Here is a 63,005-nt window from a genome sequence, read left to right as displayed (position 1 = left end):
TAGCCATTAACATTATTTCAAAAATAGAGGGAAATGGTCTAACCTTAATCAGAAATAAAACCGCCAATACTTTATTATAAATTAGTACTTTATTATAGATGTGCTTTGCTTGCTTGCTCAGTCGTTCAGTTGTGTCCAAATCTTTGCAACCTCGTGGGCCATAGAACACCACGCTCCTCTGTCTATGGAATTTTACAGGCAAGAATGCTGGAGTGGGTTGCCATTTCCTTTTTTAAGGGATCTTCCTGACCCAGGGATCAAGCCCGTTGTCTCATGTCTCCTGAGTTGCCCACCGAATTCTTTACCACTGAGCCACCTAGAAAGCCCTTATGATAGATCAGCATTACTTAAAAAAAATTATACATGATAAGACAGAAATATTTACTTTCACTAAACACTACTCAAACATACACAGTTATAGTATAAGATTTTGATAGGTGAGCAAGGATCCATCAAAATTACCCCCAAAATTATCATTTTCTGGTCATCTTAAGCTCGTGAATAACATGCCCAGACACTGCTTCAGGTAGTCAGCCCAAGATAGCCAAATTGCATTATTGCTATATCATGTTTGAGCTACAATTACTGGGAATAAGAAGTACGTTATAAAATTGTATTTCCTAAATGATATGTTTATTTGATAATTCACAAACCACATAGAAAAAAAAATCACGCAGGACAAAGCTAGCTGAAACTAATTTGCCTTAATGTATTCTAGAAACTCATCAGTGTTTGGATGTTCCAGGCACACAGATCATACATTATATTGGTGTAACACAACTTGGAAGGTTCAATACTACAGAGAATAGAGTCTGAACTTAGATAGAACTGGAAAGTAATGTCTATAAATATAAAGGACTAAATTCTCATTTCTCTAAACAGCTACGAAACTCTTTCATGTTCCAAATCCCTTTGGAAGCACATGAATGTAAGAAGGAAATAAGTACCCAATCTCAATAATTAAAAATACCACGACAACCTTTATCTTTAAAGAAGGCTTTGCATGCTGGGAAGAAAAAGATTTCAACCTGCTTCTAAGTATAATAATCTTTAATTGAACAAAGTGCTCACAAAATTATTTTATTAGAAAACCAAAGCATGCATTTTCCCTTTTTGGTTAAATCCATTCTCCTGCAGAATGTCCTGGGGTTTTTGATTCTTTCACTCCTGTTCATGTGTTTGTTTCTTAATGGTTTTTCTCTTCTCCTAGAACCTACAGGCAAGCGCTTTGCCATAGGTGTTTTTATCCTTCCAGAGTGACTAACATAGCATTGTATACACAGTAAAAATCTTGTGTCACTGATTGTCACTGGATTAGGGAAACTTGGTAGGATTTTACTAAAGATAACAAGGACAATTTTTAAATGATAGAATTTAAAAGGAGTAAATATAAAAGTCATATACTTTACATCGTTGTTCTATAATGATGGCTAAAAAGAACACCTCAATGTTATTCAAGTTAAGTTAACTTACAGCAACAGCAAGCCTTACATTCACTCTGGGCTACTTTTCTCTTCAGCAGTTCTTGGAATCAAAGTAGATAAACCAAAGCTTCTACAATTCTGGATAATATCAAAGCCCAGCTAAGTAGCATTAACCGTTGACATTTATTTGCCCTGGTGTTTGGGTCTAATCCAAAATATCTACAAGCATGTGGCAATTTACTCCAAGAACTGTACAAATTTAGAACTAAAATAGTCCTCAAAATTTATCTTACCCATACTCTTCAACATCACTGAGACCATCAAGAATACTGCCATTTGCCTAAGAGCACTCAGCTCAATATACATGGTGGACATAAGCAATCTTGTCTCCTTAACACTAAATTCAGATCTTGTAATTCTACAGGTCACCTTTACCCAACTTACAGGGGATTCCTATGACCTAGAGATAATCAGGAGAAATGTTTAGTTATTAGAGCCTTCAAAAGTGAGTCACAGAAAGAACAATGCCCTAATCCAGAAATTCAAGAAAAATTGGGACTTTCAGATGCTTTCCAGATTTCTTAGAAACTATGTGAAATTTCAACTCACCTATATAAACCTTTACTCCCTACATTTTTGAGGGAGACAAGAATATTGCCTGCAGGCCAGTCCAAACTTCTCATGTAATGAGTACATAGCTCTTGTTCAGAACAGCTTATCATGGTTTCAGAGACTTCTTTTGGACGAAATTCCCTGCCTCTCAGGCTCACTGCAATCCTCTTGGATTAGAAGCTGGAGGGCTGGATGGATGCTGAGTTTGCTAAGGTGAATGGTGTCAGGGTAAATTATTGCCGTATATTTTTTTCTCTTTTCCTCGCTGACTTCCTCTGTTATAACAGTAAGATCATGCATGCAAAGTTGCTTCAGTCCTGTCTGAATCATTGCGACCCCATGGACCATAGCCCTCCAGGGTCCTCTGTCCACGGGATTCTCCAGGCAAGAATATTGGAATGGATTGCCATTCCATTCTCCAGGGAATCTTTCCAACCCTGGGATCAAACCTTACATCTCTCGTAGGTCTCTGGCATTGGAAGGAGGGTTCTTTACTACTAGTGCCACCTGGGAAGCCAAGATATACAGTACAAATATGTAAATACATACAGAAAAGAGAGATATTTTACAAGGAAATGACTTCCAACTTATTTCTGTAGCACTGGCGGAGAATCTATCAGCCCTCGAGATGGAAGGAGTATCATCTCTTAAATTATGAGATCAAAAATAACCAGAAGAGGAGACAAATTTAGGACTTAGCCTCTCTTATGCATGTAATTATGTTACTGCAGAAAACTTGCAGACACAGAAAAGATGACTTCAAAAATATATGGAGACAGCATGGAAACCCAAGTGTTTAAATGTAGCATTGGAGTGAAACTGCAGTCATGCAAAATTGGCCTTTAGAATCTTAATCCATTAAAACCAAAAGGAATCTTTGAGGATATGTCAAACAGATGAGAGAATAAGAAATCAATGCTCATGACAGTTAAGAGACCTTCCAAAGGTTATAAAGAGACCTTCCAAAGATTATACGATTGTCAGACAAACTAGAGTCAGACCTCTGTAGGTATATCATACTTGTAATCGCCTGCTTAATACTGTTGTGAAGGAGAAGTTCAACCCCTAAATTTGAGAATCAAAATAGACACTGCTTGAATCTATGGACTGGAGAGTTTTGAGACAAGTCAAGGGCACAAGAGGCTACGGGAAAGGGGATTACATATTTTCCTTTTGTCATTATTCAATGAGCTCTCCATTCCTCCATGGCCATGGCTTTTGGCTAGGTATGAGCTGTGGAAACATTTTTCCTGGATTCATCTATTCCCTGGAAAGGAAACTCAATCTGGCTTAAGAGAAAAAGTTCCTCTCCAAGTAATGATAAATTGTCTAAATTGAAAGCTCACACCATAAACAAATTTGAACAGTACAGACATCTTACAAAATTAAATTTCCATCTAGTGCACTTGAATGATGTTTTGAGAAAAAGAGAGGATAATATTTTAAGCCCTGCTCATGTGAATGCCTTACATAGTACTGTTTTCAAGGTCCACTCCCAGGTAACTAAAAACACAATCATAACTTTTTTAAACTTCTCTAGGCTCTGTTTTTAGTGAAATATTTAATGTGCTTTGAATGCAACCACCAATAGTATTGTTTTTACAAGGAAATAAAAAGGTCCACAAATTTTGATATCCTTGCAGTTTTACTGAAACTAAATACAAACTGAACACATCTTTAATGTGTTAAGAAATTTAACCACATGAAATGTTCTGTGTATATTTTTATTTTTCTTTTGCACTTCATGGTAATTAAATTTCATATTTTCATACAACCCATACAATCAGATTCTCTATTTCAAATTCACTAGAATATCCTCTCTCTAACAGTTTTGTAGTATAGTTTAAACTAAGAGGTACTTGATTTAAACTACTACCAAAAAAAAAAAAAAAAAACAAGAAATGCAAATCAAAACCACAATGAGGTACCATTACACACCAGTCAGGATGGCTACTGCCCAAAAGTCTACAAGCAATAAATGCTGGAGAGGGTGTGCAGAAAAGGGAACCCTCTTACACTGTTGGTGGGAATGCAAACTAGTACAGCCGCTATGGAGAACAGTGTGGAGATTTCTTAAAAAACTGGAAATGGAACTGCCATATGACCCAGTAATCCCACTTCTGGGCATATACATCGAGGAAACCAGATCTGAAAGAGACACGTGCACCCCAATGTTCATCGCAGCTCTGTTTATAATAGCCAGGACATGGAAGCAACCTAGATGCCCATCAGCAGACGAATGGATAAGGAAGCTGTGGTGCATATACACAATGGAATATTACTCAGCCATTAGAAAGAATTCATTTGAATCAGGTCTAATGAGATGGATGAAACTGGAGCCCATTATACAGAGTGAAGTAAGCCAGAAAGATAAAGACCATTACAGCATACTAACACATATATATGGAATTTAGAAAGATGGTAATGATAACCCTATATGCAAAACAGAAAAAGAGACACAGATGTACAGAACAGACTTTTGGACTCTGTGGGAGAAGGCGAGGGTGGGATGTTTTGAGAGAACAGCATCGAAACATGTATACTATCTAGGGTGAAACAGATCACCAGCCCAGGCTGGATGCATGAGACAAGTGCTCGGGCCTGGTGCACTGGGAAGACCCAGAGGAATCGGGTGGAGAGGGAGGTGGGAGGGGGGATCAGGATGGGGAATACATGTAAATCCACGGCTGATTCAAGTCAATGTATGACAAAAACCACTACAATATTGTAAAGTAATTAGCCTCCAACTAATAAAAATAAATGGAAAAAAAAAAATTGCCATCCACCACCTCCATTCAGACTTTAGCTGTATCTTCCTACATATACATCAAAAATTTTATAATGGTATGTAAGTAGTTTTTTATAACTTAGATCAGGAGGTGGGAAACTATGCCACATAGCCCAAATTCAACAAGTGCCTGTGTTTATAAATAAAGTTTTATTGGAATTCATTCATTAAAAAAAAAAAAACTCAAGAGCTAGTTGTTGTTTTTTTTTTTCTAATTAAAAATATTCAAAATCTTTCACAGAACAATAACCAAGTTCCAAACTACATAAGTTTATCTCCCACTAGCTGAGCTCCAGACACACTGTGAGTGGTGTTTTCTTGTCTGTGTCTCATGCTTTTCCAACTTTTTGCTCAGCTGATAGACTCCTTCCTCTAAGAGCCACGCACCTAAATTCCACCCAGCATTTGAGAATCAGATCAGATGCCTCCCTGGCACCCCAGCATTTCCTAGATCAGGATTAAGCTCATTTCCCTGTGAACTCTTGGAGTGCTGCCCTTTCTTCCTGCCACACCCATCACCTTTGCCTTAGAGCATGGATGTCTAGGGAACAATTTATTATAGTGGTTCAGAGGGAAAACTCTAGTCACACAGCCTGGGTTCAAATCTTGCCAATATGTTGTTACTCAACTGAGGACCCTGGGCATGTCCTTTATTTAACCTCTCTTTCCTTTAATTCCATCACTTATAAAATGGAGATAATTATAATTAATACCTATCTTATTGGGTTTCCCTGGTGACTCAGAAGTAAGGAATCCACCTACAGTGCAGGAGACACAAGAGGAACCTCAGGTGGGTCAGGAAGATCCCCTGGTTAAGTAAATGGCAACTCACTCTAGTATTCATCCCTGGGAAATCCCATGAACAGAGGAACCCGGCAGGCTACAGTCCATGAGGTCACAAGAGTCAGAGACAACTTAGCAATTAAACAACAACAAACAACAATCTTACAGAGTTGTTGCATTAAAAAAAAACTCAGCAGTGGCCACAGGACTGGAAAAGGTCAGTTTTCATTTCAATCCCAAAGAAAGACAATGCCAAAGAATGCTCAAAGTACCACACAATTGCACTCATCTCACACGCTAGTTAAGTAATGCTCAAAATTGTCCAAGCCAGCCTTCAACAGTACATGAACTCTGAACCTCAAGATGTTCAAGCTGGATTTAGAAAAGACAGAGGAACCAGAAATCAAATTGCCAATATCAGTTGAATCATCAAGAAAGCAAGAGTGTTCCAGAAAAACATCTATTTCTGTTTTATTGACTATGCAAAAGCCTTTGACTGTGTGGATCACAATAAACTGTGGAACATTCTTCAAGAGATGGGAATACCAGACCACCTGACCTGCCTCTTGAGAAATCTGTATGCAGGTCAGGAAACAACAGCTAGAATGGGACATGGAACAACAGACTGGTTCCAAATCGGGAAAGGAATAAGTCAAGGCTGTATGTTGTCACCCTGCTTATTTAACTTGTATGCAGAGTACATCATGAGAAATGCTGGGCTGGATGAAGCACAAGCTGGAATCAAGATTGCTGGGAGAAATATCAATAACCTCAGATATGCAGATGACACCATCCGTATGGCAGAAAGTGAAGAACTAAAGAGCCTCTTCATGAAAGTGAAAGAGGAGAGTGAAAAAGTTGGCTTAAAACTCAACATTCAGAAAATTAAGATCATGGCATCTGGTCCCATCACTTCATGGCAAATAAATGGGGAAACAGCATTTCAGTGACAGACTTTATTTTGGGGGGCTCAAAAATCACTACAGATGGTGACTGCAGCCATGAAATTAAAAGATGCTTGCTCCTTGGAAGAAAAGTTATGACCAACCTAAACAGCATATAAAAAGCAGAGACATTACTTTGCCAACAAAAGTCTGTCTGGTCAAAGCTATGGTCTTTCCAGTAGTCATGTATGGATGTGAGAGTTGGACTATAAAGAAAGCTGAGCGCAGAAGAATTGATGCTTTTGAACTGTGGTGTTGGAGAAGACCCTTAAGAGTCCCTTGGACAGCAAGGAGATCCAACCAGTCAATTCTAAAGGAAATTAGCCCTGAATATTCATTGGAAGGACTGATGTTGAAGCCGAAACTCCAATACTTTGGCCACCTGATGTGAAGACCTGACTCATTGGAAAAGACCCTGATATTGGGAAAGATTGAAGGCAGGAGGAGAAGGGGATAACAGAGGATGAGAGAAAGGATGGCATCACTGACTCAATGGACATGAGTTTGAGTAAACTCCGGGAGTTGGTGATGGACAGGGAGGCCTGGCAGGCTGCAATCCATGGGGTCACAAAGAGTCTGACATGACTGAGCTACCGAACTGAACTGATATATATATATAATTTGGAAAGGTGGCTTATATCCTAGTAGGCATTCAAAAAATGTAAATTACTACCAATATTCTAATTTTATTATTATTATCATCAATGTTTTCAGTAGAAAGAGCTTTGATTAATAACTGGGAAACCTACAAAGTTGCCTTTTCATTCTAAGTGTTTTTTGTTACACATCTATACTGAAACAGCATTAATATATTAGTCCCTGGTAGCTCAGACAGTAAAGAATCTGCCTGCAATGCAGGAGACCCCGGTTTGATCCCTGGGTCAGGAAGATCGCCTGGAGAAGGAAATGGCAACCCAATCCAGTATTCTTGCCTGGAGAATCCCATGGACAGAGGAGCCTGGTAGGCTACAGTCCATGGGGTCACAAAGATTCAGATGCGACTGAGTATGCACACAGACACACGTTAGCTATCTACTGTTGTGTAACAATTTCCCCCAAATGTAATGGCTTTAAAAATTACTCATTATCTAATAATTCTATGGATCAGGAATCTGGGTGAGGTTTAGCAGTGTCCTTTGGCTCAAGATCTCTCACAAGGCTGCAATCAAGGTGTTCACTGGGGCTGCAGGTGTCTCAAAGCTCAACCAGAGAAAGGTCAGCTTCTAAGTTCATGATCTGGTCCTTGGCAGGACTCAGTTCCTAGCAAGCTACTGGACTCAGGACCTTGGTTCCTTTCTGGCTTTTGGCCAGGTGCTGCCCTTAGTTCCTTGGCCTCTTTACAGGGCAGCATACAACATCACAACTTTAGTCATCAAAATATATTTTATATATTTTTAAGATATCAAAAATCATTGAAAGTTTAGAAATCTCTAGTTAAATATCACAATTACAAAACACTGGGGTATTTTTTATCACTGTATTATAAGGACATTAGCTATCATCAGGGCTTCCCTTGTAGCTCAGTTGGTAAAGAATTTACCTGCAATGCAGGAAACCAAGGTTCGATTCCTGGGTTGGGAAGATTCCCTGGAGAAGGAAATGGCAACCTACTCAAGTAGTCTAGCTTGGAGAATCCCATGGACAGAGGAGCCTGGTGGGCTACAAGTGTAATAAGAGCATAAACTGTCATATTTTTACTTAACCAACACTTACAAAATATTTACTATGTGGTAAATGCTATTGTAAACATTTCATAAACAAGAACTCATTTGGCTCTATTAACCCAAAGAGATAGGTATACTATTATCATCCCTGTTTTACAAAGAATAGACTCAAGGTTCATAGTGAACAGGTAGTAAGTGGCAGAGTCAGAATTCAAAGCCAAATACTCTGACTCGAGAGTCCATGCTCTTAACCACCAGTTATGTGGCTTCTAAAATCAGGACCTTATATAGTCTCAATAAACAGATTTGGGGATTTAAGCAGCATTTTTTCAATTATATGTATGTGGGGTTATTTTTCTTTATTAATTCATTCAACAATGACTAAGCACCTTCTACTTCTTGGGCACAGAGATAAACAGAAAATACCACAAGCCTCCCCTCAAAGAGTTCACAGTTCAGAAACAACAGACAGACATGTACATAGGCAGTAGTAAAATTATGTAATAACTTCAGGCAAGCAAAAGCATCTCTTAATCCCTATCAATGTGTTCATGATTTAGAAGGCAAGAAAGTTCTTAAATAAGCATACCTTGGAGGCAACAGCTGAAGCACTTAATCGGTGTTAAAAGACATAAGGAAAGGAATAATTGCAGGAATGGGGTCTGGAAAAGACAATGAAGGGTTTGAAGGAGGACAGTAATGTGGAGTTTTGTATTTTAGAAAGACTATTCTGGTGAACTGGGAGGAGAGTAAGAGTTTGAGGGGTGGTAAGACTGGAGGCCATGGATTTGTTGGGGATGACTTAAAGTGCAGAGAGCAGGACGGTTGGAACTGAAGCAACGGCAGCAAAGATTATTGGAAAAGGGGGTAGGTTTGTAGTGGTATATTAACACTATGTCTCCTTCAGGAACAAAAATTGCAAAAGAAAATCGAAGTTAGAAATGGGGGCTGTGTAAATACCGGGCAGCACAGGGTACTTGGAGTTTGAGTCCTGGTGCCTTTCTAAGGAATTTGGACGTTAACCTGGGGCAACTAGAGCCTGGACAAAGTGTCTAAAGTGTTCAACAGCGTAACACCTGATTGGAGAAAGTAACGTTGCCAGAAAGATGGCAGCTGGTTTGGAATGGAGAGTAATTAGAGACTGGGAAAGGAGAAAACGGTGTGGTCTTTGAAAAGGAAAAAGATTAACTTTCAGTTTTGTTTTTTTTTTTTTTGTAACTTTCAGTTTTTATTTCATAAAGCGACTGAATTTTCATAAAGGAAACATTACTTTTTACAATAAACTGCTGTTTTTAGAAGTTGAATTGTCATCAATAATAATAGCTAGCAATAGCTCATGCAGAGGCACTGTTATAAGTACGTACTTTATATATAGTGTCTCATTTAGTCCTCAAGTGTTACTATGAATTTAGTTTATTGTTAATTGAGACCCAGGGAGGTTAGGTAACTTGTCTAGGTCATCAAGTAACTGGTAAAGATAGAATATAAATCCACACATTGTTATACTAGTGCCTGAACTCATAGTCACTATATCACTAAAGCATGTTTAATAAATCCAAACGTTCAAAATTATTTCTTCTATGTTGTGGGTCAGAGCCTGCAAAGGCCCTGGAATCAGACAGACCATGTACATTCAAATCCTCATTCTACCACTTAACAGCTGTGACAAGTAGGCAAGTCACTTTCCTACTATGAACCTGTTTGCTTATCTATAAGTGGGGACCACAGTGCTTGTCTCCTGGGGCATTTCTACATTTCTGAGTAAATGCAGAAAAAGGGTTTAGAATAGTGCCTGGAATATATCAAACATCCAATAAAGTTAGTTGTTGTTTAGTTACTGTCATGTCCAACTTTTTGCGACTCCGTAAGTGCAGCACTCCAGGCTTTCCTGTCCTTCACTATCTCCTGGAGTTTGCTCAAACTCATGTCCACTGAGTTGGTGATGCCATCCAACCATCTTATCCTTTATTGCTCCCTTCTCCTCCTGCCCTCAATCTTTCCTAGCATTAGGGTCTTTTCCAGTGAGTCAGCTCTTCACATCAGGTGGCCAAAGTATTACAGCTTCAGCTTCAGCATCATTCTACCTGTTATTATAAACATTGCTATTCTATCCTAAAGTACTGAGAGTACTCCTAAGAAATTATGGCTATACTGCATGGACCCAATTAAGATCTGTGGTATGCAGAATGACAAGAATAACAGTTTTCCCTGCTGCTTTTACCCTCACGGATACTCTGTATTTGTATATGTACCTTAATAAATTTTCAAAATATTTCCCAAAAAAAAAAAGAAATTATGGCTATACTGCATGGACCCAATTAAGATCTGTGGTAGGCAGAATAATGACCCCTAAAAATGTCCATGCCTTAATCCCTGGAACCCATGAATACGTCACTTCACTACAGCAAACAGGACTTGAAGGATGTAGTTAAGGTTACAGACCTTGACGTGGAGAGAGTATCCTGGATTTTCTAGGTAGGCTCAACCTAACAGGAGATTTAAAAGACTGAAATTAAAGAAAAGGTAAGAGAAATCAGAAGGATGAGAGGATCTCAACCTACCATGGGTGGCTCTGAAGATAGAGCAGGAGGGCCACAACCCAAGCAATGTGAATGGCTTCTAGAAGCTGGGAACATCTCTCAGCTAATAGCTGGCCAGGAACCAGGGACCTCAATACTATATAGAAAGCAACTGGATCTGGTCAACTATCTGAATAAACAACAACAACAACAACAAAAAAAAAAAAAAAAAAAAACCCAATTCTTCCCCAGATGCTCTAGAAAGGAACACAGACCCTCAGACACTTTGATTTTAGCCCAGGGAGACCCCAGTTGGACTTGGGACCACAGAACTGTAAGATAATACACTGGTGTTGTTTTGAGCCACTAACTTTGCAATAATTTGTTACAGCAGCAGTAGTAAACTAACATAAGATTTATGTTTACCTTTTTCCTAAAAGACTCAAATATATTGATTTAAGAACTTTGTAATATGCTAAAATAAATTTAGCTTTTTTAAGTCAGCAATTTTAAACTATGTTAGGGGCATAAATCAATGTCTCTTTTACATTTCTATTATTAAATTCACTAGAATCTAAAAGTTGCTGAAAGGCTAAAAGAAGGTATCACAAATAAGATGCTATTGTAATTTTTTCATCTTTTCTATTTAAAGGTGAATACTCAAATTTTTTTCTGAAGTTCTGACAATTAACAGATGAATTAAGTATACTTTGATTTTTTACCAACATATTTTAAGCCCCTATCTAGTCCTTGTAAGGCTCTTCATTAATACATGAGCAGTAATATATAAATACTGGGTTGAAGACAATTAATGTACTGAATTTACCGAGGTAAAGCACTCACTCAAAGACAAAAGACACTATGCCTTGGTTATTATGTGCTTTTTAACTGTTTCTGAATTGATACTGGTTAGTTATGAGAGAGTAAGGGCCATGTCTGAGTGTTCACCTTTATAACACTCCCTTGCAATACCCAGAGCCCTCAGCAGGCTTTTGTTAAATAAATGAATGAAAAATAAATGTATTGGAAAAGTTTACCTGAAACCTCACTAGAAAACTGAAAAAAGTTCACCATATCTAGAGGTTGAATGATAAAACCCAGAAGCTATCTGAAATATTTTCAATAGAAATCTTAAATTTTCTATGTTTTGCCCTCATAATCAGACTCCTTAAAACATAATTCAAATTTCTTGATAGCTTGGTATCTTTTTATTATCAACTGATATCACAATATTCTCATGTGACATACATAAGGCTCCATGAATTAGAACTTGCATTCTGAAAATGTTCCCTATGTTAGTCTTTTTTTGGGGGGGGGGAGGGGAGGGTCCTATTTTCTCCTTTTCATAAAAATTAAATGAAGCACAGATGTAGGCTCAACATGGTTACCTTCCTTTACAATTGCTACATGAAAAGACTTGGTCTTCTTCAAAGAGCTTTTCTTACCCTCTAGAACAGCCCTACCCAACATAAATGTAACAGGAGCCATATATGTAATTTTACATTTTCTGAAACATTCTCATGTTGACATGTAGCCAATGCAACAAATGAGGTCGTTTTCATTCTTTTCTTTTCATACCTTTTATCTTAGAAATAGTGTGCATTTTACACTTAGACCAGACATCAATCCAGCCTACCCACGCTTCAGGTGGCTAGAGGCTACTAGTTGGCCAACTGGAGCTCTGGAGACACCTTCCCTCCTGTACCTAAGTGAACTACATATCCTTTCAACTTGGAGCTCCTTTGCTGTTAGTAGCTACCAGGTGTCCGACTTTTTGGCGACCTCATGGAGCGTCCATCAGGCTCCTTCTGTCCATGGGATTTCTCAGGCAAGAATACTAGAGTGGGTTGCCATGCCCTCCTCCAGAGGATCTTTCCCACCTAGGAATGGAAATAGCATCTCCTGCACTGGCAGGCGCATTCTGAGCCATCAGGGAAGCCAATCTCATTTATAATGTTGGTTCCTGTAGTGGGAATTTCATTAATTCGAGAAACCATCACCATCTTCTTTTAGGCCTGATCTTTCTGAGTTCTCCTTAATATATGAAAGAGGACAAAACTCCAGGTATAATTGATACCAATTGTGTACCTTCAATGTAAAAACAAACTTGAACAATGTAAGACTTCATTGGTAAATGTTCTTTTATCTTGTCCATAATGTTTCAAATTCTTCCTAACAACTGTTCCTCGGGATAATTAACCAAACACTGCATCTACTGCATGAGTTCTACAATGTCTGTCAACACATTTATTGCAGGTCTGCGTGCTCCTGGGTTCTGAGAAGGCGCAGCGGGGGAGACATGCGCTCAAACATTTTTAGGACCTACTGAGTGCAGAGAGCTTGTACTCACAAGACTTCCTTCAAACCTTTGAGCAAACACGCCAGACAGATAGGGCCATCCCTTTATTATAGGCAGAGGCGGTTCTCAACGACTGCTACACATAATTGCCTGATCAATGCTCAAAAAATACCTTCCCTCGGGCCCTTAGTACTAGAAATCCTGCCTCAGCTGCCCAGGGCTGGGGGACCCTACTGTCCGCGTTTCTAAGGGTCTGGGATGATTCACACCGACCCCGCGGCAGGGAGCTCACGGCCCCGATTTGTGAGAGCGAGAGAGGGTCCGATTCGTACGGCAAGGCCTCCCGGGCCGCGGCTTTGAAGGCCACCTGCCTCTCTGAGCCTGCAGAGGCCAACCAGCCATCCGCCCCTCCCGCCACGGCAAGCCACGAGCCGCAAAAACTACCCCAGCCCGGATGCTGCAGCTCCAGCCGGAGGCTCCCATCCCCACCCGGCCATCTCGCAGTGGGCCCTCCAACCTGGCGAGCGAAGAGCCCCCAAGACGCGGAGGCGCCCCGCCGCCACTCGGCGGCACTCGTTCAGAGGCCTGCTGCCGTTGTCCGAAGGCAGGGAAAGCCCGGCCCTCCAGAGTCCTGGCTTCCCCGCGGCCCCTTGACCCGGTAGCCTCTCCACGCGCGGCCCCGGGACCCGGGCTGCCGGGTTCGCGACTTTCCTGCCAATCAGATGCGGATTTCCCCCACCGCCAGCAGACCAATCAGCGCGCAGGTGTCCTCTTCGGCCCTTCGGCTCGTCGGCTCTTCGGCCCTTCGGCTCGTCGGCTCTTCGGCCCTTCGGGCTCGTCGGAGTTCGGTGTTTCGCGGAGCGTTAAAGCGTGGTTCTCGTTGGTTTAGGTTCACGGTGGTTTGGTTTCTTTTTTTTTTTCAGGCACTTCCGGGTGCTGCGTCACTCCGCAACCCCACGAGTTCCGGAAGGTTGTGGAGCGCAGGTTCGGCTTGGAAAAGCCAAGCTTCCCAGAGATGTTTCAGAAAGAGTTACTTGGAGCGGGGCGTTTCGCAGACTCTTAAGGTCAGTGTCGCCCGAGAGAGTCGGAGTGTGGACCTGCGGTCTTGCTAACAACTGGGAGGGCGTGGAGTTTCACGACCTTGTAATTGTCGCCCTTTGCTTGTTTCCCTGTTTAATTGGCTTCCTGTCTTCCTGGAAGAGGCAAAGTCTGATTTTGGGAAAGGAAGTGGAGCAAACCTAAATGCCTAAAAGTAGTCTTAGGATGGCACTATTAAAAAAAGAATAAAAAAAAGAACAGCTAGATTTGAGCTTCCTTTGCGTTCTGGGAAGTGATTTTCCAGAACACACTTGGAAATCGTTTCCTGTCACTTGGCGGTGGTGAGATTTAACCCTTTCGAACGGCTTAAGAATTACTGAGGATCCAGACTTTTAATATCTGATGGTTCGTGTATAGCGCTGTTTGGTACCAAAAAGTTGAGTAGGCTTAAGTTTCCAGTATTTTTAAAAGCCTATAAACTCAAAAGCAGTTTTAATTTTCTTGGGGAGAAAAAACTACTGAGAATTTTCTTAGAAAATTGCTTAGGATGAGTCAGTTACATTTAACATTGATACCTGATAAATAGAATATAAAAGTCATTTTTCTTGTGAGGCCTTAAAAGTCACTGTTTACTTATTATCTTTAGGTCCCATTTTCCGAAAATACTACATTTAGTGAAAGGGCTGTTGACAGAATGAGACTAAGTTGTACACGGCTCACATCTAACGGTATTGGGATTCTGTCATGTCCCTGGAACACTTTATATCTGAACAGCAGAAATTACAGGTAGGCTGAGGTTCCATCTACACCAGTTTACAGTCTGACCGCCTTCCCCTAATGAGTTACCTTTCGTTAAGCCTTGGCAGAATAATCTCAGGGTGACCGACTCTTTCTTTTTCACTGTATCTTCTCCCTCGTCTTGCCCATATTATCCATTTCTTGCATCCAGAAACAAAGTTGAATAGTCTTGAGCCAGAATGAGATTTGGAAGACAAGAAAGAGTGGAGTTAGAAATTCTTTATTGACAATACAAGTGAAAAAGAACCTCTTATTTTATTTTCCTTAGAAATGGGGGAAAAAATAGAAGTAAGAGGGACATAGCAAAGAACATGCTAGACTGAGTCCAGAGAGTTGAGTTTCTACTCCTGACCAGCTCTACCTCTTGGCCTTATTCTCATTTTTAGAAATTAGGAGGAGCACTCAATCTGTGGTTTTAAAACTGTTCTGTAGAAGAACTCCTGTAGAAATGTCCTGGAGTCATGCGGAAGAGAAACAAAGCAAGCTGGCCCTCAGCAGTATTTTACAAGAACAACTATTATTTTTTGTTCTGCTTGAAAAACAGTAGTCTGTTAAGAAAATTAAATTTGTATCTGAGACTAGATGATATATTTCCTAGTAGCCTTAAAATTTTGTTTCGTAGATTAATTATTCATTTGTATTCAACTTGCATTCATTTGTTACAGGTTTTTAAACAATAAAATGCATATGTGCACAGTTAATTCATTACCAAGAGCCACAAACCTGTCCATATTCAACCTTATTTAATAGATACAAATTTTAATACTTTGTGTTTGATCACAGTTATTCTTTTTCTCTTTTCCCCCTACTTTTTAATTTTAGCCATAGAATTTTTGCTTATTTTTGAAGCTCATAGCAGTCTTTGCAATAGGGAGGGCAGATATTTTCCATTTTTGGCAGCTGAACCTTAAGGATTGTTAGCAGTTTTACCTAACATCATTTTACTAGTAAAGTTCCAAGTCCAAGCCTCACGTTTTCCTTAAAGCATAAAGGACATTTTTAGTTTCTTTGCCTTTTGCACTCCACCATGCTCTGGTTCGTGTAGCACAAGACAAAGCAGACTTTGTTCACGGGCAGAAGTTCTCCCCTGAGTCACTGGCCTCTTTCTTTCTTCACTTTATTATCTGAGTTGGACAACCTAGAAGCAAATTGGACGTTCTCTTTTCTCTCTGCTGTGAAATGACAGCATTTTCACACATTCCCTGTTCCTCTTCAGTTCCTTTGGAATGTGGAAGAAACCTCAGGAGAAAAGCCCTGACTGTCCCACTTGCCCCACATCTGTAATCCCGGCACTAATTTCTGCATGTGGGAGCAGGGAGGAGGGTGTCCGGCACCGTCTGTCCTTGTGTGTGTGTGTGTGTGTGTTCAGTTGCTAAGTTGTGTTTGACTCCCTGCAACCCCACGGGGTGTGGCCCTTCAGGCTCCTCTGTGGGATTCTCCAGGCAAGAATACTGGGATGGGTTGTTATTTCCTCCTCCAGGGGATCTTCCCAACCCAGGGATCGAACCCTTGTCTCCTGCATTGGTAGGTGGATTCTTTACCACTGGAGCCACCCTAGAGGCCTTCCCACTGTGTACTCTAAATTTCTCACACCTTTTCTCATCTCTGGAATCAAAATGCCCTTTCCTAGATTGCTTTTTATCTATTTCCTTTTTTTTTTTTTTTTTGCAGAGCTCTTCCTTTTTACCTGTTTGTCAATAACGTGAGATAAAATTTCATCCCAGTTATCTTTTCTTTCTTTTTAACTATTAAAACCTAAAAAAAAGGAGCTCTAGAGTAATTCCATTTTGATTATGCGCACTTGTTCCTTTCTAGGGTCATGTGACCCACCATTGCCTTTACTTCCCATATTATGTGTGTGCATCATATTTGTTTGCACCTCCTTTTCTCATCCCCATATTCCTTTGGTTCATTTTTGACAAACAGTTTCTTCGAATGGTTCTCTGACCACATGGAAAGGCAGGGAAAGTAGATAAGGTGAATTCCAAGCAACGTGGGCAACTTTACCAGCTTCCTTGAATTTCTTCCTCCCATCTACAGTCCTGGGAGCTTGACTGGCAGTCTGGTCTTCAGAATTACCTTGAGAGAAAAAATTTTGTTTTGAGCTCTGTGATGTTGAGTTTGATCCACGCTTAGCAAATATCCATACTGACTTCCTTTTGTGTGTTCCACCATTTTTCTAGCATTTACTAATCGCCAGCTTGACCTTAAGCACGTTATCAGACCCCTCTTAATTTTTGACTTCTTAACATTGATTGTGTCATGAAACTGTAAAGAAAACGTCCAGTGCCTTCTTCATAGTATGTATCCCGTGGTAATTCCTCCTCTTCCATTGCTGATACCTCTGTTCCCTTGTGGCTGTTTTCATATTCTCTCGTGTTCCATAAAATGTGCAATTAAACCTGTGTTCCAATAATCTTGAAGTCATTTAGAATTCTCTTCTTAGGCAGTTAGATCCTAAAATCTTTTTCCAAATTTATAGAGTACTTGAAGATCTAGTTGCTCTCCTAAGTTTCACATGTCTTTTGTTTGTTCATCCTTGGATTGCAGTTTTTGCTGAAGTTCATACGGTACTCTTCATCACTTCGTATTCAGCCTCTTAAACCGCCCCATCTGCAAGTCCTGCAGTGCCATCCTAAGGTGTTTCTGTTCATCTGTTAGGTCTGCCACTAGCTTGTCCATATTGGAGGCTGGTACAGAGCATGGTCCCACCACTCCTTGTGTTATTTCACACAGGTCATCTCCCTGTGCTTCAGTTTCCTTGCTTTAAAACAAAATACCAAAAAAAAAAAAAAAAAAACCTCTTTCATAATGTTGTAAGGATTAAATAATATTTGATTTTTTTTGCAAAGGGCACTTAGCTATATAGTGGTCACTTACAGCACTCTGTATCCAGGAAGTAAATAGTATAGGTTTACTGCAGTTGTAAACTCCCAAATCGTTTGGGAATTGGGTTTGTCTTCCATCAGGCTTCTCTGTTTTTTTCTGTTGAGGATTGAGTCTGTCTCATGGGTGCTATTGTTCTGATTTCTCTACTTTCTCTAGCCTTTTCCTTACTCATGTTTGACATTAACCCTTACTACAGTTGGAAATGACTGTACTTTTATTTTTTCTCTTCCAGGGTTTTCTAAAATAATTCCCATGATGAGTCTAGAGAGGTAGGCTTTTTATAGGACTTTTTTTTTAACTGCTGAAGAGTCTAGTGTGGTAAAATGACTTGTCCAGAGTCACACAGGCTACTAGTGAACCTGGGCCAGAATACAGAACTCATCAGAACCAGTTTAAGTCTCCTTCAGACATTTGCTCTTTATTTCCACAGTGTGCTTTCTCCCTCAGAGACTCAGAAGTATCAGTTTTCTGAGAGAAAAGATGAGTGCCATGCTTAAAATGTATTTGTGAAGCAAGGCCAAGGTAATGGGAAATTCTGTCCCCAGGTTAAAAAAAAAAAGTTTGTGTTACTTTTAGATACTTGAGTAAATACATCGTAAGTGAAATAGGTAAGGTGCTCAATTGTGTAAGACCGATTATAGTGGTGAAGATTTTAGTCTTTGAGTTGAATTCCCAATTCTCTCCAGATAAAAAGAATAACTTATCGTTGTTCATGTGTTTGAAAAATGTGTGCTATTTGGAAGTTTATCCTTCAGCTATATTGTGGAGACATTCTGTTACGTACCCACTACCACACCCCAAAAGAAAAATTCCGTTTGCATTTGATGAGGATTGCATTTAAGTTACGAGTAATTTAGTGTTCATAAGGGAATTTTTAAATTCTGCATGTCTTGTCTGTATCCAAATGAGCACTGCTGCTGCTGCTAAGTCGCTTCAGTCGTATCCGACTCTGTGTAACCCCATAGGCAGCAGTCCACCAGGCTCCCCCGTCCCTGGGATTCTCCAGGCAAGAATACTGAAGTGGGTTGCCATTTCCTTCTCCAATGCATGAAAGGGAAAAGTGAAAGTGAAGTCGCTCAGTCATGTCCGACTCCTAGCGACCCCATGGACTGCAGCCTACCAGGCTCCTCCGTCCATGGGATTTTTCAGGCAAGAGTCCCAGAGTGGGGTGCCATTGCCTTCTCTGCCAAATGAGCACAGTTGGGGTTTATATCATCAGATACCTATAAGCTATTGTGACTTCATTTATATTTGATGAAAGAGATGAACGAAACAGCACTGACATGTCACTTAGCAAGGCTGTGGCAGAAGTGGGATTTGAACTTACAGTCGTTGATTTCTAGGCCTGTTCACAGTGCCAGAGGTCACAAGGGTCTAATGGGTCCCAGCCATTGCTTTTTTCCTCTTTTGCTTATGTTTGCAGTGTGTTCTGGGAATCAGCGTCCTGTTAAAATCTCTCTTTTATTAGTATTGATTTCAATACAATGGACAGTAAATCTATCTGACTACACAATGGAAATAAAATAGTAGGGTAGAGGTTCAAAGCTTAAGATCTCAGGTTGTAGAACTTTATTCATATAACCTCCTAATGTGAAGTGCCAGTTAAGATTAAAAAAAAAAAACTAAAAGGCAGAAATGGTCTCATCCATTTATATCACCAGAACCCTTAAGACAGTGTGGCAGCAGCATTGTCGTATTGGAAATCAGTCGATGATTGTGGGTCTGGAAAAGAATAGCCTGGCAGAGAGTGTGTGGATGGATTTGAAACCTTAGCAATTGCTTGGGAATCACATGTTTCTGCTGACAAAGTTTGCAAAGACTGTAAATTTAAATGTAGAATTTTTGTCGGCAGTATGCATTGACAAACATGCCTAATGGTAATACATCTAGTACTGAGCATCTTGAAACAGGTCAATAATAATGTGTTTATTGATAGCAGTAATGCAGGAGATGTTACTTGGTATTATAGCTAAAAATCCATGTTATGCCCTTAATCATAATTACATTAATATTGACAGGCCCTTGACAATACCCACATTATTATTGATAGATTTCTGTCAATAACATGTTTTTAAATAAAATATATTCATTCATAATTTGTACAATACTCAATAAAAGCGCTGGAAGACGTCCTGAGAAATTCTTCCCACTGTAGTGAGATAAAAAGTCCTTCATTTTGGTTTTGGAATGCAGTATAGATGACAAAGTTTTATTTGGGGAATGAAAAGCTTAAAAGGAAAGCATGAGTTATTTAAGGGATAAGGTTATATATCGCCGCTCTCAGTAAACGAATTTTCAGTTGTTTTTTCCCTGTGAAAGAAAAGCAGTGTGACATGTCTAGTGATAAAATGTCAGCAGGAGACCTTTTTAATAGTTTTTTAGTGCTCGATCATTTTGTCTTAAACATATTTATGTGACAAGTTAATCACACTAACCCTTGTAGATGCTATACTTTTTATCTGGTCTTGATTTTGCCTTAAGCATCTTCTTCGCATGTCCTTAACATAGTATCCTTCACTGAACGTGAATTTACTTAGTGCCAATTATACTTTTAATTGTTTTTATAAGTCTCTTTGCATGGCCATAAATGTTTTCCCTGGGTTAACTTTTCAGAATCTTAGTATAGTTTGGGAAATGGGGGGTGGAGAGGGAGAGGTTGATAGGATTGTGCTTTAAAAGAAGCAGACCTCATTGCAGAGCAGGAAGAAGCATCACCAGATTTTGTCTTTCTGGAAAAATCAATTTGAATTAAATCTGATGGTATTTGTTTCAATTCAAAACAATCCCAACTTAAAAAAAAAATTAGTTTGTATTTAACCATTTAAGTTTGAGCTACTTTTGTGAAACTAGAACCAATTATAATAGAATTTTTAATATTTAAATTTTTGGAAGTAGAAGTAGGCCGACCAGTAGTAGGCCTTGGATAGCAAGAAGTGTAGCAGAGTCAGGAAAGCACTGGTTTCCAGAAGAGTTGGGGATTTTTGATTGAAAAACGTGAGGATGCTGTAATCTTTCTAATTTTCATAGTTGTCAGTGAAGCAGGTCAGCTTACCAGACTTGTTCAGAAAGTTATTAATCAACACCTCAGTTAAGGTCCTGGAAAGGTCACAGGAGTCGTATGACTCAGGAGTCCCCAGCTCCCAGGCCACCTACTGGTACCAGTCTGTGCCTGTTAGGAACCCAGCCGCGCGGCAGGAGATGAGCGGCGGGGTGAACAGTGAGGCTTCATCTGCCGCTGCGCCTCATCCTTCCCCATCACTTGCATTACCACCTGAACCATCCCCACTCCCATCCGTGGAAAAACTCTCTTCTATATAACTGGTCCTTTGTGCCAAAAAGGTTGGGGGCCAGCTGCTGGAGCTGGTCCTGCAGAATTGCAGTTTTCCTTTGCTTAAATTCTGCAATCAGGTTAATCTTCTAAAATTTATATCCGGTTCAGTCCCTTCTCTTCAGTCATTACTCATGGCTACAAAATCAATGCGATTTCCTTAAAACAGAGTCTTTTTTGCAGGGGTTTAACTCTTCAGCCAGTCTCTCCTGCCAAGCCATTCTGCTCTGGTCACAGCAGACAACTTCTTTCTTTACTTCCAAACAAGTGCAACCACGTTAGTGGGGTTTCATAAGGACACAGCTCCCGTTGAAACCCATCTCCCCCTGTTTCCCAGGTGGACCATGGCTGGGGTCAGTGCTTGCATATTTCTGCAGTTTGCACAGTATTAAATCTAAGTTTTCTCTTTTCTGCCCCAGGGAGTTTTGTGATCCTTCCTAGTGTTTTCGTATCTTGAGATCCATTCTTTTCTTCAGAGATAAGTGGCTAGTCTTGATTATTGTAATGTCCTATTTCTTTAGAAATGCCTTACTAAAAGGAAGTTAACTAAGAGTTAACTATTTGGATCGACCCCTGAAATGTAGGAGAATGCCTGGCATTTTGTGGGCACTCAATAAATATTAAATTGAGTAGCGATTTGTCAGAGATTTAGATTCACCGAAACACAAACTTTTTCCATTAGATTGAGAATAACTTTATGTGATCTAAAAACACTTATGGCATTTTTTCTGTGTCCTACACCTACTTCAGCCAAATATTATTGTCCAGCAGTGGAGGGAAAAAGTTCCATAATCAGATGAATTAAACTTGTAGTTACTTCGATCTCATCAGTTTCTTCTACTCTTGAGCAGTGCCCTTCTTTAAAGCCAATATCTTAGAAAAACTGTACCTGCCAGAAAGAGGGGGGAGGAGGAGGAACTGAACGGAGCATGTTGATGGTAAACCAAGGTTGGATGCTTCTCTCGGACTGCCGGTACCAGGCCCTGTTCGGTGAAGCACCCCCGAGTTAGACGCTATCAGTGTGCATCCGGAGAGGTTTCTTTGCTTCCGGATAAACAGGCACAGCCATGTGGATGGAGGTGAGACAACCGAGAGAGCAGGTCATGCTGGGATGCCCCCCATCCTCTCAGGATTCCCACCCCAGCATCTCCTCTGATAGGATGCATGAGTTCCACTAGACCATGTTTCTGCCCCTTCCCATCTGACCCCCACACAAACCCACATCACGGTGACATAGTGTTCACTGTGTAACTGCCACAGTTTATATTTTAATGGTGTAGTCAGTATTTCCTGGGGGGGACAGGGGCAATCCTTTTACCACAGGTTGGTTGAGGCATTAGATAAGTAATAATGAAGATTTCAGTCTTTTGAAATGAGATTTACCAAAGTCAACCGAGTCTTTTTCTTCTAAAGCTCATCCCTAGCCAAAGTAGCAATAATGGGATAGTAATACTGACTGCCTGTTTCCAAACCACTTACACAGCATTGTCTGTTTTAATCTCAGCAACATCTTGAGGTAGCCATTCACTTCCAACTCTTAGAAGAATCTGCTGCTAATGATTTTTTTAAGATGACTTAGCAGCCAAGAGACCAAGCTGAAGCTTGAGCCCGAGTCTATCTGATTTTAAACCTGGTCTTTGCACTCTGTCCCAGTCGCCTGAACAGGATTACAGAGCAATAGGAAGGCTATGCTCCTACGTTAACACTCCGTGATGCCAAATAGACAATGCCTGTTCTATGTTTACAATGAAAAGAAGTCACAAAAATGACTAAAATGTTGGATACTGAAGCCTAAAACAAAACAAAATGAAACAAATTATTCATCTGGAAGAACAGTTTAATAATAGTCTTTTGCTCTAGTAAAGAGTCTTCTGTAGAGAGGAGATCGGGCCCAGCTGTTCTTAATCTACACCGAGGCCAGGCCTGGGGTGAAGAAGAGGAAAGGAAAAAAAAAGAAAGTTAAACTGTAACAGAAGGTATAAGAAAGAATTTTCTGATGATAAGGATTGTTAAATATTGGATTGGTTAGAGAGTGTGTTAAGTCTTCTTTCCTGGCAGCCATTAAAAATTCCTGTCTTTACTAACTGTACTTAAGTATGATTCCTCCAGAAATGAGGGATTTGAGATCAGTGATTCCTCTCAGAAGCCAGTCTCTCTGAGCAGTTTCTTCCTGCATACAAGTAAGGAACCTGAAACGAGAGAGCTGCCCTCAGACTGCAGTTTATCAGCAGTGTTCAGTCTGAACATTGATTCACTACCAAACTACTCACTCCACCACGTGTGAGTTCAGCAGACCTTCACTGAGCAACTGCTACAGCTGGCCCATCTTTGCAGTAAGTCCTATAAAGATTACCAAGAACTGGTTGTGACTCGATATCTGAAGATACATAAGTTGGCACAAGTGGCCCTCTTAACACACGCCATAAATTTCATCTGCTACTCAACTGAAATGAAGAGGGAAACGGCAGCCTACTCCAGTATTCTTGCCTGGAAAATTCCACAGAGGAGCCTTACGGGAGCCCGTGGGCTTGCAAAGAGTCGAACATTACTGAGACACTGAACGCACAGCTGAAAAAATGACTGATGCATCCGGTTCAGTAGGGGCATGGATGGGGTGACGGGAGAAGGCTGAAGTGTTGGCGTTGAGGTCCAGTACAGCCTGAGCTCTTCAGGAGTACTTTGACAAACAAGAGAACTTCCTTTATCTTGTTGACCACAGGATACAAAACCTGGGAAGCATGCCGAGTTGTCCAGACTGTCACAGGAGAGGAGTTGTGTATACTGTGTTTTCACGTATCCCGAGTGATGATAGAGTTTTGCGTGAGGAGAACTGAGTGAGGTGTCAGAGTCTCTGTGGACGGCAGGTACCTTGAGAAGCAGCTGTGAGGCGGTTTCCCTTTGCTAGTTTATGGTTAAGTTCGGGAAAGGTGTGTTCAGACGACGGGTGAGGACTCCAGCATATGGCCCAGGCAGCTGCTGCTATAGTTAAAAATGGTGACAGTGGGAATGGAGAGAGAATTGTGAAGCAGAATGTTCAAATAGGGTGGCAGGAGGAGATGGTAGAGAAGGTAAGTGTTCCGGGTACGTGAGAAAAGGCATAGAGGCAAGACCGAAAGAGAGTCAGTTAAAATTTTTTTGGTTTTGCCTGGTGACCCAGTGGTTAAAACTCTGCCGTCCTCCAACCCAGGGAGTGCAGTTCCATCCCTGGTCAGGAAGTGAAGATCCCTCAGGCCTCTCAGCCAAAAAAAAACATAAAATAGAAACAATAATGTAACGAACTCAATAAAGACTTTAAAAAATTGTCCACGTCAAAAAAATCTTTTAGAAGTAAAATAAAGACTTCAGTGAATAACTGATTATATGGTTACTAAGAAGGACACAGAATTGGGCTAGATTAGATCTAAGAAGTTTGTGCTTTATCCTGGGGTCAGTGAGGTAAGAGAAGATTTGGTAAATCTGAACAAATAATTTTATAGATTTTGGTTTGCCTATGAGGTTTTTTAAGTGATGCTTTAGTTTTTGTTTTTTTCCTTAATTATGTTTCTTAAATACGTCAGGGTCTCTTCCAGTGATTTGGCTCTTTGCATCAGGTGGCCACAGTACTGGAGCTTCAGCTTCAGCATCAGTCCTTCCGATGAATATTCTGGGTTGATTTCCTTTAGAATTGACTAGTTTGATCTCCTTGCTGTTCAAGGGACTCTCAAGAGTCTTCTCCAGCAACAGTTCGAAAGTGTCAGTTCTTTGGTGCTCAACCTTTATTATGATCCAGCTCTCACATCTGTACTTGACTGCTGGTAAAAACATAGCTTTGACTATATGGACCTTTATTTAATTACATAAATGATAAGTTTAAAGAAGACTTTAAATTGCATAAAATGTGAGAAAAAATAATCACTAATAATTTTTTTTGCATAAATATTGAAAGTCTTTCTCTGTTGAGATAATGCTGAAATTTTATGCAGCATCTTTGAGAATCTTGCAATACCATGTAATTCTGCTGCTGCCTGACTTGTCCATCCATTTGCCTGCTTCCTTATGCAGACCCAGGTTGGCATCTTCATCTTTGCATCCCAAGCACTTGCAGAACTAGGATACATTGATGCTCGTAAACTTTGTGAAATCTCTGAGTGGTCTCAGTCTCACAAGGACTGCATGGTAGCAGAAAGAGAAAACTGCATCAGGGTGAGATCTGTAAGAGCCTCTGCAGATCTATGGACGATAACCAAGCAACAAAGGTGGGAGGGCTGGCATGCGCATTGCGCTGTGTGGGTGATAGATATGCCCACAGAATCATGAATTTTGCCTGAAAGTGGACTAGCTCAGTAATTCACAACATCACCAGGGAACTTGCTAAAAATGCAAATTATTGGTGCCCATTCCAGAGGACATCAGAAACTCCGGAACTGAGGGGCACAGTCTAACAAGTCCTACATGTGATGGTGATTAATGCTCAGGCGTGAAGGCCACTAGACTACAGGCACGGAGAGACAACAGGACTGTGATACACAGACCCCAGCAGAGAAAGATTGAAAGGTCAAAGGTTGGTGATGGCAGTGAACGTGACCCATGAAATGCCACAGTGACTGGAGAAGGAAACCAGGGGAATAAGATTATATTGTACAAAGAAAGTTGGATGTGCTGTGAATAGGCAGGACCTGCCTATCTTTAGACAACTGTCTTCCTGATCTTAGCATCTAAATAGATCAAGTAGATTTAAAATAGATCAGTCCCATCAGAGGGGCTCACACAAAATCTCCTCCCCAAATCTCTCTCCCATATATCCTCAGAACTTCCTACTGAGCTTTTCCACTTAGCTGTCTCATAGGGGCCTCAGCTCTCTAAAACTGCCCAGATTTATTATCTTTCCCTTCAAACCTATATCTCTGCATATGTTTCCTATTTCAGAGAATTGGACTACCATCCACACCATTACTCAAGTCAGTTATTCTTGGCTTACTTCTCACTGAGTCATGTCCATCCTTCCACCTCCTAGCTTTCAAAGGTACCTATTTTTCTCCATCCCCACTGATACCCTTCTAATTTAGACCATCATTAGTTTCTCCCTAAATCATGTTAACAATCATCTTAATTGGTCTCTCTGCCTCCAGTCTTTTAGCCTCTAATCCGTTCTCCGTGTGGCCAGAACTCGTTTAAAATGCAGAGTTGATCGGTTCTTTCCTTACCGTTCTGCAGTGTCTCCCCGTTACCTTCTTGGTAAAATACAGCCTCCTCAAGTTGGCTGTTAGTGCCTTTAGCATCAGTCTTTCACTTTCCTTTCCAGCCTGATCTTTTGTCCTGGCTCCTCCCATCCTTAGCACACGCTGTTCCCTCTGTAGGAGTGGTTTTCTTACTTTTCTTTACCCCCCTGACACTGCTGATTCTTCAGGTGGCTGCCTTCAGGAGATCTTTCCTCTTCCATGAAGGCTTCTTGGACCTTCTGAGGTCTAATTGTAAGCACGGTGTTCTTAAGTTCCCCTTGCACATCACCTTTCACATCTCCTTGTAATTGCCTATTTATAATTTTCTGCAGTACACTCTTGCTTCATCCCTCTTCCCAGTCACTTGATTATGATCTCCACAAGGGTTGGGACGGGGTTCTCCCATATTATCATGGGCTTCTGACACATTGATTGGGAAAAAGCCGGTGAGCAACAAACATGTTGAAAGATGTGGCAATCAGCTGTCGAGATATGGTAACTCAAAATCATTTGAAAGGTTCTTGGGTGGGAATTTGTATTTTCTACCCCTCACCCACTCCAGACTTTCCTGTTCCTTGTTCTACTCGTCTCAAATTTGTGGGAAGCATTCTCTATACCATGCACTGGGCTATTTGCTAAGAATCAGCTGTAAAAAGACTCAGTCTTTGCCACAGGGTTTATCCTCTAGTGGAGGAAATAGACAATTGAAAAGTAGTTTATATACAGTAGGGACATAAAATCATGAAAGAGGAAAGACAGAGAGAACTTTCTTTCTAGCTAAAGAAACAGCTAGAGAGGCAACTAAATTAGAAGTGGTCCCTAAGCTAGTACTTAAAAACTTAGTTGTTTAGTCACTGAGTCACAACCACCTCTTTTGCAACCCCACGGACTATAGCCCACCAGACTCCTCTGTCTCTGGAGTTTCCAGGCAATGTGAGTTCTCCAGTTAGAGAACAGGAGCAGATTGTTCCAGGTGAAGGGAGCAGACAACAAATGTCCAGTAGTGAGCAAGAGAAGGGAGCACTTGATAACTAGAGGGTGAAGCTTGAGGAAAGCAGCCTTGGGGGTCCACTTGGGAAGGCTTGTGTTTTCAAAGTATGGCAGTGTGGGACAGGCCTTGAAGGAGGCAAAAGGGAAGACAGAGCCATCAGATATCATCCAGTGGGGAGCTCAGCAGCCAGAATGAGGAAAGGCTGGGAGGGGATAGAGTCATGAATGGATTAAAAAAAAGGGGGACTCTGTCCTGACCCGTTTCTTTCTTTCCCTCCAGCTCTTGGCTAGTGTGAGGCAAGGATTTCACAGAATGCCTGTCTCCTCTGTCCATTGTCACTTACGTGTCACAGTTTTGCAGCTCTAAGTTGGGAAGACAGTACAAGATTGCGACTGTTGGATGATGTTTTCTTTTTGTGTGGGGGGGGAGTTAAGTTCTGGGGCAAAATGAGGATTGCAGCCTGGAAGACAGCATTTTAGATAGCTCTGAGAAACTGCTCCGTCAGTGATGGTTTCTAATTGTACTTTTTCCTAGAGACCTTCAGAAAGGCATGGCTTCCAGAGATGAGAATGCAGAGCGGACAAACAGAGTGCTAAGAATCAGCCAGTTGGATGCGCTTGAACTAAACAAGGCCCTGGAGCAGCTCGTTTGGTCCCAGTTTACTCAGTGCTTTCATGGATTTAAGCCAGGGCTGTTAGCCCGCTTTGAACCAGAGGTGAAAGCATTCTTGTGGCTTTTCTTGTGGAGATTCACCATCTACTCTAAAAATGCCACAGTGGGACAGTCAGTGTTGAATATTCAGTACCAGAACGATCTATCCCCAAACCTGAGCTACCAGCCACCGAGCAGAAACCAGAAACTGTGGTATGCTCTCTGCACTATTGGTGGCAAGTGGTTAGAAGAGCGATGCTACGATTTGTTTCGGAACCGTCACATCGCATCCTTCAGGAAAGCCAAGCAGTGTGTGAATCTGGTGGTCGGACTTCTGAAGTTAGGCGGGTTGATTAATTTCTTGATCTTCCTCCAAAGGGGCAAGTTTGCAACTTTGACTGAACGCCTGCTGGGCATCCGTTCTGTCTTTCACAAGCCCCAAATTGTCCGAGAAGTGGGCTTTGAGTATATGAATAGGGAACTCCTCTGGCACGGCTTTGCCGAGTTTCTGATTTTTCTCCTCCCCCTCATCAATGTCCAGAAGTTGAGAGCCAAGCTCTCTTCATGGTGTGTCCCGCTGACCGGAGCCCCAGGCAGCGACAGCACGCTGGCAACCAGTGGCAGACAGTGTTCTCTGTGTGGGGAGTGGCCCACCATGCCTCACACCATTGGCTGCGAGCATGTCTTCTGTTACTACTGCGTGAAGAGTAGCTTCTTATTTGACATGTCCTTCACTTGTCCTAAGTGTGGCACAGAAGTCCATAGCCTGCAACCCTTGAAATCGGGCATCGAGATGGCAGAAGTCAGTGTCCCATAGAAACTAAAGTTGGTTCCTCTGAGAAGAACCGTATTATGTCTAAATCCTTAGCATGAGTCATCCTGAGTGTACTACTTAGATATGTTTTATGAGGACATGTGCTTCTCAGCCACTGCCTTCTGTTCCTTCCCAGGCACAACCACATTCTACTCGCACTGGAAACCACATGATCCTAAATACGTGATATAAATGGTAACATGCTATTTTTTTTTAATCATTGTGTTTAATTTTTAACGTCAAGAATAATGGGCAGTTTTTTGGTGTTTGTTTTGTTTTTTTTTAAACAAATGACCACTAAGAATGCTCCATTCTGCCACTTCCTGGAAAGAGGTGAGACTAAAAATAAAAGATTGTGGAAACTCTGGGCTGAGGGTGCATTTATTTTCAGAAATGACACCAGAACATTATACAGTAACAAGAGTAAGACCTGTTGTTTGAAACTTTCAGACCCAGTGTCCTGATTGTAATTGTAAGCTTTTCTCTGAAGCCAGCTTTTAAGGGGTTCTGTCTGCTTCATTCTCAGGGCTAATGACAGCCACCAGAGGCTCAAGACTTCCATCCTACCAGCTTCCTGATCCCACTAGCCAAAGAGTTTCTCTCCTAATAGTCTGGCAAAATCCAGGAGCCCACAGTCATTGGTCAGCCTGAAATTGTGTACACATTCCTAAACCATGATGGAGAAATACCATTCCCAGTCAAAACTGTGGATGATGCACCCTCACAAACACCCCTTGAACCTAACACAGGACAGGAAGCAGCCGACCACAGGTGCTAGTTAGGAGCATGGTGCCCACTGGGCCGGGGAGAAGCGATACATCTTGACCAGTCTCCGTTTGCCCTCTATCCTGGAGGTCTACACCAGCCTCTAATTTTACCAGTGATCTAATCTGACAGGTAGATTAGTAAGCAGCTGAATGGTCATCTTAGACTGTAGATTTGAAAGGATGAAATAAGGTCAACAAGATTTTGTTCTACCAACAATTTTGTTACAGTGTTATTTTGATAGCAGTTTCCGAGCAGGTGTCCACATTATAATTTTAACATGAAAACACAACACACATGCTAACAGTTGTCAGTATTATGGATGGGGGCGGATACTTTCTACAGACCCTCATGGCACTTAGTACAAAATATATATTTTTTAATATCTGCCACCCCCACTAAGAGATAACCCCCCATGAGGTCAGAGACTGTAGCTCTTCTGCCAATCACTGGATAGCCAGACCCTGCTGCTTGTTCCCGGGTACTGAGACATCTTGTGAGCCAGTGACGAAACCTATCACAGGTTGGGTTCTGTGGTGGGAAAGGGTTTGAAGTGCAAGATACTAGGGAATCCATGCCTGTGAACAGAAATGGTGAAGAGCAGGAATAAGCTGAAGGAACCTTGTCCAACCAAGAGGAGAGCCCTGGAGCATTTTGAAGGCCTGGGTGTCCTAGGTGGAGCCAGAGCGGTCAGGCTTTTGACCTCCACCTGTCAGATGCCGGCGGTGGCCACGCAGGAGGGCACGACCTCAGGCCTGGCAGCTCTGTCCCCGAGGCAGCCTGCTGCCCCGATCCCCCCCCACACACAGCTGGGCCACAAAGCCGTTCCTAAAGGAAAGGCCAGCTGGGTATCACTCCTGACCCTGTCTCTCCATCCTTTCTCTTCATAGTTTCCCACATTTGTTTTTCCTGCATGTGAGGATTCTTGGCAAAGAGCACCCTGAGGGCAGCTGGTGTGCAGCTTCTCATCGGTGAGCGATGTGAACGTTGAGGGCCGCCTAAGGGAGCCTCCCCTCACCCCGGGGACAGGCCTGCTGGCCAAGCTGCAGTGAGCCCAGACACCGCCGAGTCCCTGTTGCCCCTGCTGGCAGGGGACCCGGGTGAACCCTGGTGCTTCTGTGCCCACTCCCCAGTGGTTCAGGGCTCCAAGTTCATGACCACTGGGTCGAATCTAGCTACATCATATGTTTCCACTTGAGCGTTCAGAACCCAGTATTCAGCCCTGAGTGTCCTCCTTCGGGAAAATAACTTCCACACTAACATTTTTCTTCTCCCTCCTGTGCAGCCTGTTCTCAAGTCAGGTTTGCTCCTTGTGAGTTTACCGTGTCCAGGTGGCTTCAGTGACCACACCTAAAAGACATCCGTCCAGGGGAACACAAGCCATGACCTGTTCCCTCATTCCCAGCTCCGGTGCCTTCAGTACTTAGTGTCCGTGGGGTTTGGACAAGTTTACTTAACTTCCTGAGTTTGAATTTGCCCAACCTATGAAATGGACATTCAGTCAGGTTGACCTCTTAAGCCTGTAACTGAGGCTTCCCTGGTGGTTCAGACGGTAAAGCGTCTGCCTGAAATGCGGGAGACCAGGGTTCGATCCCTGGGTTGGGAAGATCCTCTGGAGAAGGAAACGGCAACCCACTCTAGTACTCTTGCCTGGAAAATCCCATAGACGGAGGAGCCTGGTGGGCTACAGTCCGTGGGGTCACAGAGTCAGACACGACTGAGCGACTTCACTGAGACTGTAATGGGGAGTTAAATAGCATATCATTCTTTAAAAAATTATTTCTCAATGCCCTACAGGCAGGCGTTCTTCGGTACTCAGAGGTGCATTCATGAATAAAACAAAACCCTGGCTTTCATGGAGTTTACATTCTTGGAGGGGTGATAGACAATAAACACATGTTGTAAGTTCGTTTCAGATGTTAGAATACTCGGAGAAAAATAAAATAGACTAAGAGAATGGAGAGTGACAAGGGATGCTGTATTGAATTACATGCTCCTGGAAGTCCTCTCTGAGAAGCTGAAGTTTGAAGAGATCTGAATGAAAAGAGAGAGAAAGCCAAGCAGAGGAGGGGTGCCAGGATAAGAAAATGGCAAGTATCCCAGGTCTCAGATGAGCATCCATCACCTGTTCTGAGAAAGCAAGAAATCAGAGCAAGCAAGATTGGAACATGAGGCAATGAGACGAGGGGATACCGGGCCAGCCCATGCAGGCCACAGTGAAAAAGTACCTGAATTTATTCCAAGTATGTGATTTTTCTAGTGGCTGAGACAGTAAAGGATCTGCCTGCAATATGGGAGACCTGGGTTCTATCCCTGGTTTGGGTAGATCACATGAAGAAGGGAATGGCAACCCACACCAATATTCTTGCCTGGAGAATTACATGGACAGAGGAGCCTGGCAGGCTACAGTGTGTGGGATCGTAAAGAGTCAGACATCACTGCGTGACTTTCAGACACACATTCTAAGTACGAGGAAACCACCGGAAGACTTTAAACCAAGAAATGGCATCAAACACATTCTTTTAAAGGATCACAATGACTGATGTGTGTAGAGTTATGAGTAAAAGCAAGAAAACCAGTTCGAAGTCTACAGCAAATAACAAGCCACAATTGTTACGATTTCTATTAGGCTTGTGGTACATTAACAGCATCACCCTCTGAAATGGTCACAGACATGGAAACCAGGAAAGCCATGGAAACCAGGAAAGCCATGAGAAACTAAAATAGAAGTTGATAGATTTCATGCACCAAAGTTCTACTTATGGGGTGGTTCCTTGAATCCCCGTTTAGAGGCTGCTTTCTTTTAACTAGATTTCTGTGAACTTTCACCAACAGGAGAAAACTAAGAGATACGAGACAGAGGACACTGGTAAAACGCAGGCCTGTTTACAATAACAAGAAATAATAGGAAACGATATCAATGGGAAAAAAGAACTTAAAAACTAATCTGGTAATATTTAGAGTAGGGACCCATGGACTTTGAAGAATAACTGAATAGTAATTTTGGCTTGGAGCTCCCCAGCTGACTCAGCGGTAAAGAACCTGCCTGCCAGTGCAGGGCATGCAGGTTTGATCCCTGAGTGCAAAGATCCCAAGGAGAAGGAAATGGCAACCCACTCCAGTATGCATGCCTGGGAAATCCCATGGACAGAGGAGCCTGGCGGGCTACAGTCCATGGGGTCACAAAAGAGTAGGACACGACTTAGAGACTAAACGACAACGGCAAAATTGTGGCTTAAAAATGACCTTAGATCATCGATAAAAACTACCATATAATCTGTATCATTTGATTAAGGAGGCAGTGACATTAGCATTGTTTTATTTGAAGAAGCCTTCAAAATGTGTTGGTACTCAAAGCAAAAACTTGATTCATTTGGAACATTTGCTTTTAAAAAGCTGTTTTTCCTAATAGCACTCCCTAAGTGAAATCTTACACTATTAAGAAAAGATATTTTCAGCAACAGAACAATTCCAAACAGACTTTTTAGCCAAGCCAATAGGCCATATTGTCTATAGAACTGATGCTCCATGGTTCTCTGCAGCTAAAATTACTGTGTAGAGTAAATCTATATTCATCGCCACCAGTAAGTTGGCAAGTATTTCGAGTGTATTTTTTTTTCCTTCAAAGAGTATGTAAATCATGTAACAAGACAGAATAGGCCTTTGTGTTTGCAGGTCATCTCTTATTTTTTCTCGATTTTTTTTTTTTTTTTAAATCTTATGGTTTTTAAAATGTCATTTAAAAAAAAGGAAGCACCATTTTGAGCAAGGGCCTTCATGGAAACCTGTCTTCAAATTGTTATTCTGGCAACTAAAACAAGTCAAATGAGGTTAAACCAAGTCACTGCTGAAGCCAGGAAATCCAAGTGTACAGTATTCAGTGGGTAGTACTCTTCTTTCCTTCTCAGCAGTAAAGTAACTTCACATTAACAGGCTTTGGGTCATGCCACTGCTGAATTCCCCAAACCAATAAAACATAAATCTATTGAAGTAAAGCTGAATTTAAAATCAAATGGATGTGGATATGTTTATACCATTGACTTTAAGAATCTGTCTCAAGGAAACAATAAGATTTTAGATGTAGATTTATTGAAATGATGTTCAATATAGCACTATTCATAATAATAACACAAATGTTCAAAAATAAGGAAATGAGTAAAATGGTATAGCTGTTTAATAAGTCAGTGTTATAAATACCATGGGAAAAAGTTTATGTAAAAATATACACAAATAATCTTATTACATGGGAACATGCTTACAGTATACTATTAAAATGAAAGGAGGAGGATATAAAGTATAATGTGACCTCAATTTTGAGATAAACATGCACATATATCTTACAATCAGTGTCTAAGTAATTCAGTTTTTGCTTTTTTTTAAAAATACTTTTCTGTATTCCTCAATTTTCTACAAGGAGCATGTAATACATTTTAATCACACCAAAACAAGTTACTTATTTCTTTAAAATCTCCTGGCCAGCTTTGCTTCAGTTCAGTTAGAAGGTAAACATCTGCACAGCTTGTAAACAAATCCTTGAACAATATGAATTTAGGAGATATAAGATCCTAAAAACCTTAGCGTACCTATTTTTGCATTACAATAAATAATGTCTGTCTTTTTTTTATGGCCAACCACCTGCAACTTTTAAATAGTCTGAATTATTTCATGCATTTTAAATTACATATTAAATCTCTGACTCCTTATAGCATATACATTTTTTTCAACCACTTAGAAGTATGTAGGCCACAAAAAGGTAAGAAGTTCCCCACACCCTTTTCCAAAAGTATTTGTATGATACTTATAAATACATGTAATGTAGTTGTAAATGAAAGTGGTTTATTTACTTTAAAATATCTAGAACTAGCACAGCAGATCAAAACAAATGACATAAGTATATTAGCAATTCACCTAAGCCTGTAAGATGACCGTATGTCCTCAACTAAGAGTCAAGACAGAGTCTGACTCAGGATTTTGTATTCCTTCCAAATGTGGACACAGAAATCCTGACATTTCTAAGATATTTTTATGATCTAGTTGCCAATAAGACATAATACAAATGAACCGCAGCTGATACTTTACCTAAATAGTCACAGTCCTGAATTATCGGACCCAGAGGCTTTACTGTCTTGTAAGATGTCAAGGATGGTTCCCTGGTAAACATATTCCCTAAGCACTCAGGAAATAGCATCTTTTCCTAACAGCCTCTTTTCTTTCAAACCCCTATCAATTTGTAAGACTGCCTTTTTAGTCAACAAAATTCTAAAATACAATTGTTTTCCACTGGTGGAAATTATAGTTAATTGTTTTAAAAATGCTTAGCTCCAGACCAAATACAAAAGGCAGATAAATTCTTTGAGAGCGAGAAGCGGAAGTCACTCAGTCGTGTCCGACTCTTTGAGGCCCCATGGATTGTAGCCCACCAGGTTCCTCTGTCGACGGGATTTTCCAGGCAAGAGTACTGGAGTGTGTTGCTATGTCCTCCAGGGGATCTTTGAAACCAGGGATTGAACCCAGATCTCTTGCATTGTGGGCAGGTTCTTTACCATCTGAGCCACCAGGAAAGCCCCCATCTAATGTTGTATGCAATATTCCTCAGTGCCCCTTCTCAAAGCGACCAGAACAGTCCTCAAGTTCAGTCAGATGACTCTCTCAAATGTCAAAATAGGCTGTGAGGATAGAGACTGTATCTTGCTCATTGTTTTGTGACATTGCAACCAAAAACAGTGACTGGCACGTTGTAAATGCTCAGTGTTTGAACAAGGCAGGAGACTTTGGCGTTGGATCATGCTTTTCACGAGTATGGAGCTGAACAATTAATGGTATTATTGTGAGAAGATTTCTACATACATTTCTATAACACCATAGAGAAGCCAGCACCCCCAGTTTGTCTTTGTGGTGAATCTTAGGAGTACCATTTTTAATTTAAAATATTCTGTGGTATTCTTGCTTTGAGGGAAAACAGTTGGAATTCAGGAGCACAATAAGAATTAATAACTTTTCTTTGAAAATGCATGCAATTTTGGAGCTGTCAATTTCAGCTATGTCTCTTTAAATACTTTTTCTTCTAGAATCCAACTGGGTAGATGAGATTTTTTTTTTTAATTCCATTATAGAAGTAATAGCCCTGTTTTGGTGTTTTGTAAGCAGATAATATTCTGCTAGTGACTGTCTTTGCAGTAATGCATTGCTCCAAATTCTGAATTCTATTATTTTACATCTACAGCAGCTTAAAGTGTATTTTTTATAAACAGCAAACTTCACCTCATAAAAATTCATTACATAAGGGCATAAACAAGTGCTTTTCCTTCTAGTCATTGGCAGTAAGTGATTCATCAGTTTTCCACAGAAAACCAATTTCATTGCAGATGTTCTGTAATTTCCAATCTCCCTGAATTGTGGAACCATATCACACAATCCCAATGCGAGGAATGTAAGGATTTTTTTTGTTAAGGTCTGTGCTTAGTCTCTTTAATAGGATTGAATATCATTTGCTGTCTCATCAGTTTTATTTTAAAAAATTAAATATTCAGTCTCCTATTCTTCCCTTTCCTTCATATGTTGATTCCACACTTGGATAGGTCACTGGCAGAAAATTCAAAACCCACAGATTACTTGACGTCTGAAAACAATAACATTTACTCCTTTTCCCGAGGTCAAACCAGACATACTGAGAGAAACAAAATTTTTCCAAGACTAAATCCTTTTTCCTCAACAATGTTTACTTTCTCTTTTCAACCCCACAGTGAAGGAGGAGTTTAGGAGTCTTTCTATTAACAATGGAATTCCTGGGGACTTCTCTGGTGGTCCAGTGGGTAAGACTTCCTGCTCTCAATGCAGGGGGCTCAGGTTCCATCCCTCATGGGGGAACTAGATCCCACATACCCAACTGAGAAGTCTCAGTAACCACAACTAAGACCCAACGCAGCCAAAATAAATATCAATCAATAAATTTTTTTAAAAAAATGAAATTCTTGACAGTGATCCTTGGAAAAACTGCATCCACCAATTCTTGAGTTTAGTTTTGTTCGACGTTTCAAAGTAGAAACTAGAAAATGGGTGCATATGGGCTTGCTAAGTCGCTTCAGTTGTGTTCAGCTCTTTGCAACCCCATGGACTATAGCCTGCCAGGCTCTTCTGTCGATGAGAAATCCCAGGCAAGAAAGAATACTGGAGTGGGCTGCCATTTCCTTCTCCAGGAAATCTTCCCAACCCAGGGATAGAACCCATGTCTCTTATGTCTCCTGTATTGGCAGATGGATTCTTTACCACTAGGGTATTCAAGTTTAAAATAAGGAGTGAAAAGCAAAAGAAAATGCCTGCAGATTCTGTGATGGATTAAGACTATATATGATCAATGAAACATTTCTCAGAAATGCTAAAAAGGAAAAGGTTAAATATCTCCAAAAAAAACTTAGGAAACTAAAGTCCAGTCTTTTTAAAAACACCTCAATCTTTGGATTGAGAAGTGGAATCAAAAGCATGATAATTAAATTTACGAATAACAGAAAGTTATGAGGTATCGCAAGGGTGAAGTGACAGATTTTCAAGATAACCAATTTGATTCTGAAGCTGGTCCTTATTTACCCCTCTGCCTTCCACTGCAGCTCTGGTTACTCACATATTTCCTTTAATGAGTTACATAAGGAAGGCCCATGGACTTGTCTCAGCAGGACCGTTCCACTCAGAGGCTTCCAAGTGTGTTTTGAAAAGTTATAAATATCTGGCGTAAGTCGGCCATGGGGCCTGGAATTCCATCATCAATGGATGTCTATAAAGTTAGAGCATGATTTCTAATTTGCTAACTTTTATGGAATGTGCTGCCATCTCTAGTGGCTTTCCTGCTGGTACCAGGCAGAAATCAGAGGCAGCCAAGAAAGGGAAAAGTTGGTCTCTACACATACACCTGTAAACTGCAAAACCACCAATCAAACCTGGTCTATCCCTCCATCCCCTGTGTGTCCCAATTATTGCACATTGCCTATTTTACTTACTGTCCTTCAACTTTATCTAAATCAGCTTCTCCTTGAAACAATCTGAAACTGGAAGTCATGGGAATAATTAAATATAGCCTCCCTTCCCATTCAACTCGATTGTTGAAGAAAGTGTTCAACAATTACTGAACACTTTCTTCAATCCATTGAGCACTGGGAATCCAATGATGAATAGGAGATCATAGACTACCCAAGGAGAAGATGATGAGAGTAAATAGCCAAAGTGCTTGGTGAGCATGAAGAAATGAGTAATTTGTTCCATCAGGGACCTGTGGAAGGCCTCCCAGGAAGGGTGACATTGGGTTTCAGTCTTGATGGGTAAGTGGGGTCTCCAGATGAAACAAATGAAAACACTAAAATGAGAAAAATAAAATTATTCTTGAGATTTAACACATGAACCCCTCATGTCCAAGATCAGATGAAAAGTCATTCAGCATCAAGGACCTGTAGGGTGCCAGATACTGTACAAGGTAAGCACTGAGGATGAAACCACAGGACATGTTTTCTGCCCACAAGGAACTCATAGGTTTCCCTGAAACTATTTTATCTCTGTGGAAAATAGAGTCTGGTCAGAGCAGGGGCTTGCATATGAGCAAGGTGAAGACAGGTTTGCAACATAAGACATCATCTAGAGAAGAAAACACAGGTGAATAATCTCAAGTGGAGATCCGCAATTTATAGGGCCAGCAGAGTGGGTTAAGGATTTCTCAGGAGACACAGGGCAGCACAACTAGAGATGAGATTAGTGAAAGAAAACATCCCAAGTAACAAAGTTTGGTGACTAATTTGCCCAAAGTTACAGTTCAGGTGTTAGAACTTGTATCTTTCTTGGTGATGATGGTTTAGCTGGTAAGTCATGTGCAACTCTTGTGACTTCATGGACTGTAGCCCGCCAGGCTCTTCTGTCCATGGGGTTTCCCAAGCAAGAACACTGGAGTGAGTTACCATTTCCTTCTCCAAGGGATCTTCCTGACCCAGGGATCAAACCCACATCTCCTGTATTGGCAGGTGGATTCTTTACCACGGAGTCACCAGGTAAGCCCCAATATCTTTCTTACTCAAAATCTATTCTCTTTATATGTGAAACTGCCTTTCAATTTTCTTTCAGCTTCTCCCAGAGACTCATTGTTCAATTGGCTTGCCCATGCCTCCTGTATCACATGGATCTCAACAAAAATTAAGAACATATCAGAATAAAAAGTTACTCAGATGAAACTATCCTTTAGAGTATTGGCCATAATAGAGCAGACCCTGTTCAACATGTCCTGTTTGAGTATCTATATACCAAAATGGAGAAATAGGGGAGGTTCAGTATATCCTTGTGATGCATGGATACTTGAGAGGAAAAGTCAACGTCAGTGTCAACTATCCTTTGTACATTTGTCTTTTTTCCTACAATCTTATATTAGTTTGCCAGCGTTGCCTCCAAAAAGCACCATAGACTGGGTGACACAACAGAAATTTGTTGTCTCACAACTCTGGAAGCCAGAAATCAGAAAGTGTCAGTCTAGTTGATTCCTTCCAAAGACTTTGAATTACGTTCCATGCCTCTCACCTGACTTCTGGTGGTTTAATGGCAACCTCATGCATTCCTTGGCTTGGAGAAACATCACTGTGATTTCTGTCTCCATCTTCACATGGTGTTCCACTGTGTACATCTCTCCAAATTTCCACTTTTTATAAGGACACCAGTCATACTGGATTGTTGCTGTTGTTGTTATTCAATGGCTAAGTCATGTCTGACTCTTTGCGACCCCATGGACTACAGCACACCAGGCTCCCCTGTCTTTCACTATCTACTGGAGTTTGCTCAAACTCATGTCCATTGAGTTGGTGATGCTATCTAACCATCTTATCCTTTGCCACCCCTTTCTCCCTTTGCCTTCAATCCTTCCCAGCATCAGAGTCTTTTTCAATGGCCAAAGTACTGGAGTTTCAGCTTTGGCTAGGAATAAACTTTAGGGATGTGCATATTGAATCACTTGAGGAGTTTAACTGAGACCAAGAACAGAATGGAGAGGATTTATGCCCTGGAGCCAAGGTGAGAGAAGGAATGGCCCAGTGTTCTGCCACCGTCACGAAATAAGTATGACGCTGTGTATTAGTCAGTATTCTGCAGAAAAACAGAACCAGTAGGATGTGTGTATATAAATACGGATATAGATATAAATATATTAAATATATATGAAGAGATTTATTATAATAGACTTGTATAATAGTGGGTGGAAAATTCAAACCCTGCAGGTACACCAGTATGCTGTTGACTCACCGTAGCCAGTGCCACTTTTCCAATCTGAAAGCCAGCAGGCTGGAGAATTCTGTCTTACTCTGGGTGGGCTGATCTTTTTGTTCTATTCAGGTCTTCAGCTGATTAGATGAGGCCCACCTACATTAGGGAGCGCAGGCTGCTTTCCTCAGAGTCCACCAATTTAAGTCTTAATCTCATCCAAAGCACCTTCACAGAAACACCAGGATAATGTTTGACCTACTAGCTGGGCACCATGATGCCAGCCAAGCATAGGTTTACCTAATTACTAGACCCAATGTTCCACTTTACTGAAACTATTAACTCTTAGACACAATGATCTGTTAGAACCTGTTTCTAATCTCCAGTGAGAACTGTTATTTGGAAGGTAGACTATGTTCCAAGATGTGCAGTAACCCCCTGAATCAGGAAACTGTATATTTGTCTTCCTGACCTATTTATCCTTTAAAATGACAGAAACAACATTAGCTGTGAAACTAACCTGCTGGTTCAGATTCCTCTTTGTCCTTCTTAGTGAGTTGTGTTCCTTTCTCCATTTTCTTTCAACTTTCTTTACTGCTGAAGTCTGAACAGAACTCAATTTTTTTCAGTTTTTTTTGGCCATACTGCTTGGCAAGCAGGATCGTATTTCCCTGACTAGGGATCAAACTCTTGGCCCCTGCAGTGGAAGCATGGAATCTTAACTACCAAACTGCTAGGAAAGTCCCAAAACTCGATTTTTATTAGCTTATACATTTTTTTTCCAAAAACAGTTTATTTCCCCTAAGTTAGTTTGTCAATTAATTTAATATTCAATGAAAACTAGGTCTTTGATATTTATTATTCTTGCTTTCTTATTTCAGTTAAGTACAAATACTTGATACCTATACACTTATTTACACCTGGATCATAATGAAGACCTCCCTTTTGAAATAAAATTAATGTTCTACATGTGAGATATACCAAATCAAAAGCAACTGAATGCAGAAACAGAAAGCAAACATTAGCTATCCAATTATCTACATTAGAAAGTCTGGGGGATATAGACACATAATCTAACCAAAGCCAAATCCAGATTTCATTCACACCAGCTTCTACTAGAATAATCCATCAATCCAATCCAGGACTTTTAGGATGAAGCTGATCTGTTAAATCATAGTCAACTGTAACAAACATTATGCAGCTATACAAATATGAAAAAAAATAACTGAGGAGTGGGGGAAGGGGCTCTTCTATTTCTTCCCCGAATCTTTGTATTTGAGAAAATATTCCTCTTACAAGGGCCAAACCAAGTTCTGTCTCCCCCATTCCAGCCCGTTAGCTCTCCTCTGTGGTCACAGATTTATTGGTCATAACACTCAAGTAATCAAATCACAGGCTTGAAAGAATTTTCTTGAAGAATTCCTCTATAAAATATTTATCAATTAGGTATCCAGAGTCCATTTTATTACTTCCGATGACTGAGTTCACTGTCTCTCAAGAAATTTAGTCACGCTTCTGAGCAGTTTTATTTACTTAAAATATTTACATGCTATTTCAAAATAGTGGTCTGCTGGTCATGATTACATCCAGTAAACCCAATTGAAAAAGTCTAATCTTCCTTCCCCAAGAGTGTCTTTTATCTAAGCAAGTAAGTTTCAGTCGCTCAGTCGTGTCCAACTCTGCGACCTGATGGACTGTAGCCTTTTAGGCTCCTCTGTCCATGGACTTCTCCAGGAAAGAGTACTGGAGTGGGTAGCCATTCCTTTCTCCAGGGGATCTTCCCAATGCAGGGATCGAACTCTGGTGTCCTGCACTGCAGGCAATTTCTTTACGGTCTGAACCACCAGTGAAGCTCCTTTTATCTACTTAAAATAAAAACAAAACTTGGCTCCCTTCCTTTTATCTCATCAAATGCCTCCAGGCTTACCTACCCTCACTCTAGCACCAACACCTGCACTGCAAAGGGTAGTTAGGTCAAACAGGTGAGTAGAGCCTGAAATTCAGGCTCTGTGCTGGGTGTCAAGCTCCAACATGGAGCTGTGGACAACCACAGGAGGGCTGTCTTTTACAATTTTCATGAAGCCCTCCCCCACCCCATTAGGGCTTCCCTGATGGCTCAGTGGCAAAGAATCCGCCTGCAATGCAGAAGACACAGGTTCCACATCCGGGTCAGGAAGATCCCCTGGAGGAGGGCATGGTAACCCACTCTAGTATTCTTGCCTGGAGAATTTCATGGACAGAGGAGCCTGGTGGGCTACAGTTCATGGAGTTGCAAAGAGTCTGACATGACTGAATGACTACACATGCACGAAGCTCCCCACCGCCCCCCACCCCACCCCACCAATTAGGTCCACTTGCCCAGCTTTCTACCTGCAGGGCTTACTTTACCTGGAGAAGTGGCCTTCTTCCTACTCAGGTACAGATGCTACATAGGTCCCAGACTCTGTGTTCCTTATGTGACATGATGTCAAATCTGCCTTCTGTGGTCTCTCCCTAAATTTTTCTGTTGCTATCACCATGATTATATCATTAGTTTCTCAAAGATAGATTTCTCTTAATCTATTTTTTTCTTAAAAGTGATACATGGATATACAATCAATTATATTTTAATGCCATCTTTATAATTCCATAATTTTGCTCATGTGTCCTTGTCTAATTGCAATATCAACGTTAAATCTTTTGAACCTGATTTTCAAAGACTATCATAAATTTGGTTTAACTTAAAATTTTAACTCAAATGGTTCAAAACAGAACTGATCATCATTATCCCCAAACCCATCTCTTTACTGTGTTCTATTTTTTACTAACTGAAGCATAATTAATTTACAACATTACATGTACACAGCAAAGTGATTCAGTTATATGTATATATATATATACATATTAAATGTGTGTCTTAGTTGCTCAGTAGCATCTGACTCTTTGCAACCCTATGGACCATAGCTGGCCAGACTCCTCTGTCCACGGAATTCTTCAGGCAAGAATATTGGAGCGGGTTGCGATTCCCTTCTCCAGGGGATCTTCCCAACCCAGAGATCAACCCCTGGTCTCCTGCATTGGCAGTGAATTCTTTACCAACTGAGTTACCAGGAAAGTCCTGGTGCTTTCTACTTCTCCCCAGATAACAGCAGTAACCCATGGCTCTAACAGCCTAATTATCTTTGTTTGTAGTTCATCCCAGTTATCAGTGACCGTAAACAATAATCACTGTTCACAGTGCATATAGGAACTAGTGATAGGGATTAATTTATTGTAACTAGAATAAGTCCTCCCAGATGGCACTTTAACTTTTACCATGATTTCTGCCTTTCTGTTTTTAAATGTCTGACATAAGTGATCACTTTTACTCTTAATGAAGTCTGAGTCTTACTGTAAACGGTTAACATCAAAGTGAAAGTGAAAATCGCTCAGTCATGTCTGACTATTTGCGACCCCATGGACTATTCCCTTCTCCAGGGGATCTTCCCAACTCAGGGATCAAATCCCACATTGCGGGTGGATTCTTTACTCGCTGAGCCACAAGGGAAGCCCAACAATACTGGAGTGGGTAGCCTATCCCTTCTCCAGGGGATCTTCCCGACCCAGGAATCGAACCGGGGTCTCCTGCATTGCAGGCAGATTCTTTACCAACTGAGCTATCCGGGAAGCCCTGTTGAGTGTTAATTATTTATGCCTTTGCTTGTTATCTAACACTTTATGATTTTCATATATTTTCTTACATTTCTTTTCATATACAGCAAATCCACACAATGTGGAATCTTCACGTAAGAGCATGACCTCATGCTTTTAACTATGTGGGTGAAAACATTTACTAACCATTTCCCCCATAAACTAAGTAACATCAGAGGATTTTAACTTGTGAAGAAGTTAAGTCAGAATCTGTTTTAAATTTGCTCCTAATATGTTATGGTGAAATATTAAGATGGCTTCATGAAAAAAATTTAAGAATAAAAGTTCTTGTCAGCAGAAAGTTTACTTGGCTCCTTGTTATCAAACTTTCCCAACTTGAACTGTAGAGACAGGATAGACCAAAAAAATCTTAGTGTTTAAAGTTTTTTTTTTTTTTCATTTTTTATATTTGACTGCCCTGGGTCTTGGTTGCTTTGCATGGGCTTTCTCTAATTGCAGCGCTCAGGCTTTTCATTGCAGTGGCTTCTCTTGTTGCGGAGCACAGGCTATAAACACTCAGGCTTCATTAGCTGCAGCACATGGGCTCAGCAGTTGTGGGGCATGGGCTTAGTTGCCCCATGGCATGTGGAATCTTCCTAGACCAGGAATGGAACCCATGTCCCCTGTATAAGCAGGCAGATTCTGAGCCACTGCCCCACCAGGGAAGTCCATTTAAAATCATTTGAAACTGACAGATAGAAGGGTGGATTGACTCAGATCTAAGCCTAGAATACACCAGCTATCCAGACTTCCTACCTTTTTCAGAAGTGATAGAGACCTGTCAACTCCAAGCCCAATACCATCTTGCTTGACCAACATATTACTTTAAACAAAGAATCAAAAACAAACAAAAGGAGTGAGAGTGCTACTTTGCCAACATTCTTCTGTTTGAAAACATTTTCAAAGTTTCTTGGAATGGTTTCATGACTGAGGATGCCATGAACACACTGAGAAAACGTTTGGCTCCCCAGTAAGTGAACAACCTTTCTTGGAGCTGAAGTATTGAAGCTAATTATGTGGCATGTGTGTGTGTTAGTCAGGCAGTCGTGGCCAACCCTTTGCAACCCTGTGGACTGTAGCCCACCAGGTTCCTCTGTCCGTGGAATTCTCTAGGCAAGAATACTAGAGTGAGTTGCCATTCTCTTCTCGATGGGATCCTTCCAACTCAGGGATTGAACATTGCATTGAAGGCAAATGCTATTAAAAGGTCAAGACCTAACTGGCTTCAAGTTTATCCTGGAGGATTTAAGCCTCAAAGAGGAAGAGCTGTTGGCCTTGTAGCAGTTCCTGGGGATTTGCCCAGCCAGGCTGCTCAAGGAAGCTGTAGATACGAGTGAGAGCTTGGGAATCCTATATGGAAGAAGATGGTGCATGAAAATAAAACCCAGTAAGGCAGTCTGAGCCATCACAGATTAAGAAGAAAAAAAGCAAACAAACATTCATTTAGAAATTGATACCTCATTTCCTTTGTCCTTTCTATGGAGAGTGTCATTAATATGCATGATATTTTAATAGTACTTGCCTCATTTTGAAGAATGCAAATTATTAGAGGTGTTTCCTATTGTTAGCAATTGATGAGAAGGCTGATATAGGATTTTAGCTTCTTAAGGAGACGACGGAACCAACCAATTGTGATCAGTCTGAACCATAGGCCCAAAGTCTTAAAGAATGTGACTTCATTCACTGTTTAAATGGTGAGCATTGCATTGCCTTATCTGAATGCTGCTGCTGCTGCTGCTAAGTCGCTTCAGTCATGTCCGACTCTGTGCGACCCCATAGACGGCAGCCCACCAGGCTCCCCCGTCTCTGGGATTCTCCAGGCAAGAACACTGGAGTGGGTTGCCATTTCCTTCTCCAACGCATGAAAGTGAAAAGTGAAAGCGAAGTCGCTCAGTCGTGTCCGACTTCTAGCGACCCCATGGACTGCAGCCTACCAGGCTCCTCCGTCCATGGGATTTTTCAGGCAAGAGTACTGGAGTGGGCTGCCATTGCCTTCTCCTATCTGAATGCTAGCATTCTTTGAAAGGGTATTTTTCAAACTAGAGATCAGGACCCACTAGGGGTCATTAAATCCTTTTAATTAGCTGGAACGAGTGTTTTAGAAAACTAACATAAAATAGAACTAAGCAGAAAACAAATTTCTTCACTGTGGGAGGGGTCATGTATTAGTTACAATAAGCTAACCTATACTTGCTATCTAAGTGGCTTTAATACAATAAAATATTTTCTTCTCATTCATATAAAGCCAGTTCAGGCTAGGTGAGCCTCCTCTATCTGACAACTTCACAATGCACAACATGTGGTCTCCAGGTCAGGGTGTCAGCTGCCACAATGAAGAGAGAGGTTGAGGGCCACCCAAGGAGAATTTAAGTTCCAGGCCTGGAAGCAGCTCGCATCACAGCTGCCCTGGGCCACGTGGCCACAATCTAACTTGATGGAAGCGGGTACAGTGCAGTCCTCCTGTGCATATAGAAGAGACAGCAGAGGGACTTCCCTGGCTGCCCAGTGGTTAGGACTTCACCTTCCAATACAGGGGGGTGGGGGGTGGGGTTGATTGTGGAGCTAAAATCCCACATGCCTCGTGGCCAAAAACCATAAAGCAAAAGCACTCTTGTCACAAATTCAATGAAGACTTTGAAATGGTCCACATCATCGACACAGGGAACTTGAAGCCTGTGCTCTGTGACAAGCTAGAGAGGTGGGAGGGGGAGGGAGGTGGGAGGGGAGTACAAGGAAGGGACATATGTGTACCTATGACTGATTCATGTTATGGATGGCAGAAACCATCACAATATTGTAAAGTAATTATACTACAATTAAAATATAAATTTTTAAAAAAGTGCCCCCCCGCAAAAGGTTCATATACCAAAAAAAAAAAAAAATCTCCAAAAAAAGAGACAGTGGAAATGACATTTATATCACAGCACTCCTTTCACACCTATGCTTCACTGAGTTTGGCATGGATGAGCTTCTGTAGAATATGTACTTTAGGTATTTTAGCAAAAACCTCACTCTTTCAGGGATATTAGGCAGCAATTTTATTTTCTTTTTCTGAAAAAATAGGTACTTCCTGTCATCACTGGACCAAAAACACAAGTTGGTTTCTATGTTTTTGGATTTTCCAACAAGTTAATTAAACAGACACAAATTGAACATCAGAGAGTATATTCTGGCCTATGGAAGAATCAAAGACAGAGGGTAGGGTGGTTCTTTCCATTTCCCTGTCATCTGCTTCTGTATCAGCATCATTTCTTCAGCCTCATTCTCCCACTGAGCTACCACAGAGGCCTGACATAGTCATACTTAGAGACTGCTTTTTGTCCTAAAAAGTTGCCAAAATGCAAAATGTCCTAATCTGAGAAAAACTGTTACCTTACTGTGAAGAACTTCAACTCTGGTGAAGAACTGCTAGTGGACTAGACTACCTGTCTGAACTTCAAATTCCTCTTGTTCAGCCTCTGTGGATTCAGTATTCACTGTCCCTCAGTCTTTACAGCCTCGGGGCCTGCCTCTAACTAACCGCTGATGTGAACTAAATTGTGTTCTCCAACCCCCACCCCAAGCCTAATTCTCATGTGGATCCTCTAATCTCCAATGGGACTGTATTTGGAGGTATGGATTTTAGGAAAAAAATTAAGGTTAAGTGAGGTCACAAAGGGGCTTCCCTTTAAGGGAGTGGCGTTAATGTTAAAGAACCCACCTGCCAATGCAGATGTAAGAGATGTGGGTTCAATCCCTGGGTCAGGAATATCTGTTGGAGGAACACACGACAACCAGTTCCAGTATTCTTGCCTGGAGAATTCCAAGGACAGAGAAGCCTGGTGGGCTATAGTCTATAGGGTCGCACAGAGTTGAACACAATTGAAGTGACTTAGCATGCACACATCCACGAGGTCATAAGTGAAAGTCTTTGCAACCCCATGGACTGGAGCCTGCCAGGCTCCTCTATCAATGGGATTTTCCAGGCACAAGTACTGGAGTGGGTTGCCATTTCCTTCTCCAGGTTTTTTCCTGACCCAGGGATTGAACCTGGGTCTCCCACATTGCAGGCAGATGCTTTACCATCTGAGCCACCAGGGAACCAGTGACCTTACAAGAAGAGGAAGAGACAGTGGAGAGTTCTCCCTTCCAGCATGAACAGGGCAATGTGAGAGACTTCCTTGGTGGTATAGTGGATAAGAATCCACGTGTCAATGCAGGGCACAGAGGTTTGATCCCTGGTCTAGGAAGATTCTACTTGCTGAGGAGCAACTAAGCCCATGGGTCCTAACTACTGAGCCCATGTATCTTAGAGTCAATTCTCCACAAGCCACTGCAATGAGAAGCCCCAGAGCTACAAAGAGAAGCTCTCACAAGAATCTGACCATACTGGTACCCTGGTCTCAGACTTCCAGACTCTAGAACTGTAAGAAAATAAATTTCTGTTGTTGAAGCCACTCATCCTGTGGTATTTGGTTACAGCAGCGCAAGAAACTAAGACCGGTGCCTACGTTGGATAAGCAATAATGATACATAGCATTAAACGTCGCCTCTGTGCAGGTTGCCCTCACCTGTCCAAGCAATCTTTCAATCATTTGAGGACTTTGCATACACACTGCCTACACCACACTCACTTGTCTTTACTTGAGTGCACATTCTCACATCTCTTCAAATGTAAGTTCCTGGAGAGGAAAGATCACTCCAAAGATAATGCCTCATAATGGGAACACAGGAAGCCACCATCAGAGGCAAGTGTTATCTCCCTTTTGCAAATGAGAAAACTGGCCTTGATTTGACTCTGAGGTCAGGCTGTAAACCATCAGTGGAACTAAGATTTCAACCAATGGAGGTCAAACTCCAAGGCACATTTTCTTTTAATAATAAAAGTTACAAACCTCCTCTCTTCCCTTTCCTCCTATCTTGCCAAACTTTTGGACCTGGTTTCAGACCACTAGCTCAGCCCTGACCATGAAATCATCCATTAATTATTTACTTCTCTGCTTTTGCACCATCTCTGTCCCTTAAATTCCTCCAGTTTTATTTGTCCCAGGTCTGCAACCCTGCGCCATCTACATTATTGGAGCTGACACTTTGATTAAAACAATGCAATATTGTAATATTGAGTGTCTCTATATTTAATAATTTAACAATGCTTTCCTTAGTGTGTTAGTTATTATAACATAGCTAATGAATCAATTTAATTAGATATAAACAAGTTTATTCTGCTTTCTGTTAAAAACTATAATCCAATTCTCTTCTTCATCATATTTATTTCTACAAAATAACAAGCTAAGTCCTTTAAATAACTAAAATCCATGGAGATTATGCCATCAGGTACAGAAATGTTTTCCATCACAAGTCTTTAATTACTTTTCCCACTCATACAAGGCACTTACAGTAATATATGATATGAATTTCTTAAAGTATTGCAAAATAGAGTACAAAACATCATGCTCCTTAAAAGCCTGAGGAGTGTCATATTTTGATGATTCAGAGAATGAACAGTAATATAAATAGATTAATGAAATTAAGAGTGATTCATATGCATTCCCTGGTGCAACTTCCTTCACTAAAGGAAGCACAACGCACCTATTTGTAAAGCAAAAACAGAGACAAAGACATAGAAAACAAATGTATGGACACCAAGAGGGGAAAAGGAGGGTGGGAAGATTTGGAAGATTGGAATTTATATATATATATATATATATATATATATATATGTATATGTATATATACACTCTTGTGTATCAAATAGATAACTAATGACAATGTACTGCATGGCACAGGAAAGTCTACTCAATGCTCTGGGATGACCTAAATCAGAATATATGTATATAAGTACAATAGTATGAAAGTGAAAGTCGCTCACTGTGTCTGACTCTTTGCAACCCCATAGACCATACCATGGAATTCTCCAGGCCAGGCCAAAATTTTCCAGGAGTGGATAGTCTTTCCCTTCTCCAAGAGATCCTCCTAACCCAGGGATCGAAGCCGCCTGCATTGCAAGGGGTTTTTTTTACCAGCTGAGTCACAAGAGAAGCCCAAGAATACTGGAGTGGGTAGTCTATCCCTTCTCCAACAGATCTTCCCAACCCAGGAATTGAACCGGGGTCTCCTGCATTGCAGGCAGATTCTTTACCAACTGAGCCATCAGGGAAGCATGTGCAGTAGAAACTAATGCAACACTGTACAATAACTATACTCCATTAAAAAATGTTTTTTAAAAAAGTAGGATGCTATTCTAGGGTTAAAGGAAGCCCTCGTTCTTTCAGCTAAACGTTTGCGCATGCTCAGTTGCTTCGGTCATGTCCAGTTCTTTGCGACCGTATGGACTGTACAGGCTCCTCTGTCCATGGGATTCTCCGGGCAAGAATACTGGAGCGGGTTGCCATGCTTTCCTCCAGGAAACCTTACCAACCCAGGGATTGAACCCACATCTCATGTGTCTCCTGCAATGCAGGCAGATTCTTTACCCACTGAGCCACCTTTAAACGTTTAACTATGCCATTTTAAAACAAGTGCTTTATTTAAATTTGATTGACTATCCTCAAAGCATATGGCCTTAAAATATTTATTAGTCATTTTTCATTGAATGCAAACACAGCAAGCCATATCAGCTACAAAAAGTACACTAAAAATAATATGAGTAACAATCCATAATATTCTTTTCAAGGTAAGTCTTTTCCTGATCACTGACAATAGTTTTCTTACTCTTAGTTATCATCTTTATTTATTAGAAAGATATCAAGTTTTAGCTCAAAGATGTTCTCATGCAGGATTCCAAAAAAGTTAATAGCCTGTTCTAAGTACTGTGGGAATAAGACAGAATAAATTGAAGCCACCATTCCAATTAATCTCTGCTCAATTCTAACTTTTATTTTTTTCCAGGCTCTGGAAATTTCAGAGATTTCAGAGAGAGGAAAAAAAATCTAAACCCCCAAATTACCAAACTACCCTACTAAATATACCCCCTGTATTTGAGTATTCCAAACAATGAGTTCCATGGTCTAAGCTCCCAATACAGCATAATAGTAAGTGGATGACAGCCTAGATCCATTGATTCTGGTGCTTAAAAGAAGAAAAGAATGCATATAAAGGGACTGGCATTGTTATTGACTTCTATTTATTTTTACAAGGGTTGTTAGTCCCAGGCCAGTTGTCCCTTAATTGCTCAGCAAAGTCTTGGGTGGCTTTCTGCTCAACCAGTGTGTTCCCATGGAATGCAGTCTAATTGCAAATATTGGCTATCCATGAATCATGTCAACCTGATTCCTTGGAAAGACACCTGTAAGTTTCCCCACTAGGAACACATTCATTCCAACAATCTGTTATTTTGGATTATTGCTGCTCTTGCTCAGCCATTCAATGTATATCTTTTGTGTATCTATTGGCTGCTGTCTTTAGCATGGGAAAAACAAAATGAGAGACATTGTTCCCAACTTAAACAAGCACACAAGATGGCAAACCGTTATTCAATGCATCAGGAATTACTGTGTCTGAATCCTCCCAATTGCCTTGTAGCGCAGTTGTCACCGTCCCCGTTTACAGATGGGAACAACAAAAGCCTCAGAAAGGTGAAATAGTAAGTCCAAGTTCACAGAGTTAATATATTGCAATGTTACAGTCGCTTGTAACATTACAATGTTATAAAACTTACATTCACATCAAAGGTAGTTCTATTAATATCTAATCACCAAACCTATGGTCCTTCTATTATAACTTTCTACTTTCCTTTATCAGTTTAAATAGACAAAAATTAACGGAATTTATTTTGTTTCTAAGTCTTCCTCACACCACTCTTAATTCATTATTCCTAATAGACCTTTTGTAATCTTGTGTACCAAAACTTTAACACATTTTTTTCTTTTAACAAAAATAATACTTTCAAAAAATACTTTAAGCACTGAAATACCATACAAGGTCTTGTGCCATAAATGTGTTTTTACTTCCCCCACATGCAGAGAGAGGAGGCCCACAGGGACCACCCCAGGATAAGCCCCATTCTTCAGGCCAGTCGTGGGGGTGAAACAGCTGGGATTAAAAAGAGAGTGTGGTCATGAAGAAGCACAGCCTGAAGAAGAGCCAAAAAGGACTCTTAGTCATTCTAGAATTTGAGGAGTGATTTTTAACACGCCAGGAAGAAGTGAGTCAATAAGGAAGAATGTAAATCAAAAGGGTACAAGTTAAAGGAAAAACACAGTCACTTTTATGTAAATTGAAAGATCTTCTTCTGCCAAAAGGAAATTCTGGGAAAGATCTCGCCTGCACATCAGCAAAATGCAGGCAAGTTCCCATCTGTTTTCATCCCTCTGTCAGGAACAATTTTCCCAGACCAGTGGGGCATGTAGACTGGAATGGAAACAGGGTGGATTAAACCTGTCTTTGCTATGAAATTAAAAAGGCGAAAGAGGTAGCTTTCTTTTTCTTTCTTTCTTTCTTCTTTTTTTTGAACAATTATCAAGACTAACTATCCTGTGAGCTAGACTAAACTACAGTGTTAAGATCAAGCCTTTTCTAGACTTTTTTTAGATTTAAAGAGTAGCCAAGAGGTCAATCCTTTTTAATTCCATCAGTCCTATAGGACTTAAGATTATAGGGAACAAAACATATATTCTGCAATGGAAATTCACCCCATTTTATTTTTAAAAAATGTCTTTCTTTACTTACAAAAAGTAGTGTTTTTTTAATATAAAATATTATTCATGTTAGCTTATAAAAACAGTTTTAGGACTAATTGTCAAACTGACATTTTACATTTTATAATTTATATATTCATTTTATATATATATATCTATTTTAAAGCATATAATGTGACATCTTTCACCTCTGTATAATTTTGTGAAACAATGTGTGATTTTTAAAAAGTAAATTATTCATGCATTTTATGAAACCTGAGAGGCCTTCCTATCTTCCTAAATATTGTCTGTGTTTTCTCTAAAATCTCCATTTTTTGGTCAGAAAATTGCTATGAAGTCTCTATTTTGATAATGGCCCCTAAATGGTTTTTTTTTTTTTTTTTTTTTGCTACTGTAACAAATGCTCACAAACTTAGTGACCTAAGCATCATCCATAAGTCTTTTATCTCACAGTTCTAGAGACCATAAGCCCAGGACAGGTCTCACCAGGGCAAAATCAAAGTGGGTGGAACTAATCCCTGGAGATACCAAGGGATGACACTATGCAGTGGTAGGACTGAGACTGATGCTGAAATTCGGCCTCAATACCCTCCCATAGAGAACTGAGCCTCAGAGACAGAGTTTGCAGTGAAATAGAAAAGAATGGCTTGCCTGGTGTGTTGCAGTCCATGGGGTTGCAAAGAGCCAGACACGACAGAGTGACTGAATAACAACAATAAGGGAAAGGGAGTCACAGCAGTAATGCCCTTAAAACTGTGTGTTCCCACCTAGGAAGTGTTGTTGGGAGCTTTATAGTAAGATTCAAAAAGGGTGTGATCAGCTCACAGATGTTCTTCTGATTGGTTGGTGGTGAGGGAAGTGGGGGTCAGCATCATCCCTTCTGGTTCCAACCTGTCTTGGGTGTGTGCCTGTGGACAGCAAGTAGTTAACTTCTCCCACCTGGTGGGGGTTTCAGTATCTGTAAAATAGCTCAAAGATACTTTTGTGTGTACCCCTTGATGGGGAACCAGGACCCTATCCCAAGGCTGTGCCATTGTTTCTTGATTGCTCCTCCTTTGTTTCTATATCCCTTCCCCTCCCTGATTAGCAACTTTTGAACACACCCTTAGGAACTCAGGGAAGTCATGGAGGCTGAATGAAGCCTATTTCCTGTAGTCAAGAAATGGGGGACATAGAAAGCCTTTTGTGTCCAGGAGCCATAGGGCCCTGCTCAGTATCGAGATTCTGTCTTTTTGCGGTCAGGGGTGGTGAGTGAGGGTGAGGCAGGGGTTGGGAGTTGGGGGGCGGGGGGGTGGGGGACCCTTAGCTCCTAGACCTCCAGTTCTTGCCTGAGGTCCCTCACCTCCCTGAGGTGGTCAGGGTCCTTCTCACACTTACATCTCTCTCTCACGGCAGCCAGAAGTGGTTCTCAACTTCTAAGACCACATGTGATTAGATTGGTTCCATTGAGATGATCTAAAATAATTTTTCAGCTTTAAAATCCTTATGCTTTATCACTTCTGCAAAGTCCCTTTTGCCTTGTAGGATAATATATTCACAGGTTTGGGGGATAAAAATGAGAACATACTAGGGACCAGTATTCTACCTCCCATAGCTCCTTCACTAGAAAACTAGATTCCTTCAGATGATCTAGCTTTCCCAGTAACTCTCTCAAATTAAAGTGGATCATTACCCCAGATGTATTATATTGCAGAACCAGAAGATACAGTCAAGATCCACCTCCATCCTTTTCTCACTGACATTTCTTAGCTTTGCTTGTTTACCCTCATTTAATTTTCCTTCCCAATTTTTTTGCCTATAAGACTCTACTCCTGTTTTTTATCATGATTTTACTTAACTTCAGGAAGCTCCCCTTCATGTTCATATTTCTTGAAACCTGCATGAGATTCCCTCTAGACCTGCCCCTCATCATTCCAGTGGACCAAACACCCGATACTCAGATATCCTTGACCAAATCCAACACATTTTACCCTCATTCAGTTTTAACAGAGCTACATCTTAGCATTTCTATTACTTAGAATTCTTTCGTCCTTAAATTTCAAACTCTCAAATCTTCTTCTGATCCTTATTTTTGAGCTCCCCACCATCAAGCCTGCACTACTGCTAAATCTACTCTTTAGTTTCATCCAGACTTCAAAGTCTAACTTCTCTCTACTCTAATCATGCACTTATGCCAGACTCATTAATTTTTATAAGACCAACTTCATTCATTCACTTAGTGAACAAGTGTTTATTTAAAACCTGTTCAATGCAAATTTTACAAAGAAACATTCCAGTTGTTGCTGATCTCACAAAGTTTGCAATCTACTTTCACTTTCCTTCCTACTAAGTCAGATCCCCAAGAAAAGTTAAAACTATTCATTAACAAGTATTCAAAATTTTATTGACTATGTACCTTGTTCTAATTCCACTGTAGAGTTAGCTCCCCAAATATAGGTTCTGTTCTTGTCTACATCAGTTAATTAGACAAGAACAGAAATATTCAATAGCTGAATAAATAAACATGGAAAACGTAAAACCCATTTTCCCTTTTTGATTTTCTGACTTTCTAAATGAAACTGTCAAGCAGGAGAGACATGACCAAACCTGATTTATTTGATGACCAGTGTATAGAGCTGCTTTTACTAGTCTAAAGCTGCTCACTAATTCATTGAATTAGTTAACTTACTACTCTTCTCCCAACAGTGATTATTTCAGGGGAAAAAAAAAAAGTGTTAGTCACTCAGTCATGTTGGAATCTTTGTGACCTCATGGACTGTAGCTGCCAGGCTCCTCTGTCCAAGGAATTCTCCAGGCAAGAATACTGGAGTGGGTAGCCATTCTGTTCTCCAGGGGCCTATTCCTGACCTGAGTCTCCTGCACTGCAGTTAGATTCTTTACTGTCTGAATTATTTCAGAAGTTTAGTGTTTTTCTTTAAAGCACCCACATAACAATTCACTAACAACTTAGTCTATATATCACAGAAAAGATGAAGACAGCCAGATGCAAACTCTCTCAGTTGCTATCACTTATTCCCTTTCAATCTTACTTATAATGGCAGCCCTTTCTAATCTTACTTTTCAGACTAACTCTGGGACACTCTTTAATCCACTTATAGACACTGCTACTCCCCAAGTGTCCTGACGCTTGTTTCATCAATTACCTACCCTCCCCTGTGCCTTTCATGGCTTCTACACCATTGGTTACAAGTCTGATTGTCTCATATCCTAATAAAAACTTTCCCATTCCTCTCTTTTATGCCCATCACTATAAATTTTTCAAGAAATGCTCATTTTCATCTTTTTTCCTCATATCTCATTTCCTCCTTAATCCCGTAGGATCTTATGACTGCCCATAAAATATCATTGCAACAATTATTTAAAAGGTCATTTAGAATCTATTGGTCACTTTTGGGTTCTTGTCCAACTTAACCTCTCTATAAAAAGCTACTATTAATAAGCCTGCTCTATTTGAAACTCTCCCTTGACTTTCATGAGTGTCTACTTTTCTGACTGCTCATCTGAGCAACCTTCTACATTTAAGATTGCTCCATCTAACTCTCATTCTCTGGGTCCATTCTTTCTTCATGTCCCACATCCAGCCCTCCATAGTGACTTCTGAGTCTGCACTTGGCCCAGAAGAGACTTACTTGATATCCATGATGTCAGTGATGTTAATGACTCTCAAGTCTATAGTTTCAAGCCTGATTTCTTAACAGATGCCTGGTATTTTTAAAATTTTATTTATTTATGTGTGTGTTTTATAGTAGGTCCTTGTTGGTTATCTCTTTTAAATATAGCAGTGCATACATGTCAATCTCAAACTCCCAATCTATCTGTCCCCCTCCCTAGTAACAATAAATTCATTCTCAAAGTGTGAGAATCTGTTTCTGCTTAATAAATAAGTTCATTTATGGCATTCTTTTAGATTCCATGTATAAATGATATTATATTTGTCTTTGTCTGACTTACTTCGTTTACTATGACAATCTCCATGTCCATCCATGTTACTGCAAATGGCATTATTTCATTCTTTGTAGTGGCTGGGTAATATTCCATTGTATATATGTACTACATCTTCTTTATTCATTCACCTGTTGAAGGACATTTAGGTTGTTCCCATGTCTTGGCTATTGTAAACAGTGTGACAAAGAATACTGGAATGCATATGTCTTTTTGAACCATATTTTTCTCTGGATATATACCCAGGAATAGGATTGCTGGATTACATTGTAACTCTATTTTTAGTGGTTTTTGTTTTAATAGTGATTGTACCAATTTATATTGCTACCAACAGTGTATATATTTTAGATACCTAATGTTTTAACAGTCCAATATAGATTATTCTCCTATCCTGGCAAATATGCCTCCATAAAAACCTGAAAAGCCAGGTTCAAGTGTAAACTGTGAGATTTCTGGGGGTTCCTCCTCAGGCTATAACAAAAGGTGAGAATCATTCCAGCCCTGCCTCCTCTCCTTTTCTCCTTCACTTTCTGACTCTATCCAGCACTGTATGGGACCTCATGAGTAGGCATATGGACCCCCATACCTCAGGTGGAGGCTGCATCCATACCCTTGCCAACAGCTATCCTTTGAGCATCTCTTGAGTCTAAGGGAGGCACATCGGAGTATGGACCCAATGAGGAAGTCTGCACCAATCCCAGAAGCGGATTGGAGGCCATTTGGACATGATATCTGAGGTCTCAGGAACCCACAACTGATTTAATGATAGGTATTGGACTCCAGGGCACATCCATCTTAGACCTGTGGATTCCTTGTCCCAAGGAAACATATCCAGACCAGGACCAGGGTCAAGTTCTCTAAATTGTGGATGCTTAAACGAGGCTCCAAGGGCAAAACTGCAAATACTACCTGCCAGTCCTCTCCATAATGATATTATACTGGGTTATCCAACCTTCATTTTTTATAACCTGAAACTTTGTCAAGGCTGTTCTTGCTAATCATGGTCCTCCTCCCATGGACCTGTATATATCCCATCTACCTAGTCACACCGGATAGAGAAATCAAAGCATCTTGAATATCATCATCTTCTTCCTCCTCTCTTTTCGATTGTCACCCAGAGGTGGTGGTGGTTTAGTCACTAAGTCGTGTCTGACTCTTGTGACACCTTGGACTTCAGCCTGCCAGGCTCCTCTGTCCATGGGATTTTCTAGGCAAAAATGGACTATTGGTTCATTCTCTGAAATGTGTCTAGCACTTTTCTCATTTCCAACTTCACTTTCATAGTCTCACTTGAGACTTCTGTTCTCTTTTTTGAGTAGCCTCTTAACTTTTTTTTTTTTTTTTCTCTTTCTAATCTCTTGACTCTCTAGCCCATCCTTTAAATTCAGCTTATCTTTCAACAGGTTAAATAATGACACATTCCTCCTCTAAATCTTCAGCGGTGTTTCACTGTCTACTAAGTAAGATTCTTCCTTATTCATGCTCAGTGATTTCTAACTGTTTGTGACCCCATGGACTATAACCCACCAGGCTCCTCTGTCCATGGAATTTTCCAGGCAAGAGTACTGGAATGGGTTGCCGTTTCCTCCTCCAGGGTATCTTCCTGATCCAGGGATCAAACCCATGTCTCCTGTGTCTCCTGCTTTGGTAGGTGGCTTCTTTACCCACTGTGCCTTTTTTGCTTTTATATATATAATGCCTCACAAATTCCTACTTTAGCCACACTGGCTAAATTTCTGTGCTAACAATATTTTAAGACTTTTATATTTTCTTACTTTAAAAAACTTTTCTTCCCTTAACCTAGAAGAACTTTTCCCTTTTTCTTAGCCTATTAAGTTCAACTCAAAAGCTATTGCCTCAAGAAATCCATTGCATCTTGCTTTGAGAATTAAAGTTCTACTTTTAATCTGCTTTGATAATTCCTCTGCTCTTCCATCCATATCTTTCACTATTCCATTCATTCATCCATCCATTCATTCATTCAACAACGTTCACTGAGAACGTACCATGAACCTGATACTCTGCTCTATCCTATGAGAGTTTCTGCTCTCATGGAGCTTAGATTAATAGGAAAGAAGGCTATTAATACTAATCATACAATGGCCCTAAGATATAAGGATAAACTGACATGAACAAGAAAAAGAATTCTGCAAGAAAAGAAAGTGTTTTGTGAGAACGTGTAACTAGGGTTTTCCTGGGTGGTTGGGATGAGATTTTCTGAGGAATTGATAGGCAAACTGAGATTTCAAGGACTCAGTTCAGTTCACTCGCTCAGTCATGTCTGACTCTTTGCAACCCCATGAATCGCAGCACACCAGGCCTCCCTGTCTATCACCAACTCCTGAAGTTTACTCAAACTCATGCCCATCGAGTCAGTGATGCCATCCAGCCATCTCATCCTCTGTCATCCCCTTCTCCTCCTGCCCCCAGTCCCTCCCAGCATCAGGGTCTTTTCCAATGAGTCAACTCTTCGCATGAGGTGGCCAAAGTATTGGAGTTTCAGCTAAAGCATCAGTCCTTCCAATGAACACCCAGGACTGATCTCCTTTAGGATGGGCTGATTGGATCTCCTTGCAGTTCAAGGGACTCTCAACAGTCTTCTCCAACACCACAGTTCAAAAGCATCAATTTTTCGGCGCTCAGCTTTCTTCACAGTCCAACTCTCACATCCATACATGACCACTAGAAAAACCATAACCTTGACTAGACGGACCTTTGTTAACAAAGTAATATCTCTGCTTTTTAATATGCTATCTAGGTTGGTCATAACTTTCCTTCCAAGGACTGGTAAGCATCAACTAGATAAAAAGGGGAAATGGTTAAAATGGACTGAGAATGCTAAAGCTTCATGGTGGGAGTGACTTTGGCTTATTTTTTTTAAAATGAACAAAAGTCAGAAACACTTGGAAGATATGAAGTAGGGGCTGAATGAAGTGAGAGTATCTGTTGTCATCCAGAGTGTTCAGGTTTTGTCTTTATTCTAAGAGAAATGGAAAACCTCTGAGTTTTCAAGCTAAGGCAATGACACAGTTTTGTAAAGAACTTTCTGGTTGTAGCAGGGAAATTATCTGAGGATTATGAAAGTGGGTACAGAGTAATGAGTTACAAGACTTTCGCAGTAGTTTAGGTGTGAACCAGTGGCTTGGGTGATGTTCGTGGTGGTAAAGAGAAGTGTACAGATTTGAGAAATACTTAGATCATAAAATCATCTAGACTTAGTGATGGTTTGATATGGATGCAGGGTGAGAGAGAGGGAGATGTCAGTGTTTCAGGGTTGGGTATAATGAGCACTGATGCCATCCACCAAGATAGAGGACCCTGGAAGAAGATCAGTTCTTGGAGAGAATATCCTTTCACTTTGGGGAAACTTGTGTTTAAGGTTCGCTTAAGATCAAAGGAGAAATCTGCATTTGATGTATATTTGAGACTCATTGGCCTTGAGACTTCATAGAAAATATAGAGCATTAGAGAGGATAAGAGGCAAGTTCCATCCTTGAGGCACATCAATGTAGAAAATTTTCAAAGTGTGAGTTTGTGTGTGCAGAAGAGGGGACTGGCATGGAAGAAGATGCCCCTACAGAGGAGTCTGAGAAACTTTTTTCTGCCTTCATTTATACATATTTTGGCTCTGTATGTCACCCCCACTGAAAGTTCCTTGAAGATAGAGAGCATATCTTATTTACATATATAGTCCCCCAGCATCTTGGGACACTATGTTTATGAGATGATGCTCAAATTGAATGTTGGTGACTCTTTAACAACCATTATTTTCTTCCCATGGAAAAACACTCTTTTAAATCGAGACTTATTTGTACTCATTTAATGTTTTTGAACTTGATTTAAAACTTTTTGGGCTATGATATAGGATAATTATGTCAAAAAGAAAAGTTATAAGTTTCATCCTATTCATAAGAGAATGAAGATGAGGTCGCAGTAATATCTTTCTCTTTGTTTTGTTTATGAGCAAAAAGCAGTCTTATGTGCTGATTTTTTAATGTGACTGTCACTAAAACTTGAAATGATCATAAACTACAAGCATAAAGGAAATCTAACAAGATTAATTTTCCAAAAGTTGTAAACTTCATTATAGGTCACTTCCATTTCAAAATAAGTCTGAAAGGTGATCATTTTTAACATTTTCAATAGCAAAGTGGTTTTAAGGTTAAATAATTTAGCTTACACACCTTCCATTCTGTCATTTTTTTTCCAGATAAATAGAAATTTTCTAGTTATAGGATCACTGACTACATGTCAAACTCAATTTAAAATATTCTTGTGTCATCTTAATATCCTTTCACAATTTTTAAACACTGATCTTAATGCAAATTTTCTTCTCTATTTATAATTCTTCTTTTTCCAACTCCTTCCTCCTATAGCAAAATTATACACAAATGAAGATACCTATTTGAAATCTCTAAAGCAAAATGACATGATACTTTGATACTTTGATATCATGATACATGATACTTAATACTTTGCAAAAACTTTTGTTGGTGAAAAAGATTGAGAGTAAAATTCTATATGTTTTTGAGTTGGGCTGAAACTTTTTTTCTCCTCGGTAAGTCTTAACTAGGATTATGCAAGAAGGTAAATTTTGTGTATTCACCTTTAAGATTAGCACTGCTAATCTTGGTGTTTGTTACCACATCCTGAGCAGAAACTGATAACCACCTATACCTGGTGAGCAAGTACCTATTTGCAAAAACAGGATTTTAAAAATTCAGTCTCCAAGAATCTGTTCTAACTGTTCCTTATTCTCTTTATATACTTTTATTTTCAGGTCCTTAAATGTGGGGCTAGGGAACTCATGACACCCACATTTTAACATTTTGGTTAAGGACTGTCACTGTGTGAGTGTGAGAATATCATTTAATTTTAAGAAGTTTTAAAAAAGGGGGGAAATCAAGAAGCTACACTCTCTGTGACTCATCTACTAAAGAAAAAAGACAGATTTTAATAGATTTTAATAAATATTATTCTTAAATCTCTGTTTCACAAATGAGACAATAATTTGAGACATCCACTTGTATTTTCTTATATTTCATTTTGTTGTTGTTCAGTCACTAAATTGTGTCTAACTCTGCAATCCCATGGGCTGCAGCACACCAAGCTTCCATGTCCTTCACTATCTCTTGGAGTTTGCACAAATTCATGTTCAATGAATCTGTGATTCTACAACCATCTCATCCTCTGCCACCCACTTCTCCTTTTGCCTTAAATCTTTCCCAGTATCAGAGTCTTTTCCAATGCGTTGTCTCTTCATAGCTGGTGGCCAAGGTATTGGCATCAGCTTCAGGCCTTCTAATGGATATTTCACTTTACCAGACTTGAATGGCTCTCTGGTTTTTCTTACATGAAATAGTAAACATCTTGACAACAGTGTTATTGTTCCAAGCTCTTCTTGTCTAAAAAGGACTTATCCTGCTATTCCAGAGAATTTCTACTTCTATTCATCCAGGCCCTCAGGAGATGAATCTTTTTACAGAGATTAAAAGACAACTACAGCAAAACAAAAAATAAGAAAATTATTGAACAAAATACAATGTAAGATAGTTATAAATACTAATAAAACAGTACTAATAAAACAATACATGACACAAGGCATATAATAAGTATTCTGTAAAAATGACTGTTATTAAACAGTGAATTGAAACAAAAAGTTACATTTTATAATAAGTAATTTACAAGTTGTACCTGAAGCTAAATGACAGAAGAAGGTTAACAATTAAGGCATAGACAAAAATATTACTAACAAAGGTATCAAACAAGCCAAGAAAGTTGATACAATAATCAACAACATGAAATTTAAGACAAATAACAATATCCAGGATAAAGTGAAAGTGAAAGTTGCTCAGTCATGTCCAATTCTTTGCAATCCCATGGACTATATAATCCATGAAATTCTCCAGGCCAGAATACTGGAGTGGGTAGTCTTTCTCTTCTCCAGGGGATCTTCCCAACCCAGGGATCGAACCCAGGTCTCCCGTATTTGCAGGCAGATTCTTTATCAGCTGAGCCATAAGGGAAGCCCAAGAATATTGGAGTGGGTAGCCTATCCCTTTTCCAGTGGATCTTCCTCACCTAGGAATTGAACCAGGGTCTCCTGCATTGCAGGCAGATGCTTTACCAACTGAACTATGAGGGAAACCCCATCTAGAATAAAGGAGGACCATTATCTAGAATAAAGGAGGACCATTATATAAGTATGGCTTACTCTCTTAGGTGGCTTTTTTGTTGTGAATAGGTTATGAAGAGAACAGGATGATAGTGGAGAGTTTATTTCTCTTTCATTTGGAAAAACAAAATCAGAGATAAGCATCCCAAGGCTGGTTTGGGATCTCACATGATAGTAAAGACCCAGCTCCTTCTGCTATCCCTCTGCTTTATAATCGTTTGAACACTGATTTCATTCTCAAAGTGACAAACAGGCTACTGGATCTCCAGCCATCACATCAACCTTCCAACTGGAGACAATGGGAAGGCAAAATCAACTACCTTAAACTGCCTACCTGAAAGTCCTATCCACTGCCTTCCATTTATATTTCATTGGCTAGGGTTTAGGGACATGGTCATACCTAACTTCAAAGGAGACTGAAAGATATAGTTTTTGAACAACACATATTGCTGCCCAAATTAACATCAGGGTCCTCGTTTTTAGTTAAAAAGATGAACTTGAATACCGAGTAGGTAACTAACAGCCTTTGCTGCAAATCCTAGACTACTTAGAAACATATTTGGAGGGACATATAACTTTACAGATATGAATAGAAATGAAACAAAAAAACAGAAAAATAAAATTAGTAAGTCCAAAAGCTTGTTTGTTTTTTTTTTCCTTTTTTCAAAGGCAAAGAGAAATATATTTGACAAGGCTTGTCAATGAGAGAGCAATACACACAGACAGTGAACAAAATTGAGAAGAAACAGGTACAGCATTATGAACACCAAAGTTATAGGTAAGATTTTTTTTACATGTATCAGAATGTCATATATAAAATTGAATAAGGCTAATTTTTAAAATCTTGATGAAATTTATGATATTCATGGATAATATAAATT

At 40.4% G+C, this 63,005-nt stretch overlaps 1 protein-coding gene across 3 annotated transcripts; it reads left to right on the top strand.

Annotated features, from left to right (window-relative positions):
• The first annotated feature begins 13,609 nt into the window (after window positions 1-13,609).
• Window positions 13,610-29,108, top strand: PEX2 (peroxisomal biogenesis factor 2). Of its 3 annotated transcripts, none has more exons than XM_043879159.1 (3): window positions 13,610-14,097; window positions 14,718-14,857; window positions 27,810-29,108. In XM_043879159.1, exons 1-3 carry the CDS (start codon window positions 13,756-13,758, stop codon window positions 28,741-28,743), a joined length of 1,416 nt encoding a protein of 471 aa, XP_043735094.1. In that variant the 5' UTR covers window positions 13,610-13,755; the 3' UTR covers window positions 28,744-29,108. The 3 variants fall into 3 exon arrangements, with proteins under 3 accessions (XP_043735094.1, XP_043735096.1, XP_043735095.1); XM_043879161.1 differs by lacking the exon at window positions 14,718-14,857 and adding an exon at window positions 25,469-25,626 and having other exon boundaries at window positions 13,973-14,097; XM_043879160.1 differs by lacking the exon at window positions 14,718-14,857 and having other exon boundaries at window positions 13,979-14,097.
• Window positions 29,109-63,005: the final 33,897 nt, after the last annotated feature.

The sequence above is a fragment of the Cervus elaphus genome, chromosome 21 (genome assembly GCF_910594005.1).
Source record: "Cervus elaphus chromosome 21, mCerEla1.1, whole genome shotgun sequence".
In the NCBI taxonomy this organism is placed as follows: domain Eukaryota; kingdom Metazoa; phylum Chordata; class Mammalia; order Artiodactyla; family Cervidae; genus Cervus; species Cervus elaphus.
The sequence above is the reverse complement of the archived record's forward strand: the minus strand, read 5'-3'. Positions and strand labels throughout refer to the sequence as shown.

Bases quoted from the DNA above. Each gene is read 5' to 3' on its own strand.
- PEX2 (XM_043879159.1), top strand. From the start codon at position 13,756: ATGCGGATTTCCCCCACCGCCAGCAGACCAATCAGCGCGCAGGTGTCC. The intron at 14,098-14,717 runs GTCAGTGTCGCC...TATTATCTTTAG, and splicing joins GCGTTTCGCAGACTCTTAAG to GTCCCATTTTCCGAAAATAC. The intron at 14,858-27,809 runs GTAGGCTGAGGT...ACTTTTTCCTAG, and splicing joins CTGAACAGCAGAAATTACAG to AGACCTTCAGAAAGGCATGG.